This window comes from Chenopodium quinoa, unplaced genomic scaffold (assembly GCF_001683475.1).
Source record: "Chenopodium quinoa cultivar QQ74 unplaced genomic scaffold, ASM168347v1, whole genome shotgun sequence".
NCBI lineage: Eukaryota > Viridiplantae > Streptophyta > Magnoliopsida > Caryophyllales > Amaranthaceae > Chenopodium > Chenopodium quinoa.
In genome coordinates this window covers 826,359-898,447 of record NW_018742890.1, presented here as the reverse complement: position 1 = coordinate 898,447, position 72,089 = coordinate 826,359, and the positions used below count along the sequence as shown (strand labels likewise).

General features: G+C 37.8%; 3 protein-coding genes across 3 annotated transcripts; 2 read left to right on the top strand and 1 right to left on the bottom strand.

The window, feature by feature from the left end:
- Nucleotides 1-24,588: 24,588 nt before the first annotated feature.
- LOC110726958 (protein ACTIVITY OF BC1 COMPLEX KINASE 3, chloroplastic-like) lies at nucleotides 24,589-33,143 on the bottom strand. The gene is made up of 9 exons (XM_021906500.1): nucleotides 33,126-33,143; nucleotides 32,825-33,073; nucleotides 32,511-32,738; nucleotides 31,917-32,252; nucleotides 31,025-31,580; nucleotides 30,665-30,851; nucleotides 30,213-30,582; nucleotides 29,697-29,848; nucleotides 24,589-24,881 (listed from the first exon to the last, which is right to left on the bottom strand). Exons 1-8 carry the CDS (start codon nucleotides 33,141-33,143, stop codon nucleotides 29,720-29,722), a joined length of 2,073 nt encoding a protein of 690 aa, XP_021762192.1. The 3' UTR covers nucleotides 24,589-24,881; nucleotides 29,697-29,719.
- A 338-nt stretch (nucleotides 33,144-33,481) lies between these two features.
- On the top strand, nucleotides 33,482-50,386 carry LOC110726934 (uncharacterized protein sll0005-like). Its single transcript, XM_021906478.1, has 12 exons — nucleotides 33,482-34,007; nucleotides 34,457-34,627; nucleotides 35,182-35,325; nucleotides 36,413-36,518; nucleotides 36,651-36,799; nucleotides 39,345-39,470; nucleotides 39,961-40,104; nucleotides 41,272-41,359; nucleotides 42,458-42,831; nucleotides 44,103-44,423; nucleotides 46,539-46,760; nucleotides 49,819-50,386. Exons 1-12 carry the CDS (start codon nucleotides 33,684-33,686, stop codon nucleotides 49,951-49,953), a joined length of 2,304 nt encoding a protein of 767 aa, XP_021762170.1. The 5' UTR covers nucleotides 33,482-33,683; the 3' UTR covers nucleotides 49,954-50,386.
- Nucleotides 50,387-65,175: 14,789 nt separating this feature from the next.
- On the top strand, nucleotides 65,176-69,695 carry LOC110726933 (probable xyloglucan endotransglucosylase/hydrolase protein B). The gene is given in 6 exon segments (XM_021906477.1): nucleotides 65,176-65,393; nucleotides 65,733-65,894; nucleotides 65,896-65,945; nucleotides 66,037-66,137; nucleotides 68,899-69,092; nucleotides 69,203-69,695. Coding segments are annotated over 5 exon segments (897 nt in total). The 5' UTR covers nucleotides 65,176-65,393; nucleotides 65,733-65,745; the 3' UTR covers nucleotides 69,606-69,695.
- Nucleotides 69,696-72,089: the final 2,394 nt, after the last annotated feature.

Here is a 72,089-nt window from a genome sequence, read left to right as displayed (position 1 = left end):
AGGAGAGCTGACTGCCTACAACATGATTATTGGCCGCCCAACCCTTAACATCTCAAAAGCAGTCATCATCCCATCTCTAATGTTGATCAAGTTTGAAAGGGATGATGGCACAGTCGGTTCCTTGAGTGGGGACCAAAAGATGGCGAGAGAGTGTTACCTCTCGGACATTAAACCAACGCTTGTCACAGACGGTCAAGAGAAAGAAATAGTTGAACTTGAAGACTGCGATCAAAGATCATCGGCTACTAAGCCAGCTGGTAAAAAGAGGAAGGCAGACCAACTGGCGCTTGAAAAGGAGAAACAATAGCAATCACTGTCAGGGGAGAGGCCAGATGGCCTTTGCCCCCAGCCGACTGGAGAAATAATTGACATTTTCCTTGAAGACAGCTGGCCAGACAGAACCGTCAAGATTGGAACGGTTGCTTTTGAAAGTTCGGGACTCGACTTTCTCCTTTTGCTGAAGGAGTTCAAAGATGTGTTTGCCTTTGAAGTAGAAGAGATGCCGGGTGTAAGCCCGGATCTCGCTGTTCATAAACTCGCTGTGGATCCTAAGAAGAAGTCGGTCAGGCAAAAGAAAAGGAACCATGGCGAGGAAAGGTCCCAGGCGGCAGCAACTGAGGTCAAGAAACTCTTAGATGCTGGGTTCATCCAGCAATGCTACTACCCGGATTGGGTAGCCAATGTTGTCCTTGTGAAAAAACCGAATGGATTCTGGCGGATGTGTGTAGATTACACGGACTTAAACAGAGCTTGTCCAAAAGATAACTACCCGCTTCCAAAGATAGATCATTTGGTAGACTCTACAGCCGGCCATGCCTTGATGAGTTTTATGGATGCCTACTCCGGCTTTCATCAGATACCCTTGTGGAAGAAAGATCAAGAAAAGACGGCTTTCGTCACAGATCAAGGGCTATACTACTACACGGTGATGCCGTTTGGGTTGAAGAATGCGCCTACCACTTTCCAACGAATGATGAACTCGGTCTTTTATGATCAGATTGGGAGGAATGTGGAGGCGTACATCGATGACATGATAGTCAAGTCAAAACTACAGGCGGATCATCTAGCCGACCTCCTAGAAACATTCACCACCCTCAGGCGGCATAAAGTCATGTTAAACCCGAAAAAATGCGTCTTTGGAGTTGAGTCTGGGAAGTTTCTCGGATTTTTGATTGATCAGAGAGGCATAGAGGCCAATCCGGACAAAGTACAGGCGGTGATTGACATGCAGTCGCCTCGTACCGTCAGGGAGGCTCAAAAGCTTGCCGGTTTCCTGGCAGCATTGGGGAGATTCCTTAGCCGGTTAGGTGACAAGTTCCTGTATTTCTTTCAAGCAATCAAAAAGAGGTCAAGGTTTGAATGGGGTGAAGAGGCTGAGGCGACATTTCAAAGGTTGAAGCAACACTTGCATTCTTTGCCAAGATTAGTGAGTCCCCTACCCAAGGAGGCTCTCTACATGTACTTGGCCGTCTCAGATCATTCCTTAAGTGACGTCCTCCTTGCTGAGAGAGACGGCAATCAGCTCCTGGTCTACTTTGTAAGCCACGTCCTCCGGAATGCTGAACTTCGCTATCCCATGATCGAAAAATTCGGTCTGGCTTTGTTCAAGGCAGTCAAGCGGTTGAAACCTTATTTCCTGGCTCATCCGGTTACTGTCTATACTGACCAACCGCTCAAAAGGCCTATGACCACTTTAAAGTCATCCGGAAGAATGATTAAATGGGATGTGGAAATTCAAAGTCTAGAAATCACTTTCGAACCTAGGCGGGCAGTGAAGGGTCAGGCGTTTTTCGACTTCATTGTTGAAATGACAAGGCCGATACAGCCGGATAAAACTGATCAAGTTTGGAAAGTATATGTAGACGGGAGCTCTACTGTGACTGGTTGTGGGGCAGGCGTAATTTGTCACTCTCTAGAGGGGGACAAATACGAATATGCTCTGCGATTCAAATTTCAAGCTTTAAATAATGAAGCTGAATACGAGGCCCTGCTAGCCGGTATCCGCATGTGTAAGGCAGCCGAGGCAAGGAAAGTTGACGCCTGTTCTGATTCTCAACTCATCGTTAGCCAGTACAACGGTGACTATGAGGCCACCCATCCGGTGATGATTAAGTATCTTCAGGTGGTTAAAGAGGATTCTGGGGCATTTGATTAATTCAATCTAAGTCAAGTACCCAGGTCCGAGAATAATCAAGCGGATGCACTATCAAAATTGGCGTCATCCGCCACATGTGATACGCCTAGGTCAGTCTTCTGGGAAGTCATGGAAAAGAAAAGCATTGAACATGATCCCATTGGAGTTCTAGATCGAAGCTCCACTTGGATGGACCCCATCCGGGATTACTTGGTAGACGGCACTCTACCGGGTGTCTCATCAGAGGCGGTTTCTCTTAAAAGACGAGCATTAAGCTTCGTAATGTACAAAGGTGAACTGTTCCGGAAGGGTTACCTACAGCCGCTATTCAAATGTGTTACCCCAGAAAGGGGAAAGGAAATACTAGAAGATCTGCATGCCGGCTTCTGTGGATCACACATTGGCGGAAAGACTCTTGCCAAAAGAGCCAGGCGGTAGGGATACTTTTGCCCACTCTCGAGGCAGACGCGTTAGATCTGGTAAAAAGATGTGACAAGTGCCAGAAGTTTGGCCGGCTGATCAGACAGCCGACCACTGATTTAACGACAAATGGGGCATGGATATTTTGGGGCCATACACTCCTGCCCCAGGCGGCAAAATATATATTTTAATGGCTGTTGATTACTTCAAAAAGTGGGTTGAGGCAAAGGCGGTAAAGGGCATCAAAACTAAGGATGTCATCTCCTTCATCTGGAGAAATGTCATCACCCGGTTCGGTGTACCTATGTCAATGGTTTTTGAAAATGGCCCCCAGTTCGAAACGCCTGTCCTAAAGACTTGGTTGCAAGATCAAGGGATTTCCCATTACTTTGCATCCGTTGGCCGTCCTCAAGCAAACAGTCAAGTTGAAGCTTTTAACAAGCTCATCTCAGGCGGCATAAAGAAGAAGATTGAAAAGGCAGGCGGTCTTTGGGCAGAGGAATTGACTCATGTTCTTTGGTCAATCATAACTATTGAGAAGGGGTCAACCGGTGAAACTCCATTTCTTATGGCATATGGCACAGAAGCGGTGCTTCCCATTGAATTATATGAGCCAACACTTCGAATCATGTTATATGATGAAGAGGCAAATTGGGAAGCCATGCGCCTGGCTTTGGATACTCTTCCTGAAAGAAGGGGCAACGCCGCCTTGCGTCATGAAATCTACCGTCTGCGAATGACGAGGGCCTACAACAAAAGGGTGCGCAAACGCCCCCTCAAAGTTGGAGATTTTATTTTACGAAAGCTTGAGGCAACCGGTAGGGCGAACGAACAAGGGAAATTAACCCCAAACTGGGAAGGACCCTACCGGGTTTTTGAAGAAGTAAGAAACGACACATACCGCCTGGAAACCCCAGACGGAATGCGGCTGCCTCGTACCTGAAAGGTAGATAACTTGAAAAAGTACTACTTCTAAGGAATTTGTAATTTTTTGTAAATAGTATTGAAATGTGAAAGCATATAATTTCCATTCATACAACTATATTAGCACCTGTCTAGTGCAAAATCACAGACGGAAGAACACTTGTTTAAAACCACTGCTCCAAAAAGAGTCGTCATCCGGCGACACCCATCCGGGTGAAATCGTTGAAGAGAACAGCTCCCTTCCGGGTGGTACATTGTTAGGATTCATCCGGAAAGGACCCAAAAGTGGTCCATCCGGCTAAGTGAAAATCCTAGTAGGTTAATGCAACTGGGTATTATCTAAAAACAACCCAAACGGTTATACAACCCATCCGGTGTAGGAGTGAATCAACTTTGATCACCCATCCGGCTGCCAATGAAACGGCTGCCTGTTTACCGTTGGAGTAAACAGTTGGCCATTTCAGGGGAATTTTATTGCATCATCTGGAGCAGGAGTAGATCAACATTGATCACCCATCCGGCTGCCAATGAAACGGCTACCTGTTTACCGTTGGAGTAAACAGTTGGCCATTTCAGGGGCATTTTATTGTACCATCCGGAGCAGGAGTAGATCAACATTTATCACCCATCCGGTTGCCAATGAAACGGCTGCCTGTTTACCGTTGGAGTAAACAGTTGGCCATTTCAGGGGCATATCATGGTACCATCGCTTCATCCGGAAAAAACAGAACGACTAATCATGCTAACTGGATGAGTAGTAAAAAAACTTGTAACACTTAAAAAAAAAAGCATGAATAAAAACAAAATGCAAATAGTAGAATAGCAAAACTGACTGCGTCGGTTAGTAAATTAAGAATATATATATAGAAATGTTAACCGGACCCCCGTCCGGGAAAGTTACAATCAAAGATACTCGGCTCGCAGGCCGGAAAAAGAAGATAGAAAATGTTTATGGTTGTTGCTGTTGAGGTTGTTGTTGTTGAGCTTGCTGCTGCTGATGCTCCGGCTGCTGAGTTGGATCGACTAGAACTTCGGCCGACTTCTCCACCACTTGCTGATCCTCCACTTGCGCTTCTTGATTAGCCCCATCCGGCTGAGTCGCATTGTTGCACTCAACCCACTCGTCAAAAGCGGGAGGAGGGTCAGTCCCGAGTACCTTTGCCTCATAAACCTCAGAGGCATACTGGTATCGAAGATTCCAGTATTCGTACTCGAAATCCGGATGGATCAGGTTCCAAGCCATCTTCATACGCTCTTCGTAGTCGGCCTCATTTTCAGCAATCAGGCAGAGTTGTTCCTGTTCCAGCTCTTTCTTATGAGCCGCCTGATTGTTTGCAAGTTCAGTTACCAGCCGGTTGTTGTCCTTCCGGAGATTGACATTTTCCTTGTCAGCATTCTCCAAGGCTTTAAGGTCAGTTTGAAGATTTTTGACTTGAAGCTCAAGCTCATCAACTCTCTTCAAGGCCGCCTCCCCAGCTTCAGCAGCCTTCTTCAGCAGCTCCTCTTGTTGCAACTTCCTTTGTTCAGTTTCCAAGTCATATGAAATGGCATTGAATTGGAAAACGTCAATAAGCTCAGATGCGCGCTTCTGAGCGTCTCTTACCTCCTCCTGCTTTTTGCGAAGAGGGACGCTAAGCCCATCAACTCTCAGCAGTGTCTGCGATATCAACCGGGAAAAGTGTTAGGAAAGATAAAAAACAAAGTACTTGCATCCGGTAAAAAAGATTATTGCTTAAACATAGGCCATCCGGTTTATGTACCTCAGCAAGAAGAGAAGTGATCCGGTTAAGATTGACCGTGTGCACAGCCGGCACAGCTTCTCTCTCAGACCGAGTGATGGTCTTGACCATCCTCTTAGCATATTGCTGGTAGTTTGGACGGCTGGAGGTGGTATCTGCAAGCATTGAATCATCCAAAAGGTATTGGGCATATGCCTCCCCAACATCCAGGCGGTGTCCAGAAGAATCCCCAGATTGGCTTGCTTGTGTTTTTACTCTCATATGCCCAAGCGGCCAGGGGGGATCAAAGGCAGAATTTTTACCTCTCTCAGACTGTGGGGTCAGAGCCCCCCCAGCCGCTAAAGAACCGGAGCCCGTCTAAGTACGAGCATCCGGTCTTGCTGACTCCACCACCATTTCAAAGTGGGGAGTGAATTGCAGGATCTTCCCTGCTGTTGTTGGCCTGTCGTTGTCAGGCGTCTTCTGTTTCTGACCAACAGCAGGGGCAGGAGCTGCCACCCTAGGCACTTTGGCCGCAGGCTTGGGAATATTCCCAGCCGGTCGTTTTTGCATACTCGCTACAGAGCGAGGTATGACTTGGCTCCCGGCTTGAAAACTGTCAAAATAGGATGCATCCGGTAAAAACCTTGTAACAAGATAAAGGGTACATCCGGCAAAAGAAGAATAAACTGTAAACAGAAAGATGGTTAAGGAAAGACTACCCCGGTATTTTTGGCGGCCATCGCCGCCTTCTTCTCTTCCAGCTGCTTCTTCCTCAAGAGAATGGCAGAAGTAGCCGGTGTCTTCTCTGGTGGCACCATTCTTTTTGCTTCTTCTACAAAAAGAAAAGAAAAACATGGTTAGAGATCATACAAAGCATACCCATCCGAGAAAGACTTGATAAATCAGTGAACCTACCCTTGTTAAACATAGTGCTTAAGTTACAAAGGGACAAAAAAGCCTCTTCCTTAAACCAATCCGGATGGGGCACCCAAAATTGGGAAACTATGATCTCACCCCCGTCATCTAGTGGGGCGGTTGTCTTCAGAAAGAGACCCTTCTGCATTATTTGGTCCCATGCCTCTCCCGGTACTCTAGGGAGAGCGCACTTTCTTCCCAGCAATGCCGGGTGCTTATTGTATCTACGCAGCCGGCGGTTAAGTTGGGGGGATGGGGAAGAGACGACATAAAATTTACTCTTCCAGTTACTCCATTTGAACGGATTGTCCAAAGTCATCATATACTCCAGAAGCGTGGTGAGAGTGTACCACGCATTCCACCCACTTGACGCTCTGCTTAAATAATGCATATGCGCAAATGCTTGCCAGCTTAGCTTGACACCCTGCAGCTCACAGGAGGCTATATATCCTAGAATGTTGACCCATGAATTAGGGGTCAACTGCCACACACCCAAGTCATACCCCTTTAGTATGGCTTTTATGCAGTGATGGAGGGGGAACCGGAGGCCGGCTGTAAATGCCGCCTCGTAGAAGCCGAAGTAGTTGTCGGCATTGTCCAGGTCGTCGGTCCAAACGACGCTTGCCTCTACAGGCGGGACAACCACTTCTCATTCCTCCCCAACCAGCTTTTTTAGAAAAGCAGGGAGTGTGGCGTTTAAAGTGACCACATCCCTGGCGGACATGGTCATATCAGTTGGATCGCCCTTAGCCGACCATTTATAGGCCTCTTCATCAATTGGAGCCGCCTTTTCAGAAGACTCTTCATCAGGGCCAGGGCTGGACTCCTCATTATCAGCTGACCCCTCTCCGGATTTTTCACCGGATCCCTCTCCGGATTCCTCGGCGTTGGAACCAGAGCTATCCAAGATACTGTCACTCGGTGTGCTAGGTGTACTCGGAGAATTTTGCGGAACCTCTTCATTAGGACCCATCTCAGCCGGTTCCTCGGCTTGTTCTTGATTTATAGGGTCAGCCGGATCAACGGCTGCATCGTCGGACTGGTAGTCAGGGTCGATTGCCGTCACATTGATCCGAGCCATTTTGTCCTGCACATGAACAGCGACGGTCGGATTCGATGTAGGTGAAGGTTTTTCCAAGCACCCCCAGACGGAAATACCAGTCCTAGACTCAGCCGTTCCTGGTGACCGGCTGACCACAGTCGTAGGCGGTGCCGTGTGTGCATTGGTGGAGTCCATATCCTAATACTATGCAACCGGAAATAAAAGAAAGTGACAAGTATGGGACGCAGGAGGTACCTTTGCAATGAGAAAGTTGTGAGTTGGCTTGAAGTCACCTCAGGCGGGAACTCCGCAAAAGTGTAAAGCTGAAAAAAGACAAAGTAAATACTTAGCCGGTTATCCATTAACTCGCCCAAAAACACCCCAGACAGTGTTCAATGAGGTGGGTCAGAAGTACCCCAGACGGAGTAAGGCTGGATGGGGGTTCTTTACAAACATTTGTAATGGCTAGCTAGATTATTGTAAAGCTCGCTATGATACCCCAGACGGTATTCAATGAGCTGGGTCAGAAGTACCCCAAACGGTATAAAGACCGGATGGGGGGTTATGACTTACATTTTTGAAAAGGCTAGCAAGATTATTGTAAAGCTCTCCATGATACCCCAGACGGTATTCAGTGAGCTAAGTTAGAAGTTCCCCTAAACGGTCTAAAACCGGATGGGGGGGTTGTGATAAGCTTTGGTAAAAATAGTAAAATGTAAGGCTCACTCCGTGATACCCCATACGGTATCAAAGAAGTTGGGTCAAAGGTACCCCATCCGGTAAAAATACCTGATGTAGGTGCTGCAAGCAACATTTAGTCCACCATACCCCAAACGGTAAATTACCGGATGAGGGTATAATATAGGCCTTTTCAAACAATACCTAGACGGTGAGTCACCGGATGGGGGTGCATTGAATGCACCTTAAAATTTGAAAAGGTCATGAAAGGACAAGGATGATGACCCAACCGGCTTTAAAACCGGTTGGGGTTTTTGAAATCATCACTTGACAAAACAAATACCCAGGCGGTGTAATACCGGATGCGGATGCTTTAAAAAGATTTGTTACCTTTAAAAAAAAAAAAGAGGGGGCCTGCTCAAACAATACCCAGACGGTGAGTCACCGGATGGGGGTGCATTGAATGCATCTTAAAATTTGAAAGGTCATAAAAAGACAAGGATGATGACCCAACCGGCTTTAAAACCGGTTGGGGTTTTTGAAATCATTTCTTGGTAATAGCTCAGAATTATGCCAGACGAAGTTTCACCGGATGGGTACTTTGAATGCCTAGTTATATAAAGGACAGGTCTATTTGGGAATGGATCAGAGATCCCCCAAACGGTGTTAAACCGGATGGGGGTGTTTAGAATGCATAATTCTTTTAAAGGTTGAAGACCCCTCAGACGGAGCTATGCCGGCTGAGGAAGAGAATTCAGCACTGGGATATTGGTTAAAGGCCCCCCAGGCGGCATGCAACCCGGATGGGGTAAAGCGTTCAAAATCCTCAAAAACAGAAGTTAAAAGTAGAAAGAAAAGAACAGCCGGTACCTTAGAGATTGGAGAAAGAATACTCAACCGGTCGCCGGATGTGCTTGATTCGAAAATGCCGCTTAAGAAATTATGCAGCCGGTATCAAAGCGCTCTCAGAAATGTTTTTGAAAAATTATGCAAAGTGTGGAGGAGAGAGAGAGTGTCTCTCATTTATAGAGAAGGAGCAGAAGGCGAAACGATGCCTTCTTCCCTAAAAACTTGAAATTTGAAAAAAGGAGGGAAGAAGACGAACCGTCTCCTCCCATGCGTCTGACACTTGTCACAGGTGACACGTGGACATGCCACGTCACACCTGTGAGGGGCAGATGTTTAGGGTAAAAATATCCCTGAGCCACGTGGCCCTATAAAGGCTTGCCACGTGTCAAGCTTGCAACGGTCAGCAAAGGCCCAATCCCTTTGCGACACGTGTCATTGTACCCTAATTGAGGTACAACTCTCCCCTACTATAAATAGTAAGGGCAGACCTCATTAATGGGGATCGAATCATTTTCCAACCAAAAACAAAACACATATCCCCTTACAAACGCTCTCAAATCGAGAAGCATTTATTGTTCTTATTTCCTCATTAAGAAAGGTTCTAACTTAATCTTCGGAGGCAGAACTCCCACCCCCCAGCCGGAGTCTCCGTTATTTGTGCAGGTACAGGCGAAGGAAGGAGCATACTAGGAAATTGTAACTCTCCCGCAGGACACATCAAAAAACCCCCAAACACCGGTTTCGAATGATGACCATTTGGAGGTTTTGTGTAATCCCCCTTATTTTCCTTAGTAAATAATAATTATACTTTTATATATACAAATATTTTATAATAATTCTATACTTGTATGAATAATTTTTTTGGAAAGATTTGACAAAAATAAAAACAAGAATTTTTTAACCCATATTTCTTTTACTCCTTATTTCCCCTCATTCACATTTTAATTAAGGAAATGTGCTTCTTATTTCCCCTTCTCAAAACCCTCGTATATTTCCTTCTACTGCTTCCCCTTATTACTCCTTCATTGCCTTTCCCTTCTCCTTTCACGACTCACAAAAAAAAAAAAAAAAAGTTCGTTGCTTCCTCTGCCGCGCTGCTACTGCCTCAGCCGGAACCCACCACCGCAGCACCACCGGCGACCCTCGCCGCTGCTCTCAGCCGCCGCTGCCTCAGCCGGTTCCCTCTACTTTCCCTTCTCTTCTATCTTTTTCTTTCTTGTTTAATTTTTTTTAAAAGCTCCAATTATATGAATCTTTCGATGATTAATAATTTTTATGGTTTGAGTATGTTTATGAGTTCTAAAAGATTGTAAATTTATGAATTATACTTTACTTGAATTATGGAATAAATTTCAGATTTGGTTTATGTGAGAATTGAGGGTTTAAATGTTGATTTTCATGATTTTAGGGTTTAATAGCGTGTTGCTAAAGTTATTCAATTTAAGCATGATTTTTGTTGTGATTTTGCTATGAATATAATGATGTTTAATTCAACAGCAAGTTCTAAATTGTTCGTAATTAATTTCTGAATTTCGTTCGAAATTTCCCTTAATCACGTTTTAATCACGTCTTGACTCTGACTCGTCTAATTTTTGCAAAAAAATAGTGTTTTGCGTGTGTGAAAGATGCTCTAATCAAAACTCACTACCTTTGGTAGTGAACACCACCTTCTCGTGGCCAATTTTAGCCTCTAAATATGATTTTTGGGCAGTTTTAGATTTTTAACGAAGGATTGATGTTATAAATAAATTTTCAGATTATAATCCTACTTTAAAGTTGCTGAAATCTTATGCTACAAGCTGTATTTTCATGATTTTAACATACAAATTTGTAATTGAACTTTGAATTATTAACTTTGACCATTGTGAGCAATTTAAAGGCATTAATTCAATAGTTTAAGGGGTTTTAAAGTAATTTGGTATTGCTGTAAATTACGTTGCTTGGGTATTAATTGAGCTATGGTTGTTTTGTTTAGGAGAGGACTTCGTAGAAGGTGACTTCTAGCCTTAAGGTGGCCAACCAATTTGTGTACTCAAGGTACGTACAAGAATACGAAGAACCTTGATTTAGGAGCATGCTTAGGGACTTGGAAAAACCTAGAATCATGCTAGGGAACTTGTGGATTGGTTGACATTGTTTGGTAATGAGTTGATTGATGATAAATGTGAAGATTGCTTTAATTCATGTATGAGAAATTGCATTGATTTTTCCTTATGAGCATTATTTGTGCAATACTTTACAAGGAGAGCTTAGAAGCAAAACTACAAGTATACATATGGAATGAATCATTTTAATTACTTATTCATTTGTATTGAAATGGAATGAGTAAAGGTAGAGTTAAAGTCTTATAAGACAAGATTGTGGATATGAGGTGCCTTATGCATTTAAGGTGTTTATACACCGAGGTAGTTAAAGGATTCAATAATAAATGTTGTTTGTCACTAATAAATTAAGAATTAAATTGGAAACTTGAATGATTTGAATGATTGATGTATGATTGGTTTTGTTGTTTGTATATGAGTCATCACCAAATTTAAACTAGTAAATCACGTAAAGTGCAAGAAGGATGAGAAATAAAACTCTGGATTTGTGCACATCTAGAGTAATGACAAACAGGGGTTGGGGTTCACGAGGTATTAGCCGTGCACTTTTCAGAGGTTGTCTGATCTATGAGTCTCTTGTTTTAAATTCTTTTAAAATTATAATGAGTTAGATGAGATCTCATACTAGCTATGGCCACGGAGTCGCGCTCGTTTGCCATTGGATGTTTATTAATGTCTTCCGAAAGGAGGCATAGGGTTTTCTTATTTAATGTTCCGAAATGGAGCACAGGGGGACAACCCGGTCTATTGCTTAATCCAATTAAATTAATGAAGTGATCAATAATATTTAGAGAAACTTTGTAATAAGTAACAATTGAATCATGTGTTCGAGTCAATGATTATATTGTGAGTGTATGGAATGCTTGATAGTATCATGCTAAGACTCTTTACTATATTTCGTAGCTTGTATGTACTCAGCGTTGCTGATTGCCTGCTTGTGTGTGTTTCTCTTGGTCATGGCCTTCGCCTTCAATGACCCTGTAATGATCCAATTCTTACACTTGTAAAATTGGGGAGCAGATTAATCACAGGTTTTTGCATAAATTGACTTGCATCAGGGGGATGGGATTTGAGTGGGGCGTTAGTTGGTCAGTTAGCTTATTTTATATCATAGATTGAATTTTATTTTGGTTCTAATTCCATTTACTTCCTATTTTACTGGATTTTGAATAAGGGCCGTTATGGTTCCAACTTGTAAGACTAAATTGAGTTTTGACTTTTAGTTTTGAAATTTATATTCTTTTTAAAACTAAGTTAGTTTTCCGCTGCTGATTTCTAAAACTAGCCTTAACGTTTGAACACGTGGCGGTAGCACGCCAGTAATTCTCTCACAGGTTACTACAGGTTATTATAGGTTAATACAGGTTTTAAAGAGAGAATTATTAGGGTGTTACATTTTGAGGGGTGTCGTTGCAATGAGGTCTCTTCCCACTGATTTGTATGTGCAAATGGTGCCTATATGTACTCAACAGACTATTCAATTGACAGAGCAACAACATGTTGGGTTTCGTAGCGTCCAACGCTACGCGAAAGAGAAACCCGCCCAAGACCCGCTCAATAATTAAAGCAACTAAATATTTAATCACATAATTAACAACATAAAGAGAGAAAGAGAACAAACATTCTTACCCTCGACGCGTGCTTCGCTCGCAAATCGAGCTCTTACTTCGAAAGCTCAAGCGTCACAATCGTGACCGCCTCCAACGGCTCGTACCCATGAACCTGACCCGAACGGTCCAAGTCCCGAAGGTTAGTCGGGACCCGACCAATAAAAACTGGAGTTTTACGAACTTAGAGGTTTTCTCACCTAATGGGAGATGCCTCATTGAGTTCTACTCAAGTCAATTCCCAAATGCCCAACCATTGGGTATTTATAGAGAAAATCAACTTGTCATCCCATTCATGATCAATGTGGGACAATTGCATTTAACTACTAATTTATTTTAATAAAAAACAAATTAATAAACAATGCAATCAATGAGTTACAAGTGGCAAATGGAGGGAGAGTGTTTAGGTGAGGACCATTCCAAGAGGGGGGACCATAGCCTTGGTGCCCAAGGCAATGGCCACAACCCTTGGTCCCCACACACACAACCAGATCCCATATGTTGCTGGGACAGCTGGCTGCCAGCCAGCCTTGGCAGCCAAGGCAGCCTTGTTGGCGCCTGGCGCCTTGGCTGTGCTTGCAAGCCAGCACACATAGTGCAGCCAGCTAGCGAGCATCCCATCCACTTCCAGCATGCGTGCTGCTAGTGAGCCACGCATGCTGGGTGCTGCATTGCTACGCACACACACCCAAGCGCACTGCTGCTTGGTGTTGTGCTAGCGATGCACGAGCACACGCACATGCAACGATGGTGCTGTGCTAGCAACGCATACGCACGCACACGCACATGTTGCGATGGTGTTGTGCAGTGCTATGCCTTGCCTACCGCCAGCGCCCAACACATCCACACGCACATGCGATGCTACGATGGTGCGATGGTGCTTAGGCAGTGCTAAGCCTTGCCTAGAGCGCATGTCCTAGCATGCTAGGCTTGCATTGGTTCTCGCCTAGCCTAGCACTCATATGGCTAGGCCAATGTGAGGCTACGGCTAGGTTCGTACTTGTAACTCGATTGATTTTGCGTCTTGTCGAATTCTAAATTAGACTCGACTTGCGACGCTCGATCTTGACGCTCTAAGCTCGATATCCGACGTCTTTGTTCGTAAAACTCCGACGACTCATTAAATCCTTCGGATTGATTCGTCGTCTCAGATCGGTTGTTCGATTGGGTTCGACCCGAAGGGTTCAGTCAAGATCAAGCTATAATATTAATTGTACATTAATATTACTGATCGGAAGCGGCCTCCACCTAGACATTCCGACACTTGATCTTACTGAAGAATTAGCTTTCCGATAATTCTGAACCCTCTATCAGAATAATACACTTGTTGGAAGGACACCATTCCATTCACAACCTACATATCTTCCCTCATACACAAGCTCGTTACAAATGCCCTCATACAACATTCCGTCATTTGAATATGGAATGGGATCTTTCAGTAGAATGTTACGCGACGATCAATTTGACATTCCATTCAGTTCACATTTTACTGCACCTGTACATGAAGGGGCGTCGGTGTCAATGTTGCAGCAACCTGTTCCATCCACCTCAAACAATGACATTTCATCACCGATGCAGATGTATAGTTACTCTTCTGCGCAAGAACATGTTCTAGCAACACCATCTCAAACTTTGGTGACTGCTGAAACTGTTGAAAACAATGAATTGTCTGTTCTTGATATGTATGAGGATACAAATAACGAGGGTGAGAGCGGAGATCCATGTTTGAGAGTTGAATTCATACAAGATCTCATCTCCAACAAATTTCAATTCGATGTTCCCTATCGAAGAGCGTGGTATGCCAAACAGAAAGCTATTGCGTCAATTTTTGGGGATTGGGAGAGTTCGTACAACATACTTCCTTTTTTCATGCAAGCCCTCCAAGAGTCAAACCCGGGCACCGTAGTTTTATGGAAATACAAAGCTATTGCTGAAGGCTTTTACTACAGCAACATGGAGGTGTTTGAACGAGTGTTTTGGGCCTTCAAGCCTTGCATCGATGGGTTTAAACATTGCATGCATGTTCTCTCTATCGATGCGACACACTTGTATGGGAAATATAAAGGCACACTTTTGGTTGCTACAAGTGTTGATGCTAATTTTCAAGTATTTCCTCTAGCATTTGCAATAGTTGAAGGGGAAAACACCTCCAGTTGGTCTTGGTTTCTAAGCTGCATTCGAGTTCATGTTATTGATCGAGATGGCCTATGTGTTATATCTGACTGACATGCTAGGATTATTGCTGCAATGACTGACCCGAATGTTGGATTTCATGAGCCACAGACCTTTCACAAGTTTTGCGTTCGACATATGGCCTCTAACTTGAGGACTCATGTGAAGAACAACAACATGAGAGATAGGTTCAAGGCAGCTGCTTACCAACGCCAAGAAATTTTTTTTGATGAAGATATGCGTTCTATCGGTGAATCTTGTGTCAAGTCCCTAGAGTACATTATGGATGTGCCGTTTTGCAGGTGGTCCTTGTTTCATGACGCTGGTCGTAGGTATGTAATATGTACTACAAATTTCTTAGAAACATTTAACAATGTGTTGAAGGGAGACACATGTGGTTACGAGGCCGCCGATATTAGAGGCACAGGGCTGAGACACATGTGGTTACGAGAAACATTTGGGGTGTTGCCTCCGGATGCTGATGATGGAGTCGTTCAGAGATACGCTCGAGCGTACCTGTTCATGTTGATAGGATCGTTATTTAGTAACCAGAGTGGTAGTCACATACAGTTGATCTACCCACAGCTGTTAGAGAACAGCTGGGAGCGGATACGTGACTACAGTTGGGGTAGTGCGTATTTGGCGACCTTTTATCGCCATCTTTGCAAAGCATCCGAGCGAGATAGATGGGAGATCGGCGGTCCCTTGATTGTGCTTCAGGTAGCCATTTAATTTCGTACCATTTTTTAACTATTACGTACTTAACGGTGATTAAACTTAACTTGTGTTTTTTATTACGGTTATGGGCTTGGGAGCACATCCACGTTGGTAGGCCAGCTAGGGTTTCTAGCCGTCGACGGCAGGATGGCCAGGAGGAGGAAGACGATCAGGAGCATGCATATGAGGCTCCACCATTCCCTCCACCAGACGTGGCATACGGCACATATCTGTAACACCCCAATAATTCTCTCTTTAAAACCTGTATTAACTTGTAATAACTTGTAGTAACCTGTAAATACTTTTAATAACCTGTGAGAGAATTACTGGCATGCTACCGCCACGTGTTCAAACGTTAAGGCTGGTTTTAGAAATCAGCAGTGGAAAACTAACTTAGTTTTAAAAAGAATATAAGTTTCAAAACTAAAAGTCAAAACTCAATTTAGTCTTACAAGTTGGAACCATAACGGCCCTTATTCAAAATCCAGTAAAATAGGAAGTAAATGGAATTTGAACCAAAATAAAATTCAATCTATTTTATAAAATAAACTAAGTGATTAGCCAACGCTCCACTCAAATCCCATCACCCTGATTCAATCAGTTTATGCAAAAACCTGTGGTTAATCTGCTCCCCAATTTTACAAGTGTAAGAATTAGATCATTACAGGGTCATTGAAGGCGAAGGCCATGACCAAAGAAAACACACAAAAGCACGCAATCAGCAACGCTGAGTACATACAAGTTACGAAATATAGTAAAGAGTTCTAACATGATACTAACAAGCATTCCATACACTCACAATATTATCATTGACTCGAACACATGACTCCATAGTTACTCATTACTAAGTTTTTATTTAAGTAGCATTGATCACTTCATTAATTGATTGGATTAAGCAATAGACCGGGTTGTCCCCCTGTGCTCCATTCCCGAACATTAAATAAGAAAACCCTATGCCTCCTTTCGGAAGACATTAATAAACATCCAATGGCAGACGGGCGCGACTCCTTGGCCATAGCTAGTATGAGATCTCATCTAACTCATTATAATTTTAAAAGAATTTAAAACAAGAGACTCGTAGATCAGACGGCCTCTGAAAAGTGCACGGCTAATACCCCGTGAACCCCAACCCCTGTTTGTCATTACTCTAGATGTGCACAAATCTAGAGTTTTATTGCTCATCCTTCTTGCACTTTACGTGATTTACCAGTTTAAATTTGGTGATGACTCATATGCAAACAACACAACCAATCATACATCGATCATTTAAATCATTCGAGTTTCCAATTTAATTCTTAATTTATTAGTGACAAACAACATTTATTATTGAATCCTTTAACTACCTCGGTGTATAAACACCTTAAGTGCATAAGGAACCTCATATCCACAATATTGTCTTATAAGACTTTAACTCTACCTTTACTCATTCCATTTCATTACAGATGAATAAGTAATTAAATGATTCATTCCATATATATATATACTTGTAGCTTGCTTCTAAGCTCTCTTTGCAAAATATTGCATAAATAATGCTCAATAGGAAACATCAATGCAATTTCTCATACATGAATTAAAGCAATCATCACATTTATCAACAATCAACTTATTACCAAACAATTTCAACCAATCCACAAGTCTCCTAACATGATTCTAGGTCTTTCCAAGTCCTTAAACATGCTTCTAAAGTCAAGGTTCTTCGTATACTTGTACGTACCTTGAGTACGCAAATTGATTGGCCACTTTAAGGCTAGAAGTCACCCTCTACGAAGTCCTCTCCTAGACAGAACAACAATAGCTCAATTAATACCCAAGCAACATATATTACAGCAATACTAAACTATTTTAAAATCCTTTAAATCATTGAAATAATGCCCTTAAGTTATTCCCAATAGCCAAAGTTAATAATTTAGTACTTGAACTATGAGTTTATATGCTAAAAATCATAAAAGTATAGCTTATAGCATAAAATTTCAGCACTTTAAAGTAAAATTATAAATCTGAAAATTTAGTTTAAAATTATAAAACAACCGCATAAACGTTTTCATTTGAAATAATCGTTATATAGCACGTTAGTATGTTGAGAACTTGAAAATCCATCATAAAACCATGATTTAAAGCTATTTAAACTAAGATTAAAATCTGAAAATTTAATTTAACAGTAAAGTGTATGAATACAACAATCTAAACTTGAAATATATAATTATAATTTAATTAGTTTCATAAAAACTCAATTTAACCTTCGATAAAAATAAAAAGCTGCACGAAAACCATACTTAGAAGCTGAATTTGGCTACGAAAGGGTGGTGCTCACTACCATTGGTAGTAAGTTTTGATAAGAGCATTGTTTACACGCGAAAAACACTATTTTTTTGCGAAAATCAGACGAGTTACAGTCAAAACGCGATTAAAACGTGATTAAGAAAATTTTCGAACGGAAATTCAGAAATTAGTTACGAAAAATTAAGAACTTGCTGTTGAATTAAACATCATCATAGTCATAGAAAAATCACAACAAAATCATGCTCAAATTAAACAATTTTAGCAACACGTTTTTAAGCCCTAAAACCATGAAAATCAAGTTTTAAACCCTAATTTCACAAATTATGAAATCTGAAAATTAATTATATGCTTAACATATCACAAACTCGATAAATTTGCAATCTTTCACAACTCAAAAACATAATTAAACTATAATAATTGTTAATCAACGAAAAATTCATGTAAAGATTAAAGCTTTGAAGAATTTAAACAAGAAAAGAGAGGAAGATAGAAGAGAAGGGGGAAATGGAGGAAACCGGCGGCAGCAGCAGGGTTGAGGCAGCGGCGAGGGTCGCCGGCGGCACTGCGGTGGTGGGTTACGGCTGAGGCAGCAACAGCGCAATAGAGGAAGCGGCAATTTTTTTGTTGTTGTTGTTGTTGTTGTTGTTGTTGTTGTTGTTGTTGTTGTTGTTGTTGTTGTTGTTTGTGAGTCGTGAAAGGAGAAGAAGGGAGCAAGGGAAAGGGAGTAATAAGGGGAAGCAGTAGAAGGCAATATACGAGGGTTTTGAAAAGGGGAAATACAGAGCAAGTTTCCTTAATTATAAATGTGAATGAGGAGAAATAAGGGGTAAGTTTACTTAATGTCTTAATTGAAATGGAAGTATGGGTTTAAAAATTCTTGTTTTTATTTTTGTGAAATCTTCCCAAAAATATTTTTGCATAAATATAAAATTATTAAAAATATTCGTATACATAAAAATATATAATTATTATTTACTAAGAAAAATATGGGGGATTACAATACCGCTTTATTTTGCTAATAATTTCTCATGAATGCCGTTATTATATATAATTAGGTGGCTGGTGCGGAGACTTACTCGTGTGCATGCAGCGAGGGGTCTACCGTATTACAGAGACGCATTCGACAGACTGAGCGAGTCTCAGGTGATCAATTACACTATAAAAACTAATTTAACACCTTATTCATTGTTTCAATAATTTAATTATGATGTTACTGACGGCGTGTTAATGCAGATGACGTGGGATTCGTACGTCGCTGACTTAGTCGATGCCATGCCCCCATATCTTCGTGATCATCAGATGGAGTGGCGTGCCATGACAGTCCTCATCTGTTTTGAGGTAGTGGAGGCTCACTTCCCCGATAGAGTCATGCGACAGGTCGGCCTTCGTCAAGCCGCCCCCGCCACGTGTGACATGAGTGTCCACTTGCACAAGATAGACCGACGAGGAAAGGGGACGTGAGCTGGGCAGTTCAGCATGCCCCTTTCATTGACATGTGGGATCAGCGGTTGCAGCACGTCGTGGATGGTGCGCCTTTCCAAGGTCGGATGGAGTATCACGATCCATACATGGTATGGTACAGGAGCATTACCCGACGCTTCATCAACCCTAACTACACCCCACCTTCAACTCATTATCAGCCAACTTTTGGAGACATCAGTGGATATGTGAGTTTCAGATGGATTTTTTTTTTTTTATCAATTTATAATTTCTGATTGTAATCCCCCGTATTTTTAAATATTTTATAAATAAAATGTTATTTTATTTTTTCAAAATTTAATTTTTAAAAGTTTCAAATTATTAATTCGGGTCAAAAATTATTTTAGGCTAAATTATTTTATGAACCTATATCCTACAATCCATTATCATAAAAACAAAGCCTAACCCATTTGTTTATTTAATTGTCCCATTATTTTCATGAGGCCCAATTCTACCCTACAATTCTCTCCTATAAATACCCCATGAATCCCCAAATTTTCCCACACAAAAAGGTTAGTCTTATTTTCTTCCTCCTTTATTTCTTATTATTTTCATAAAGCTTATGTAATTGATTTTTGGGTTTTGGTTTTTATTACTTGAAATTAGTATATTTAGTATCAAAATCATGTTTTTGATGTTTTAAACTAATAATTTCAGATTATAATTGTTGTTTTAATTTTCAGATTTTGTAATTTTAAACCTAGGGTTTTAATTTAGTTAAATTGGGATTTTAGGGTTCTAATGATCAATTAATTTGGGGCTTTTGTTCCTATTGAATTTCTAATGATTAATTAAGCATAAAAACAAATTATCAGTTTTCCGTAATCAACTTTGATCTCCGTTCTTAATTATTTTTTTATCACGTTTTAATCACATTAGATTCTAACTCGTCCGATTTTTACAAAAAAATAGTGTTTTTCGTGTGCAAACAACGTTTTAATCAAAGCCACCACCCTCTCGTGGCCAAATTCAGCCTCTAAATATGGTTTTTGGACAGTTTTTGATTTTTAACGAAGGTTTAATGTTTAAAATAAATTTCCAGATTTTTATAAAGCTCTAAACTTGCAGTAAATTCATGAATAGGTATGTATTTTAAGGTTTTTATGTAGGAAATTTTAAGAATAATATATAAGCTTTTAATTCTAGCAAAAAGGAAGGTTTTAAAGTGTTGTTTAATTGAATTTTGAAGGTTAGATTGAGTTTTTATGAAACTAATTAAATTCTAATTATATATTTCAAGTTTAGATTGTTGTATTCATACATTATACTATTAAATTAAATTTTCAAATTTTTAATCTTGGTTTTAAAGGTTTTAAATCATGGTTTTATGATGGATTTTTAGGTTTTTAACATACTAACCTACTATATAATGATTATTTCAAGTAGAGATGTTTATGAGGTTGTTTTATATTCTTAAAGTAAATTTTCAGGTTATAATCCTTACTTTAAAGTTGCTGGAATTTTATGTTATAAGCTATATTTTCATGATTTTAACATATAAACTTATAGTTGAACTATTGAATTATTAACTTTGACTATTGTGAGCAATTTAAAAGCATTATTTCAATGATTTAAGGGGTTTTAAAGTAAGTTAGTATTGCTGTAAATTATATTGCTTGGGTATTGATTGAATTATTATTGTTTGGTTTAGGAGAGGACTTGTAGAAAGTGATTTCTAGTTCCTAAAGTGGCCAACCAACTCGTTTACTCAAGGTACGTACAAGAACACGGAAACCTTGACTTTAGAAGCATGTTTAAGGACTTGGAAAACTTTAGAATCATGTCAGGAAACTTGTGGCTTGGTTGGAATTGTATGGTAGTAAGTTTGATTGGTGATTAATGTGATGATTGGTTTTGTTTCATGTATGAGAAATGCGTATTGATTTATCCTGTCAGTATTATTTACGCATTAACTTGCAAGATGAGCTTAGAGGCAAAGGTATGTGAATATGTGGAATGAATTATTTTATTACCCGTTCATGATTATTGAAGTGGAATGAGTAAAGGGAGAATTAAAGTCTTATAAGACGAGGTTGAGGATTTGAGGTGCCTTATACACTTAAGGTGTTTATACACTGAGGGAGTTAAAGGATTCAATAATAAACATTGTTTGTCACTAATAAAATAAGAATTGAATTGGGAACTTGAATTGTGTGAATGATTGATGTTTGATTGGTTGTATTATTTTGCATTTGAGTCATCACCAAGTTTAAACTGGTAAATCACGTAAAGTGCAAGAAGGATGAGCAATAAAACTCTAGATTCGTGCACATCTAGAGTATTGACAATCAGGGGTTGGGGTTCACGGGGTATTAGTCGTGTACTTTCTAGAGGCCGTCTGATCTACGAGTCTCTTGTTTACAACTGTTTTTTTAAACTATAAGGAGTTAGATGAGATCTCATACTAGCTATGGCCACGGAGTCGCGCCCGTCTGCCATTGGATGTTTATTAATGTTTCCGAAAGGAGGCATAGGGTTTTCTTTTATTAATGTTCCTTGATGGAGCATAGGGGGACAACCTGGTCTATTGCTTAATCCAATCAATGAATGAAATGAATTATTTATTATTAATTAGTCAAGTCTTAGTAATGTTAACAGTTGAGACATATTCCTGAGTAAGTAAATAAATTGTGTGTGTTGATTGCTTATTAGTAGTATGCTAGGAATTCTTTGTTATACTTCGTAACTTGTATGTACTCAGCATTGCTAATTGCGGGCTTTTGTGTGTCTTTTTCTTGGTCATGGCCTCCGCCCTTCAATGGCCCTGTAATGATCCAATTTTTACACTTGTAATATTGGGGAGTAGATTAATCATAGGTTTTTACACAATCAGATCTTGCATCAAGGTGGTGGGATTTTGAGTGGAGTGTTGGATACTTTCACAATTTATTGCGTACAATAAGTTTGGGTTTATTTTGACTCTGATTTGATTTACTTACTATTTTTAATGGGTTTTGAATAAGGGCCATAATGGTTCCAGCTTGTAAGACTAAATTTTGGTTTTGATTATTGGTTTTGAAACTTATTTTTAACTAAGTTAGTTTTTCCGCTGCTAAATTCTGAACTAGCCTTAACGTTTGAACACGTGGCGGTAGCACGTCGGTAATTCTCTTGCAGATTGTTAAAGGTATTTACAGGTTTTTAAAGAGAGAATTATTGGGGTGTTACACTGATATTATTAAATTGACTGATTGTTGACTTATGCAGGCGTTTGATATGCTGGCTATACATGATGCACTGGGAGTCTTGAGAATATCATATCCCACCATACCGCAGATAGATGAAATTCAGGCAATGACTGTCAGTAGCTTACAGAGACATGGTCATGTGGTCATGGTCATCTTATCCAGGGGCAGGACCAAACACAGCAGCGTTCACACCGTGAGGTAGACGAGAGTAGTAGGGGACAGACTCCCACGTCCCCTACAGCGTCCTCGCAGTTTTTTGACATGCAGGAGGATTTCGCCGTACCCATGTCTGCGCCATACTCATCACAGGAGGGACCATCATCCAACCAAAAGACTCCTCCCTAGACTTCTGCCCCAGATCCTTTCACAACAGTATCTCAGTATTATCGTCGTCGGAGACCGCGAGTTGATAGAAAACAATTACGTCGAATAGATGAATCAGGATCTTAGAATTTCTTTTGATGGTTTGTTATAATTGAATTCTCTAGTACGTTGTATCCAAACAAATATTATCAATATTACTGACTTTTTTAATTGGTTTTCTGTCCATTATCAACTTCACCATACGCATTCATTCTTTTCATTGAACTGGTTGTTGTTGTTGTTGTTACTGCTGTTGCTGATGTTGTTGTTGTTGTTGTGGTGTTGTTATTGTTGTGGTTGTTGTTGTTGTGGTTGTTGCTTTTGTTGTTGTTGTTGATGTTGTTGCTGCTGTTGTTGTTTTTGTGGCTGGTGTGGTGCCTGCAGTTTGCAAGCCGGCAGGTAAAACGCCAGCCAGGCTGGCGCTTTATGGGAGAGAAAAATGCCATCCAGGCTGGAGTTTTTACCTTGGCCAAATTTCTTAAAAAATTCAGTCAGGGTAAAAACGCCACCCTGGATGGCGCTTTTGTCTTGACTGAAATTTTTTTAAAAAATTAGCCAGGGTAAAAACGCCAACCTGGATGGCGTTTTACCCTGGAAGCTTAGTTTGGTAAATAGTTTTGCCACGCGTCTACTATGGAACATTGTTTCTAAAACAAGCTCCCTTTGGTCATTTAGGAAATTGGGTAATTGAGTTATTGTAAATTAGGAGTATACTGAGTACGGAGTATTTAATTAGCTTTCTTTAGTTTCTACGCAGCTACTGCTTGACAAATAAAACAAACACTTTATTTTTTTTAATGGGCTTTTCCATTTATCAAAACATTTTATCCAAAAAGTTATCAGGGGCCAAGCCCCATTGAGCCCCTATTATGGTCCGCCCCTGTGCTCTTCTTCAAAATTAATTAGATCAAAATAGCAATTGCAACTAATGGTTATGTCTATAAATTTTCTCATATGAAGGAAGTAATAAGAATACATAAAATTTATTTATATCAAAGAAATTTTTGAGGGAAGTAATGAGATTACATAAAATTCATTTATATCAAAGTAAATTTTTATGCATACCGTGCATTGCGCGGGGCTAATCTAGTTCTTTCAACAAACAATAATAAAAAAAAACAAAAACATATTTCTCATAATTATAATATTCCAAGATTGATAGTAATACTTAGAAGAAAACAAAACAGAACCAATTATGATTGATAATACTCCAAATCAAACAAAAACAAAACTTAAAAAAAAATAAAAAAAAATTAAAACTTAGTAAGATTAGATTGGGATTGCATAATTACTAAAATTGAATAAATTAACAAGTGAATTGAAAAAATATAAACGAAATTAGGCCTAAATTAACAATTGAATTGAAAAAATAGAAACAAAATTAGGCCTAAATTAACAATTGAATTGAAATTAGGGCATAAACTATACTAACCCTAGCTCCATCCCTAATTTTAACATCAACAATCTCCGGCGTCAAGCTGCTCCGATGGCGGAATCAGGTGGGTTGAACAATTTATCTCCATGTTTGAGCAGTGTGAGAAGGCTGAGAACAAATGTCGCCGGAGAGGATTTTTATTTTTTTTACTGGAAGCCAAAAGTGAGAAGGTGAGAGAGAATAACGTAACGTTCTTTTACTGCCACTTCAAGTAGCGATTTTCACATAAAAGCGTAAAAAATTAAAAAAATGCTTGAACCGATGACGTGGATGGTATTGTGAGAATTTATAAAAAAAGTGACTGTATTTGTGGAATTGAATTTTTTGGCAGCATTATTTAGGGAAAGGACTCTAAATTTTACTTGCTTTAAAAGTTGGCCGACAACGATCCAACTAGTTTGGAAAAAACACAAATAATAAGAGAGAGAGCTGCTCACTTTAATTTCTCCAACTATACTACTACTTCCACCCTCCATTTCTACTCATTCTTCAGTATCATCAGATCCAATTTTTCAAGCCATTTTCACAAATCATTGTATCGAGTGACAATAAAAAGAATTTGTAAGGCGGTATAGAAGATTTGCTACTTGCATGTATATTCATTGCATGTTTCCGCATACAGAAGCTTGTAAAATTTAGCGAAGTACAAAAACATTAATCCATATGACCCTAAAATATAGAAGTAAATCAATAAGCATGTACTCCTTTCTTTACCTGCATTGCATGACATCAAATTTACAAATTTACAAGTACCTGTAAATACAAGAGAACACACACACCCCCCTATGCTCAGTCTTCTGCCAATGGTAATCCAGCCTTTACTGCCGCTTACAATGCTTGTGAATTCTTGTAATACTGTTGCAACAAAAGCAGTATCAAACTACCAGCACAAGGTGACTACAATTGTTTTATTACAAGCAGTGAGGACTAAGGAGAGTATGCCCTTTTACCTTCACCTGATATTTACCAAACTTGGATAATCTTTTGGCTGAAATTAATTTGTCTTCTGTAAAATTTAATCTTTTTATAGTGAACTTAAAGTATTTTTACCGATTCATCATGTATTTGTTTTTTGAAGTTATTGAGAGGTAGAAACTATGAAAAATTAGATGGTGCACATGAAAAAAGAAAACTTTTGTTCTTTGGAGTTGACATATTCTTTAAACTATATATTCTTTTACTTTTTTATTTGCTAATAAAGCACACGATGTTCCTTAATATTGTAGGAAAATTGCTTCATAACCTAAACCTTAAACCCCAAAGTACCTACTTTCCAACAAAGCTCAAAGTCTAGGCCTATTTGTCCTTAGCCTTCCTTTTGTATATGGGTGACACCCCCTTGGTGTCTTTAAAATAACTCTCAAACAATTATTATGAAAAAAAATCTATTTTTTTTTTATTTTTTTATTGTTAAATTATGATTATGTTGAGAGTGATTTTGCCATTTAGGGCTTAGGCTTGGTACATGGGTATACTGATACTTCATTTTGGGACAAAATCATGGATAATTTTCACCAAATAGCCAAGTTGAACACTTGAACTCCGCCTTTGAGTGTCACTTTGTGGCATTCACTACCGGTCCCTGCTCACTTTATAGGCCCGGGTGTAGTGAAAAATATGTAATGGTTGCTAGGTCGTCGCCCTGATTTCCTGAAGCGACGCGCCATCTTGACGCCCGGGAGTGGTGTCAAGTATACAAGGGTTCCCGCATGACGAATGAATGCGGGTAAGGGTAAAGAAGCTAGTCCATGGAAATAGTAAGGGTAGTAGAATGCGTTTTGGGACTTGGAATGTTGGTTCTTTGACCGGGAGGTTGGTTGAATTAGTAGAGGTTATGAAGAGGAGGAGAATTGACATAATGTGCCTACAAGAAACTGAGTGGGTTGGACACAAGGCAAAGGAAGGGGTTATAAAATTTGGTACTTGGGTAAGGATAAGGGTAGGAATGGAGTAGGTATCCTCATTAATCAGAAATATATTGGAATGTGGTTGAGGTGTCTAAAAGGAGTGATCGTATTATGAGTGTTAAGCTTGTGAATTGTGATAGGTGATGAGGTCGTAACTATAATAAGTGCTTATGCACCACAAGTAAGTTTGGATGCCTGTATTAGACAAGAATTTTGGGATGACTTCAAAGAAGTGGTGCAACTAAGAAATTGGTCATTAGGGGCGATCTTAATGGACATGTGGGCATTAGGAGGGATGACTTTAGGGGGCGTTTGGTTGGGGGGTTTAAACAAAGGGAAAGGGAATGAATCCCTTTGTTTTCGTTTGTTAGCGACATTCTTCCATTCCTTTTCCTCTTTTTTATTTTTGGGTTTACCCAAAATTAGTCCACCCCCATTCCCCACCCCCCCCCCTTTCCTTTACCATTCCCTTTCCCCAACCACCACCGTACCCACATCCCACCAACCTCGCCGCACTGCAGTCACACCTCGCCGGATGGTCGCCGGCTCTCCCCGACCTTCGCTCCACCTTCGCCGGCTCTCACCGACCTTCGCTCCACCTTCACCGGCTCTCCCCCGACCTCACTGCACCTCCCCCGACCTCGCTCCACTTTCGCCGGCTCTCCCCCGACCTCGCTCCACCTTCGCCGACTCTCCCCCGACCTCGTTGCACCTCCCCCGACCTCGCTGGTCGCCGCTGAAATTCCAAACAACCAAATTCCAGAAAAAAAAGTCAAAAAATACCCTAAATGGTGGTGCTGTGGTGGTGGTTCTATGGAATCATTCCCTTTGTTTTTTTTTTTTTTTTAACAAACAACACCCTAAATTTCAAGGGTTTCATTCCATTCTCCTCCATACCCTTTCCCCATTCCATTCCGATTCCACTTTGCGAACCAAACGACCCCTAAAAGTATTCATGGAGGTTTTGGTTATGGAGATAAGAATGAAGTGGGAAATGATATTTTGGATTTTGCATTGGCATATGACTTGAGTATCATGAACACATGGTTTGAAAAAAGGATCTCTCACCTAGTGAGCTACAAGAGTGGGGGCAATACAAGACGAATTGATTTCTTTATGGTAAGGAATGCGTAGAGGAAGAGTTACGTTGATTGTAAGGTGATCCCGGGGGAGAGTACGGTAATTCAATATAGACTTGTGGTGCTTGATTTTCGAGGTCGTAGATATGCAAGGACGCAGAGACCACAAGTGGAGCCTAAGATCAAGTAGTGGAAACTTCAAGGGGAGAACCAACAAAAATTTGTAAGAAAGATGGAGGATGTACGAATTTGGTCTGGTAGCACTGATTTGGATGTAGATGCAATGTGGAGTAAAATGGAACATAGCATAAAGGAAGTGGCGAAAGAAATCCTAGGAAAATCCAAAGGAAGCATGCCACCGAGCATCTTGGTGGAATGAAGAAGTGCAACAAGCGATAAAGAACAAACGAGATTGCTATAAGATGTAGGAGAAATGCAGGAGTGATGAAAATTATGAGAAGTATAAAGAAGCGAAGAAAGTTGTACAGGATGCGAGAACGAATGTGAACCGAGACCTTTATGCAAGCTTGGATACAAAGGAAGGAGAAAAAGACATCTATAAGCTTGCTCGTATTAGAGATCGGAAGATGCAAAATATTAGAAAGGTCAAATGTGTGAAGGATATTGAGCAAAGAGTTCTTGTTGGAGACAAGGAGATAAAGGATAAATGGAGGTCTTACTTTGATAGTCTATTCAATGGTGATCGAACTCAAGATATTGGTGATACAAGTGTCCCTCATGATATGGTTAATCCGGAGCTTATGCGGAGGATTCAAAAGGAAGAAGTTAAAATGGCATTAAAAAAGATGGGATTGAAAAAAGCGGGTTGGAGATGTTTGGGAGAAAGAGGAATTGAATGGTTGACAACTTTTTGCAACAAGATTAGGGGACGTAGTAAGATGCCTTTTTAGTGGAGGAAAAGTACTTTGATACCTTTGTATAAGAACAAAGGTGATGTCCAAGATTGTGTTAACTATCCAGGGATCAAACTAATGAGTCATACTATGAAACTTTGGGAGCGAGTGATAGAACAAAGGTTAAGGAGAAGTGTGAAGATCTCGGAAAACCAATTTGGATTTATTGCTAGAAGATCAACTGTGGAAGCACATCTAATGAGACAGCTAATGGAGATCTATCGGGATAAGAAAAAGGATTTACATTTGGTTTTTATTGATTTGGAAAAGGCTTATGATAAGGTACCAAGGGAGAGTTTTTGGTGGGCTTTAACAAGGAAAGACGTTTTGCGGAAATATATTGACATCACTAAGGACATGTATGAAGGAGCTAGCATAAGTGTGCGGACCAGTGTTGGGAGATTGTTCAAAGTTGTGAATTATTCAAAAGGATGGAGAATTGGATGGAGATGTAGCTCATAGGATCAAAGCGAGTTGGTTGAAGTGGAAGAGTGCGATGGGTTTTTTATGTGATCTAGGCGTACCCCATAGATTAAAGGGGGAATTCTACTGAATGACAATAAGGCTTGCTTTGTTATATGGTACAAAATGTCGGACCGTAAAGCACTACCATGTGTATAAGATTAATGTGGCGGAGATGTGTATGTTGCGATGGATGTGTGGTCATACAAAAAGGATTGATTGAGGATTAAGATAACAAGGAAGAAAGTAGGGGTTACATTGATTGAGTACAAGATAAGGAAGAATCGCTTAAGAAAGTTTGTACATGTAAGAAGGAGACCAAGTGACACTCCGATAAGGAGGCTTGAAAAATTGTAAAATGTTGGGATAGCGAGAGGTAGGGGAAGACATAAGAAAACTAGGAAGAGGGTGATTGAGAGTGACATGAGTGCTTTGGGGATTGAGGAGAATACGATGTTGGATAAGGCGGTGTGGAGGGAGAAAATTCACGTCAACGACGTGTCGTGATTATATATACTATCTAAATTTATTATTGGGTTTAATTTTATTTTTCGCCCACCAATGTTTTATGAACAGTATTGATTTCCTTTGCTAAAGTTTTCTCAAACCTATATGTTTTCTACTTCAATTTTTTAACCACTTTTTTAAAACTTTCTTGAATTTCATTCTTGGTTCTCTTTTAAAACTCCCTTAATTTTTCTTAAATGCTCTTTCGTTTACTCACTTAACTCACCTTTTTTCAAACTTTTTAAATGATGATTTTGTTATGTCCTTTTCTTTATATCGTACGATTCCTTATGATGATTCATGTTAGCCGACCGCAACTCATTTTGGGACTAAGGCTTTGTTGTTGTTGTAGCCAAGTTGAGCACTTGAACATGTATGGTGTACCAGTGCGAATTTGAGTATCCGGATTTGAGAAGCATAGGTTTTGGGTCATTAAAGGGCATTGGTATGGTTTAAGTTCAAATGTTAAAATAGATATAGAAGTTTGCAAGTAAAGTAGAAAAAATGTAGAAAGTATTGCAAGTAAAATGGGATGGAGGGAGTAGTAAAAAATGAAGAAACTTGAGAATAAACTAATAACTCTATCAAATTGATCGAGTCTCAATGAGTCCATTAAAAAATCCATAAAATGACTAGCCTATCTATTTCACTCAGATCTGAAGCCCTTGATTGAAACTTTGAAAGGTGAGGTCATCTAGTATGAACTGAATTATTCTCTGTCAAATTTAAACATTGTCTATGAACTTATCAGATTGATTATAGTGCTCCAAAAAAAGAAAAATTTAAGTTCTAGCATTTTACCTGCAGTTATATGTTGCTTTCTTCTATACTTGAAGGCTTGTAGTTGAGGTTGGGGCCTGTAAGACTTGCTGCAGAAAACGTGCTGCCAGACGCTGAGCAATGCCACCAAGAACACGGCCTCCAAGATCACGTGCTTCGCCTTGTTGAAGTACCTGCAAAAATGAATTTTACAAGTTATCAATGGAACATCATCAAATTCAACAATAACTGCACAGTAACTACAGACATTGACAACAAGTCAACAAGACAAGAATACCAGCCTTTGATGAATTTTGGTATTCGTTCACAGAGTTAAATGAATAAAGTGCTTATGCATGGATCATATACACTTATTAATCAAGCAGTCCAGACAGCTTAATATGATCCACCCAGATTCAGACAGCTTAATATGATCCACCCAGAAAAGTAATAGCCTTCTATTTTTACAAATCAACATTTCCCCAAGGCAAATCACATGCATAAAAAATGTAAATACGTGAAATTAAAAGTTTCTGTTGTTAACGTAATTATTTAGACCTGTAATATAGGTTGTAGGAGGGAAGGTTCAAAGTTATTTGAAGACTGTAGAAGCCCCCAAACCTTTAGCACTTGTCCTCGAAGTTCCAACATACTTTGCTGTTCAGCTTCCTTTAGTAATAAGAAAGGTCCTGTCGAACTACCATTTGTTACTAGAGTCCTCATGAATTCAGGTAGAGAACTGTATGTATCCATCAAAGAACCCAGAATTACTGCTTCAGTAACTCGCACAGCTTCCTTTATAACTAGAATCCTTAGTTCTTCACCATCTGGCCCCAACAATAGCTTCAGAACAGGTTGTAAAGCGTCTTTTGCAGAAAAATCCCTGTCTTTACGCCCCTGAACAAGTAAATTTTCAAGTCTATTCCACCTGCAGTCAACCACCATAACATAAGAACTTTCATCTTTGGGTTTTCTGCAATCAGTTTCAGCAATAATTAAGACAGAGTAACCTGAATTTCCCATCCTTAAACAGCAACTCAATAAGAGCATCTCGCAGATATGGGTTAGGATCAGTAAGAAGTCTCTTAGCAAAATATGGATAAGATGCAGCCAGAACCTTAAAATTTGGATCTGCATAAAGTGCTAAACCTTCCAGCACAGTAAGCGACCTCAGTATCAATGCATAATATGCTGGAACTGCCACATTAATTAAGAATAACATCAGATGTAGAACAGCTTCAATCTGAAGCAAATATTAAACCCACAAATTATCAGGTTAAGGACCTGCATAGACTCTCTTCCCTTATGGATGTATCACAGTGGAATAAGATGCCATGTCTATGGAAAAACTGTATCAGATAAGAAGTTACCATTGAATGGATATTGATAAAAGACGGCTCCTAGACCATCTACAAGCGTTTTGAAGTTCAGTTCACTAACAGTTGAACTGAGTGCATCATCAAAGAAATCTCGAAGTACAGGCACAATTGGAGAAACATCCACATCAGGGGATAAAAAATCCAGAGCATAATAATCTTGAGCCATGGCTTCATAGTCACGATTAACCATGTGGACAACATGACCAATAATTGCAAACCTTGCTTGTTCTGGGGTTTCACTCATCATTCCAAAGTCAATGAATGCCAGCTTTCCCTCAGGAGTTGCCAGAAGATTGCCAGGATGTGGATCTGCATGAAAGTATCCGTACTCAAGTAATTGTCTAAGGCTACACTGGATACCAATGGTAACAAGATCCAACACCTTCAGCCCTTGTCTCTCAATTGTGATTTGTTCATTTAACTTGACACCATCAACCCACTCCATTGTTAAAACTTTGGCACTGGTGTAATCCCAGAAGATATCAGGAACAAAAACATCTTCCTTGTCAGCGTATAATTTCTTAAATCTTCTCGCATTCTTACCCTCCTGCAAATACCTGTCAAAATTAACATCCAAACCCAAAGAAAATATCATAAAAAGAAAATATGGGGTGAATTTCAAGTTCCAAAACTTTCAAAACGACCAGTTTCATCAGAGCAGCTTTACTGAAGGGAAAATTATAGCTTCCAAATTTACCACAGAATTGGCAATTATTGCTATAAACACTTGGGCATCAGATAATGCAAAGGCCTCTCTGACATCCGCAAGGAAGCTGCTCTCTTTGACTTGGCTAATCCAGGTCAAGGGCGGGTGATTGTTGTTACCTTTCAGAGTATCCTGTTAATAAAATGACAAAATAAATATTGAAGAGGGAGTCCTTGCCTGTACATAGTTAAGCTCTTGATAAACTCTTCGGGCAAATTCATCAACTAGGGCAACAACATCACTTGTGACAAAGTCAACATATTTATTTATAAAAAGGGCCAGTCCTCTTATCAGGTAGAAGTCAAGCCCTATGGCCTCTTCAATCCCAGGCCTCTGTACCTTGACAGCAACCGTCTGACCAGAATACTTCAATTGAGCTTTATAAACCTGACCCAAACTAGCAGCTGCAATCGGATACGGAGATATAGACGAGTATATGTCCTCAAGTGGAAACTCCAGCTCCTTCTCAATGCATGAGAATGCCTCCGCATTTGGGAACGTAGGCAAAGCATCCTAATCAATCACACACAATCATAAGAATTCCCTACTTCACATGAGACCTAGACAAGAGAAAAAGCAGAGCTAATATAAATTCAGAATACATTTGAGTAGGCACTTGTTATTTGGTTACCCCTGATGTAAGGCAATTTCTATAATTATCCTCCTAGTAAATAGTAATATAACCCTTTGAAGTTAAGCGGAGTAAGTAATTAGCAAGTAGTTATAAGAAAGAGCATGAAGACATTGGACAGCAAAAAATGGAGAGCGAACCTGTAGCTGAGAGAGTTCCTCAAGGTACTCAGGTGGGCACAAGTCAGGCCTTGTGGATAAACCCTGGCCAATTTTGACGAAAGTAGGGCCGAGAGCGGTAAAAATCTTGCGGAGCTGAACAGCTCTTAAGGATTTGTTTTGATTGAGCTGACCATTCCATTTATCAAGCAAGAGCTTGAAAGCAAAGGAACCCAAACCGAACAAAATATCAGAGGTCCTACGGAAGACCTACAAAAATAAAGATGGGGAGGGATGAGTGAGGGAAATAATCGGAAAAAGATGAGCAAGAAATAAAGAGATATAATGGGAGCAACCTTGATAGGGCGTGAGCCATATTTAGAAGCAATCATCTGAGGAGTGTAGACAGAAGCAGCGGCTGCTCTGGACATGGCCCTTGCCTCAGCTTGCATATCATCAGCAAGATTCTTCTTCCTCCTGTCAGAAGTGAGGAAGGCATCTTGTGATTGTGATAGTGCTGCATCATTGGTTCTGGTAATGTTAGGCCCCCTTGAGAAGGAAAAGTACGGGCATCTGCCTCCACCAAGGCCGAAAGCGTTAATGGTCTAGACTTACGCCTCCGTCTGTGGCTGTGAGGGTTGTTGAGGCTAGGAATACTGACGAGTGATACTCCATTTTGATAACTGGAACTCAAGGGATGATGAGACAAGGACAACATCCCCGATGCCATGGATGGGACAATTATACCTGTGATTGTCATCAATGGAAAACCTAGATATTATTATTTTTAAAACACTTCCACCATCATGAATTCGTACTGGATTGATTGTTCCAAATTACAACTGATAATAGCACAAAAAGTCAATAAATAATTATAGATAATCCGATAAATGAAATCAAATTGGTTATTAAAATAACTAACTAACCTCGGCTAGGAAATCGGAAAGCCGGCAGAAGGATGTGAGGTTGGGTTCTGTTGTTAGAGAGAGAAAATCTGATATAACCATCCATCCGGTTATTGATTACAAATAAGACACGTGGCCGGTTATTAATAAAAATAAGGACCATCTCAAATGTGTAAGCATTTGTGTCCGCAAAGCTGGGTTGCCTTGGTGGAACGTTTAAGGCTTTAATTTCAGTTTGGTTGGGAGTACTCTTTATTTTAGGAGAGGAGTCAGTATTACAAACTAGAGTACTACTTGTTCTACTGCTGCAATGGCGTTGGCTTCACCAGCTGTTGCATATTTTACTGAATTCAGGAATACCACCTTCAACCGCCGCAATTTCACAATTCGCGCCACTGCTACTGCTCCTCCTCCCGGCCCTCGGAAAGACGTTGGTTCCAGTTCCGATGATTACGCCTCTTTCGCCCGCAGAAGTAGGAGTGTCAGTGTCGGAGAGATGTCTGCCGATATCAAGCGTGTCAGAGCTCGCATGGAAGAGAATGAAGATTTGGCTATTCTTATGCGCGGTCTCAGGGGACAGAATCTCTCCGACTCCCAATTTGCTGCCGATGATGTCCAACTCCGCTTGGTTGAGGTTTCCATTCTTCCTTTACTTTCTTCATCCATTTTAGCCCTTTTCCGATCACATTCTTAACTTCACTTACTAATTTCTTAACAATTGCCCCATACTTCCATCTCTATTTACTTATACAATTAACTTCACTTACTAGTTTCTTAACAATTGCCCCATACTTCCATCTCTATTTTTTATACAAACCCAACTAATGCTTTTACTTCATCTCTATTTACTTATACAAACAACCAATGCTTATAGTAGGGATATTAGTCCCTCTCAGCAATTATGAAATCAATATCAAGTACACCTTCCGTTTCGGATTAATCACAATACTAGGCATTGCACAAACATTTAGGAAAATATATAGGGTGTCAATTTTTAATAATATAAAGCTTAGTTAGTGAGGGTATATTTAATTGTTATTGGAAGAGAGAATTGCCAATCAGTACATGCGTGCTATTGTCTAGGTTGATGAAAGCAGCGAGTTCCTTCCATTGGTATATGATCCGGCAAGCATATCCTCATATTGGGGCAAGCGGCCACGTGCTGTTGCAACACGTGTTGTGCAATTGCTTTCTGTTGCAGGAGGTTTTCTTTCTCGTCTTGGATGGGATGTGATCAATAAGAAAGTCAAGGAGGTATTATGATCTTTTCATTCTCGAATTTTATAGAATAATGATAATAAATATATTAAGGATAACAATATGGTGTTACCCATCCATGCAAGGAGGCAATATATATTTTGCACTTAAGCTATCTTGCATAAATGGGGAGTGATGATATGTTTTCTGCTGCTTGTTATGATTAAATTTCTGTGTAAATCATGCTGCTTTTCAATTCTTTCATTCTTATGATCACAATCTTTACATGTTTTGTTTATATGCCAGAAACCATTGAATTCAAAACCTACAGCCTAAACATTTAGTGCTAAACATGTGGTGTCATTTGTCTATGTACTTTTTTTCCTATCTTATTTTGGGTGACATACGCTTTTTAAAATGTGTTACTAGAAGCTGTGGATCAATGCTTTGGAGTAGGATTGAACTGCTTCTTCTCTGCTGAAGATTAAACAGTTCTTTATTCCTAAAAAAATTCTCCATCATGATTTTTCATGCTTAATTTTCAATTTTTACTACTGGTTTGATTTCAATGACTCTAATGTTTACCAACTTTACTTCCCCCACTTTATCAGAATGAAGTTGCACGAGCAATTGAATTAAGGGAGATTGTGACCTCTTTGGGACCTGCATACATCAAACTGGGGCAAGCTCTTAGCATTAGACCAGATATACTGTCACCATCTGCAATGACTGAACTCCAAAAACTATGTGACAAGGTAATGTTAGGTTTGTTTTAGTATGTTTTGCTAATTGCTATGGCTGGAAATGTTGGCAATTGTCTGTCTCCTTGAGCAAATTAGCCTAAGCTTAAATTACTTGGATCATTGTAGTTTCTTACCTTCTATATGTCGCGATCTTTCATTCTCGAGCTAAGGTTAGCATTTACATTATTTTTCTCATCCTGCTTGTCTAAAAGAGCATTCATATTACGTGATGAGTAAATTTTCATCTATCTTCCTATTCCTTCCAATAGTAGAGGGGTTTAGTTTATTAAAAGGGAAAGGAAAATGGATCCCTCCAATGCCCTACCTTTTCTTTCCTCGTTTCATATTCAAATAAGTGAAAAATGATTTTCACTGTTTTCCCCTCCATTTTCCACCATACAAACATGGTATTTTCTTTAGTAGCCGGAACTATATATATATATATATATATATATATATATATATATATATATATATATATATATATATATATATATATACACACACACACACTGGTTTTTTAATGAATTCTTTTTTTGTTTTGTTTAAATCCCAAAAATTGAGGCAACCAAACTACATGAATGTGCGACTTGTAGCATGATAATGAGTTTAAGGGCCTGGCTTTGAAAAAGAAAGGGCTATATCGAGATTTGGGTTAAGGGCACTTTAGTGGCTTTTGATTAGGGTATTTTCTATAGATATATCTCAACACTTACTCTAAGTGAGTATGGCCACCTTCTATGAAAAATAAAATAAAATTGATGGTTAGTTAAATATAAAACCATCCTTCCTAATGGCTAGGTAGGCAATGATATGTAAAAGTGCTTTTAATAGATATCATTGTACAACAATTCTAACAACAATCCTGGTAATTATAGCAGTAAGAGGAGACAAATCATTTTTTATCAGATAATTGATGTATAATCAGCTTTGAGGTATTATACAGCCCACATGGGCTTCATCTACATATTACCAAGGTTTATCTAAAAAACATTTCTAACTGTCTGCATCACCAATGGATATGCCTGTCTTGTCAGGTCTTACCTTTTCCTTTTATATGTTTGATGATGAGTTTAATTCCTCTTTGGCAATATATAAGGTTCCATCGTTCCCGGATGATGTTGCAATGGCTCTAATAGAGGAGGAGCTTGGAAGTCCTTGGCCTGAAATTTATGATGAGCTTTCATCCTCTCCAATTGCTGCTGGTATGCACAGTAATTTAGTGGTTATTGGAAAAAAAAAAAGTGGCTTTTGTTTATTTTTGAGACACAAAAAAATAGGTGCCATATACTACACTGTTAAGGTAACTTATTATGTGCTTGCACATTCTGTTTCAGCATCTCTGGGACAGGTTTATAAAGGTCGATTAAAAGAAAATGGGGATTTGGTTGCTGTCAAAGTGCAGAGACCTTTTGTTCTGGAGACTGTAACAGTTGATCTGTTCATCATTCGTAACTTGGGATTGGTTCTTCGCAAATTCCCTCAGGTAATGTTTCCAAAATTCTGGTCATATATTGTTAATTACTGCCTGGTCCGCACCCGTCACCGAGAGAGAGAGTCTACTTCACAAGTTCAAGGAGTTTCCATCCCAAAACCATATGGCAATAGGAGTAACCCCTTAGCCTTAAGTGTTAAACTCTCATCTTTTATCAATGTGGGACACTTACATGTATTGTTTGGGAAGGTTATGCCTCAACACTCCCCCTCATATGTAAGGTCTCTTTTATAATATGGTCACATGTGATGTTTCAATGGTGTCATAATGCATTTTCACACTCCCCCTCACATGGACCCATTCAATTTGGCCCAAAGTACATTACAGCCATTAAAGGTCCTAATCGTGGGCCTTGCTCTGATACAATGTTATATACGGGCTTGGCCGCACCCGTTAGCTAAGAGAGAGAACGTCCACTTCATAAGTCTAAGGGGGTTCCATCCCAAAACCATATGGCAACGAGAGGATTAGCCCCTTGGCCTTTGGACACAACTTTCTCTCTTCTTCAGTGTGGGATACACATCCAATTAGTCACCCTTACTTTTTACATGTGTTTAATGTGGGACAACACTTCCGCTCACATGTGGGTTTGTTCATGGGCTCAACATTTCCTCTCACATGTGAGTTGTCCATTATACTAGCCCAAATCAAAACTCAACCCAAGATTTGATACCAAGTTAAAAGGGTGTGGGGAGTAAGATGAAGTCCCTTTTGACAAATTTTCCTATTAAAAGATAAAAGGTGGTTAAATGGTGATAGGATGAAGAGAGGAAGAAAATCGAGGTTTTTGATGAGGGCATGTGCTTTGCACGTGATAATCTACGCCGGAGTGTGGCGGTCAATGGCTGATATCTGAGTAAAGGTCCTGGTTAACTAAAAAATTTTGTTTAAGGTCCCAAAAGCCACTTTTTTTTTTGTATTGTTATTTTTTTTATTTTATAAAAGGTCCTTTCTCACAAAATGACCAATATAAAAGGTCTCCTTCTTGACAAATTTTCCAAAATAATATTTTGGGCTAAACTGCCCTTTTCCAAGCTGTTGATTGTCTCATGAACCATGGCCTCGAACTAACATACTAATTATGTTTTTTGTTTTTGGGCCTTGGATAGGTTTTGTATAATTTGTGCAGTTCTAGGTCCAAGGGTTGAGCAAAGCTGCTTTCAGAAATTTGCTTTTATTTATTTATTTATTTATTATTTATTTTTTTTTATATTTTTTTTTTTTTTTTTTTGTGGTAGTCTGAAGTGTCCAAATGAAAATGTCATCTCTTGCTAAGATACAATTAAAAAAGGTGAAAGTCATGTAGCTAGGAGTAGGAAAGTTTGCGCACTATCACTGGAACCAGGAGTCCTTTACTAGGATTTCTGTTCTTTGTAGTTGGAGCCCTATTGTAAGAATATACTCGTATTAGGTTACCATTACAACTTTATGTTTAAGAGTGAGTAATAACCCTTTTATTATAAATCTCCTTATTGTCATCTCTTCATTTTGTTCTGAGTTCACAAATCATACACAGCCTCTGGATATAGGATGTACTTTCTCAGGACAATTCTCTTTTTATAGGGCCTCTTCATGCAGTCTGTGCGCACACTTCAAGCTCTTCTTCCCGTATTTGCTTCAATGTCATATTTTCGAATCACAAACCTGGAATTCCTTGATCGGCAACGACCAACTGTTGATATGGTGTCGAACCACCAGAATCAATTTGCCTATTGCTTACCAAACGCAAATTGGGCTTCTAATAATTAATATTGACAATAAAATCAAGTAAATTCATGCAATTAATAGTGAGCATGTGTTTACTTTTACCCAACTCATGTTTTGCAAACTTTACTAAAATTTTCTCAATCCTTTATGGTTTTTTTTTTTGACTCACATGTTTTCCCTCTCCTTTTTATCTCCTTATCTCTCTTTTAAAACTCTCTTAAATTAATTTGTATACTCCTTGCTTTACGCACTTTTTATTTTTATTTTTATTTTTATTTTTTTTTATAATCTTGCTATGCCCCTGTTCCTTTTCGGACAGTTCCTAATGACGATTCTGTTAGCCGACCCCAAATCACTTTGGGTGTTGGGACTAAGGCTTTGATGTTGTTGTAGTTATAGAGAGCATGTGTACGGATTTGTCTATTGAAGACCAGATGCAAGTTAATTTGATAATTTTTTGGTATTCTGTAAACTTCAGATCTCCCTCCTCAGGGTCTTTACCTCTCACAATGCATTGCACCTAGGTAGGGAGAGGTGCATTGACACACCTTGCTCCTGGATGCAAGTTATAAATAAAGACTAGATGTGCAGTCTTTTTTTTTTTATTTATTTATTTTTTTTGTAGAAAATCAATAAAGAAGTCAATACTTATGTAATGTCCATGCTCCATAAACTGCATTACATATTGTGTTTAATGCCTCTTTACTGAGAAATTATGTTTGACAATGCTCAATGTGACCTGCTTTCCTGGTCTGTGACGAGGACCTTTATTAAGTTCATTAAATTTTTCATCTGGCGTCAACCTCTTCCTTTTCATACATGTCCGCAGATCTCGGTTGATGTGGTTGGCTTGGTCGATGAATGGGCAGCACGTTTCTTTGAAGAGCTTGATTATGTAAATGAGGGTGAAAATGGTACAATATTTGCAGAAATGATGCGAAAGGACCTTCCACAGGTTATTACTCTCTCCTGCTTTTTTAATATTATATAATAAGTAATCTATAGATGTATTATAAAGCCTTGAAGGTGGTGTCACCCATGTACAAAAGAGGGGCTGTGAACCAAAAAAAACTCATGCTTTCAAGCTATCATGAAGCATACTATCTAAGAAATTAAGAATTGTATCACCCAGAATCTAATACTTAACTCCAGCTAAACAAAAGGGAACTTGAAACCTTGACCCACGAGGGTTATGCCCTCAGTATTCCATTATGGTTTTTTTTTTTTTCCAAGCTAACCACCAAATTGCCTATGTAATCATTTCCCACTCTTCAGCAAGTCAAATGTCATCCTTCTTGGGTTTACTTAGAGCATATGTTTGTGTGCCTACATCTTCCATGAGCATCTCTTACTGTCCAGTTGTACATTTCATCTTTATTTTTGATTTTTTCTCTATTTTGCGTATTTTTTTTTTTATTTTGCCTAGCTGATACTGGCACTTTCAGGTGGTTGTACCAAAAACCTACACTAAGTATACTTCAAGAAAGGTTCTTACTACTCAATGGATTGATGGTGAAAAACTATCGCAAAGCACAGAGAGTGATGTTGGTGAGCTGGTTAATGTTGGGGTTATATGCTATCTGAAGCAGGTATAAAATGCATAATGGATCATCATTCATCTATTAAATGATAAAGTAATTTTTGAATCATTTATTCTGCACATATATTAGCTGATAAACATGGTATATCAGTTTATATCCTATGTTCTTAGATATGTTCCCCTTTTATCTCTGGAAATGCTTTGGATAATTGGTTACTGTGTCTGATAGTTTGATAAATTTTGTTTAAGGGCCATGTATAGCTGATAAATGAAATAATATTTTGCTAAAAAAAATTAGTTGGCGGATATTTAAAAATTAAAAGTATATCCACTCTGTCCCTATTAGGTCAACACACATGATAGACACAAAGTTGTAGGTAAATTTAATTGACTTTTTATTTTATTGTGTGATGGTTGGTAGTGAAATACATTTTATTATATTTAGTGAGTAGTAAGGTATTATTTTATTATAGTTAATGGATAATAGGTAAAAATTGAGGTGAGAGAAATAATAAAATGTGAGTGGGTTCATGCCATTAATAGAAATAAATTGTGTCAACTAAATAGGGACAAGAGGAGTCGCAACAAATAAAAAAAAATACATATAGAGTGTATTCTTATTTGGATACCTGGGGGTCATCTGCTCCTTTGGTTGACATTGAGAAGTGCTGGAAAACTAGTATTACAACTTCCTGTGAAATTAAAAAGCGGAGAGTTGTTTGTTTGACATATATGCAACTTTCTAGGAAGTTGTACTTCCCACAGTATGGTATGACTGCATTGCTTTGGATACTTGGATTGTCACTATTCCTTAGATAGTTTATGTTTCTTCATCTGACTGAAGGACTACTTATTTACTGTGCCCTTAATTTTCAAGTTACTAATTCTTCCATGTCAGACTTCTGAGCCCATAATTGAGTAGTGCACTTTTGTGGTCGCATATATGAGTCAGAGCATAATAAGCATCCTGGAAAATTGTATGAATAACTAATGAGAGATCCATACCCGGATTTTCAAGTTGGACAATCTGAGGTTTGATTCAATTGCTATCATTATGAAACTAGCGCTTTTCACCTATGCTACAAAAAAATTTGTTGAGCCTCATGTAGTCTTTAACGATCGTATTAGATGTAGCTAAAAGCTTAACCTCTCTTCCTCTCTCTTCCCATTCCCAGATATTTACAGAGAATGATCTTTTTGGTAAAATTGTATGCAGTTGCTTGATACTGGTTTTTTCCATGCTGATCCGCACCCAGGAAATCTAATCCGAACTCCTGATGGGAAGTTGGCGATACTTGATTTTGGTAATATTTTAATTTATGTGGCATGTGACATTTAAGGTTGTATGTTACATTCTCATATGCATTTGTATGGCCATAATTTTATAAGGGGAAATTTTTTGTTTAGAAAAATGAATAAATAAATAAATAAATAGATGAGCAAGTAACAGCAACCACAATACCAGAGGAATTTGAATATATTAGTTATTAATTACTGTTCATCGCCCTTCAGACCCTCAAAAAAAAAGAAAAATTACAGTTCATCGCCCTTCAGACCCTCCCCCCCCCCCCCCTACACACACACACACTCCCTGGAATTCTCAAACAATTTGAATTTTTAATATTACAAATTAAAATTCATTCCCCCACCCCCAAATATCGAGAATGCAGTGCTTTACTAGTCCTACTGCAGCTTCAGAAAAGAAATTTGATCCCTTGACACCTATAAGCACTGACCTTTAAGATTCTTGTCCTATATCATACCATGTGAAACACCAGATTGTAATGTATCCTACCCTTGTCTAGGATTACAGCAAAATCGCTTGAGATTAAAATATAAGTTGTTCCCCAAAAGGCTTGGCTCATGTTCTTATTATATCAGAAGCCGATGTATTTTTGACCCAAAAAAATAAAGGAGAACGGCACCCATTTTATTAAAATTGACCAAGTTTTTCAAATAAAAGAATAGTTGCATTGTGCACAGGATTGAATTAATTAATATTGCTTTAGTTTCACTATATCTCAGAAGAACCAACTGAGTGCCTATGAGAAACTCATTATCCAGAGGACCATGAAAGGAAAATAATACTGGATCTGCAATCTTAGTTATGTTCTTCTTTGTAGGCTTGAGTCTCTTCATATTCTTGTGCAAAGACCTTGAATTTTTCCTGATCCTTGACTTCCCCAAGGATCAAAATAGAATACGTTGGATTAAGAATATTAATCTAGATAAAGTGCAGTCACATAATCTTCCCATTTACAATAAGGTGGATAACAGACACGCACCAATGTTACAGCTTTTGCTTTACCATTTTATGAATAGGCTATTTACTGTTTAAGAACATTATGCTTTCTTTTATTCTGGAGTACTGAATCTTTTGAGGTAAAATTCTGCTCCAACAGGCTTGGTTACAAAATTAACTGATGATCAAAAGTATGGGATGATTGAAGCAATTGCTCACCTAATTCATAGAGATTATGAAGCTATAGTCAAAGATTTTGTCAAATTGGATTTTATACCGGAGGGGGTTAATTTGGACCCCATTTTACCTGTTCTCACAAAAGTTTTTGACCAAGCACTTGAAGGAGGGGGAGCAAAGAACATCAACTTTCAAGAGCTTGCATCAGATCTAGCACAGATAACTTTTGATTATCCATTCCGTATACCCCCTTATTTTGCTTTAATAATTCGAGCAATAGGGGTGTTAGAAGGCATAGCTTTGGTCGGAAATCCTGAATTTGCTATTGTGGATGAAGCCTATCCATATATTGCGCAGGTACCTGCTTTATGCTGGGGAATTTTTCAGTGAAAATGAAAATGACTTCTTTTTTATTGATCTTCTGCAAGTAGCTTGCATAACTTTATTTTTAAGGTTATTCTACCAGTTATATTAGCTACTTTAACTCTATGGTTCATGAAATGGCTGCAATACAATCCACAGCTGGCTGACTGCAGAATAATTAGATTTGTTACCATGTTAATTTTTATCCTTTAATGTTGTTCCTGACTTGCCCCTACTTTTTTAGAACAATATTTGGACTCCCAATTGAATTCTATATATGCGGGCCATGCGGCTAAACATACTATCTCACGAGATTGATATTGTGAATTTGCAGTACATGAAGTCATGTAGACGCATGATACAATTACCCGCCACCCTTTTTTTCTGGTGTTGTACAGCTTGTATTCCAATTTAATTACTTCCTCACTTGTTGTCGAGATGCATGATATTTGTTTCTCAAATTTTATGAGAGGATTTCAAATTATAGTCATAGATGTTAAAATTTAAAAATCTACTATAGCTGCACTGTTAATTATCTTAGCCAATTGATTGGAGTTTCTTAGATTCACGCAAGTTATTAACATTCTAGCCATTGGGAAGTCACTGGGAATTATGTCTCTTGATTCATATATTCTTAGTCCCCAAGTGGGCTTTAGCATTCAGTTGTGGGTTGTTGTGTGGCAAGGGGTTCATGTTGGCAGCTTTGGGGTGGTAAGGTTGAAAGTGTAATTGGAACTTCCAACCTTGAGGTTGGGGGTTCAATGGCCATTATGGGCACTTTAAGGATGGGGATCCCTTACCGTCCCCCTTCATTCTCTTAGTGTCTGGCTCATTAGTCTAGGCCAGGTTGACTTGTGTGGGGTTGTCCTGACTCCCTGTCCCCCAAAGATTGCCCCTTACCCAACTTTCACTTTATAGCTTGGGCAAGGTTGTGCACGTGGGTTGGCTAAGTTGTGCACATGAGGAGAGAGGGCAAGTGGGAAAATCATACCAAAGAGGTATGGGGAAAAATCAAAGGGACACCCGAAAATAGTGTACGAGGAAATTTAAAGTGACGGGGGGAGTAAATTTCACCTTTGGGGTACAATTTAATTTGATGATGATCAAGTAGATCTGCACCCTTATCCTACCTCCCTACTATCTAGGCTGGTAAAACTGTTACTGAACAAATTGATTTTGTGAATTACACTTTTGGGTTGTTTTCATTTCTTTCTCACCTTTGCAGTGCTAGTAGTTTGTTATTCATTCTTTTTATATATTTCCAGAGGCTCTTAACTGATGATTCCTCACGTTTAAGGAAAGCTCTTCGATATACCATATATGGAAGATCTGGAGTTTTTGATGCTGAGAGATTTATCGATGTGATGCAAGCTTTTGAAAATTTCATTGTGGCAGCTAAAAGTGGAGGAGGAGAGGATTTGAATGGTAGAATGGCAGAACTTGGGATTCTCCAGAGTGAACAGAATAATGATTTTGCTGGTTTCTCAATAAATTCATCAACGAATCAGCAGATTCAGACAAGAGCAGCTTTGTCATTTTTGTTATCTGACAAAGGAAACTTTTTCCGGGAATTTCTTCTGGATGAGGTATATCTTATCTATTAATTTACTATTAATTATTGGATAGCTTTGTTGATTTAAATGCTTTATAGGTGTTGTTCCTCAATCCAATAAGGCATGTACATGTGTAATAAAAGGTTTTAATAATGTGGTAAAACTTAATTTTATGCTGGAAATGCAATGTAAAAGCACATTCTTGTATAAACTTAGTGGATAGACATTCATTGCTCTACCCTAGTCATCAATACCCCTTCTTTTTATCTTTTGGGAGTTGGTGGATTGGCCATAGGAATTAGGGACAAAAATCATCCGTTCCAGAAAAAGATTGCAATAGGTTGAGTTGTGATATCAAATTATCAACTTTTAATCATCTAAATTAATAGACAATTAAAGATATTTATGATCAAAATTGTGCCTTGGCAAGCATGAAATTCTAGTTGCTGCAATTTATTTGTAATACTCCATGTATCCCTATTTAGTTGACAAACTTTGACCGGAACACAGTTTAGGCCAATTTAATTGATTTCTTATTTTATTGTGTAATAGTTGTTTTGGTTTTTTTTATTTATTTATTATTATTTATTAATTTTATATTATAGTTATTAAGTAGTGGGGTATTATTTTATAAGCACTACCTCCGTCCCTTAAAGATGTGCTTGTTTCCTTAAAAGGAGTCCTAAAATGATGTGTCTGTTTCTATTTCATTCCATTTATAGATTTTACTTTTGGACCATAAAACCCTCATTTCTCACTATTATTCCCCAATCTCTCCCTTCTTTTTTCTTTTTGTTGAAAAATGCAATAAAGTACACCTAATCAATAAAGTTGACAATGGCATGCCATTAAAAAGTTTGATTTTTTTTTTTTAATTGAAGCAATAAAGTACACCCACACACATGCACCGATTCTATTTTCTGTACTTCTCATTATTGTCAATTCAAGAAACTCTCAATTCCTTGATTCCCGTGAAATATTAGAAACGGACACATCAATAAGGGACAGAGATCGGTAGTGTGTAAAAAGGTGAAAGGAATAATATTTTTTTTTTTAAAAAAAATATTTGGCTCCATGTCATTTATGGAAAGAAAAAAAAAGTGTAAACTAATTACGGATGGTTTTATAAGTAAAGTGTCTCAACTAAATAGGGACAGAGGGAGTGCTTCCTTGGGCAGCAAGTAGTCACTTTATAAAATTTGTTGCAATAGGACTGAATCTTGTAGGGGGAGTACTTCTTTTATGCCTCCTTTTCACTGTTGTGTAGGCTGTAAGCCATGGATGAAACCCAAATTAATTATTGCCTGCACAATATGATAATCTCTCTTCATCACAAAAACTACCTGCCTTATTTATCGTTTGTTGCCCAATTTGAATATCAAGTAAGACTTTCTGTAAATTTTTTAAAGATTTTTCTATAAGAATCTTAGATATCTGTGTTGTATTCATTTCCAAGATGATTATGCCAAATCATATGGCAATCAGTATAGGATGAAGAAATTAATAAATAGGGATACTAGTAATATTTAATTTCACTATGAAAGAGATTGACACACCTATGCAAGCAACGCCGGTGTCACCTAATTTGCTCAATCGCTCACCCCCTCCCCACTTCTCCCAAACCACTTAAAATACAAGGAAAGCAATATGGATAAAAACCTGATCCTAGAACCAAGAAGGACCATATCTTTTTATAGAAATTCTTTGGGTCAAACAAGATTTGAAAGGATTTGCTTGATGGCATCATGCAATTGCAACCAACTGAATTCATCATTTCTATTGATTTGTTTCTTCTGTAAAATTATTTTAGGCATTCAATTCTTCTCCCATTCTCTTCGGGACTATCAATTTTAAACTTAAAGGCAATGATTTATCATGTCCTCATCCCCATCAAGAGTGGTAAATTGTTTAGTTACGTGTTTTTTAATCGTGACATGTCAATTTCTTATTTATAGTAGCCTCAAGTGCAATATGAATTTCGCTTCTGAATATCAAGAAAATGTTTTATTGGAGTATGGCATAGCAAGTGTGGGCACAAATATGGATTTTCAACTGGATTGTGATTTACAGGATTCTTGCATCTTACTCTGATATTTCAAATGTCTAATTGTTGTATATGCTTCCTATTTTTCTTTGACTGTTATCCAGATTGTAAAAGGCATCGATGCAGTGACAAGGGAGCAGCTGGTAAAAATTACATCTTCCCTTGGTATTGCTCCTGTAATCAGTATATTTCCTGCCTTTGGGCCCATTAAACCTGTATCACTTCTACCCACTATCAATGAGGAGGACAAAATCATTCTAAACAATGTCCAAAGAGTAGTTGAGTTTCTTATAGCTGGAAGTTCATTGACAAGAAAATCAAATGAGGTATGGGATGCTTTTCAACTTCCACTCTAATTATTATTACCTAACCGTATGCTTATTAATTAGAAATTTTCTTTTATCTATTTATGTTGAATAATTGGAAAAAAGAAAATTTTTATCTGCTAAGGAAATCCTTGATGTGGTGTTCTCTTGATGAAGTCCCTTGATGGTTTGATATATTTACCTCTGTAACTACTTGTTTGGTTATGGTTACTATTGTAATTATAATGTTGAAATTGGTCTTTGATATGCAAAGTGTCAATTGTGTGCCCATTTACTCCCTCTGTTTCAAAATTCTAACACTTTCCTAAAACATGGATGTCACAATACTTCAACCATGCTCTATAAGGTTCAACCCCAAAAAAAAATAAAAGGAAGACTTGCGATGTTGACCTTATTCAACCATCTAGATTTAATAATTGTTCACCATTTCCCATCCGGATCGGGTTCGGTGAAGTCAAGTCGGATGTATTTTTAAACTTAAGTCATGCTAAATTATTGTGTCCACGTGAGTCAAAATTTGAATCGGATATTTTTTCGGATCGATTTCGAATCGGGTCGGGTGTGGTTTTGACACCTCTACTTTTGAGTTCTCACCCACGATAACACAAAGACCGCCATGGAACCACTAGCCTCATCCCACATGAACTGCCACTAAACTTCAAACAATAGCAACACCACCGTCCCACACCAGCAATGAAGAGCACTAGCCCCAACTGTTGGTTATGGGAAAATTGGTATGATTGGGCTCCTGGTGTTCATGGTAGAGAGAAAGGTAGGGGTAGAAGAGTTGTTAATTGATTGGTCTAGATGCTCTTCAAACATTTTCTTTTTCTTTTAATTGAGTGGTCTAATGCTCTTCAAATATTTTTTTTTAATTGAGTGGTCTAGATGTTCTTTGAACATTAAATATCCTCTTAATATGTGTCAACCCACTTAGTTGCAAGTGTTTTAAAAAAGAGGAAGTATATGTTATAGGAGCTAATACCTCACCTCAAGCCACCAAACATTTATCAATAATCAATGTTTTTGCTATTTAGTGAAGGTAGGAGAGCCTCATGAAAAATGAAAGAATAAAGGGGGGGGGGGGGGAGGATTAAACCATTGTTGTTAGAATCGCAATCCGAATCGTAGTGCGATCCTACGATCCAATTTGGGCAAATGATTAGATGCAGAATCGCATAGCAATCTTATAGAGTATAAAACATATTCCTGGACCCTCGGAGCCAGCGTGACTCAAAGGTCACGAGTTCAAATCTTATCCACCCCCACTTTCAAGTGGAATATTAAACGCTGGGTATGCGGAGGGCCCATGTTGCATCCACACTTCAAGCCCAACAGGCTCTCGTGTGAGGGGCGTGATAGGGTATAAAACATATTCTTGAGCCTCAATCATCAGCTTAAGTTTTTGGTTGAATGAGTCCTTTAACACAATCGCTATAGGATCAAATGATCCTTTTTTTTACTTGGATTATTATTAAATTGTACAAGATCGGACAGAATCGTGTGAGATCGGTTTGCACCGGGTAGAATCGGTTAGGATCGTCCGATCATACTTTTTACTTATTAAAATGAGCCTAAAGTAATCAGCCTTTTCTCTAAGCCTAGAAAATTACTATACAACTACTTAAACTATAAATTTTAGCATTTTTATAGCTTAAAAAATGTGTAATTAGATATGTAGCAACCTTTTTACTACTCCTTTTAGGATCTTATGATTCTACGATCCGATTTTAGCGATTTGATCCTACTTCCCTCACCAATCCAATGTGGGGACAACCTTGGACGAAACTTTATGTTTAGACTATGGTACGCGGCTGGTGGGGGTAGGAGATGAAGTTGAGAAATTCTGGGGTTTTACTTTTTTAGAAGTGTAAAATACTCCCTCTCATTTTCTTTTGTTTGTCCTATTCATAGAATCTAAAACATTATCAGATAATATATAATTCAAAACATTATGTGAGATCATCGATGTTTAGTTAGCATAAATATGTGAGATCACCGATGTTTAGTTACCATAAATGACTTGGTTGGAAGGAGTTAGGAAGGATATGAAGTATTTGGATTTGCATGAGGATGAGGTATTTGATCGTAAGGGATGGAGGAGGAAGATTTTGTCGATGACTACAAGGAATAATTACTTTTGGTTCATGTAACTGACCCCACTTATGGAATTTAGGCTTTGATTGATTGTAAAATATTACAATATTGCATTGGGAAATGTGCTTAATGCAAACACAAGAAGTAAACGGAGAGAGTAAGAGCATGTACATTGGGGTTCTTAAACTAATTCTCCAATGGACTTTTAGAGGAGAGAGAATTAAAAATATTTCTATGCCAACAATGGGGCTTTTTACTAGCTCTTGGGTGGCTCTCCATCATGAAAATGACTCTTTCCTAAGAACCACTAAAATCGAAGCACTAGACAATATACTTTGATATTATTGATCAGCTTTTGCAAGGTATCCTAGCCTTTTGCAAGGTATCCCTCTAATTTTTATGTAGTTATATGCTTAGCAAGTGTAACTAGCTCTTGAATCTTTTTTTAGGATTAAGAGAGCTCTTTGGGTCTTTTTGAATATGGCTTTTAAGTTTCTCTTATCGAGAGAGAGGTATAGAGAGAAGATCAGAGCTAGTTGAAAAGATCACACCAATGTCCAATTGTACATACTTAAATACACTTCTTATTCTATCAGGCTATCAGCCAATCATTTGTTTATGTGAGTAGAAGTGGAACATAAAGGCATCTGACTAATTAGGGTCTGACATCACTAAATTTGCGACTTAATTTGGATATCTAGTTTCTATCTGACATTTGTTCCACTTGATTTGTGATCTGCAAGGATATATTTCCTTATTAATGTTTAGAAGCTAATTGCTATGCTATTTTAGTCCTACGACTCCTATCACTGAAGAAAATTTGTTTTCATGGCTAATGAGTTTGGCTTTGCTTTTACATGCCTATGTTGCTGAGAAATGGAAGCTGATTGCTCTTGTGACTTTGTGAGTACCTTCAATTGAGCAAGAAGTGTCATACTATTTCCTTTGTTAATGTTGACAGGCCATAAATGCTGATCAGGCCATGAGGGAGCTCCTTCCACTGTTGCCAGGCTTGTCTGCTAAAGTGTTGCCTGAAGTCATTAGTCGGCTGGGTTCAAGAGTGGCAGCACGTTTGATTCGTGATACATTGATGTAAGTAGTCACAGGTTCACAGTACGTTGAAGCAAAGTGTACAGTCTCACATACTGCCTGGCCTTATGCTCTGATAGGATTCATCAACTGAGTACATTATATCTTCTGCCACACTTATATTATGCACTGACAGAATAATTTCAGTGAGACCAGGTGAAAACTAATGAGCAATGGAGCAGTAGTTGAGTATACATGTTTATTTTTTTGTCATTAACCTTCCCACAAAATTCAGTGAGATATAAGTCCCCAAAAGTTACTCTAATTTATTTTTTGAAATATATATCAATGAATTGTAATATGGAGTCTATCAGGAATTTTGGGAGGAGGGATGAAGATGAAAGCATTCATTATTTGCCATGCTTTGTCTTTTTTCTATTGCAGTCTCAGTTGTTTATAGTGTTATACTGTTATTAATGCCATAGTGTCCTTTATAGCAATCTGACCTATAAAGTGATAAACATTGTTAATCTATGTTACTAGTAATGTCTATTCTTCAAGGATTGAATTGCAAGAGGTCGAGGTTCTCCAAATTGAAGATACAAGGGTAAGTTCACCAAGTTGTACAATTGTACTCTTTTTTTTTTTTTTAAGTGCATGTGCCTCAGTTTGACTTTTTACATTATTCTAATATACCACTTTGGTCATTTTCAAAAAAATGACGCCATAACATGATGAGGTGTCATGTTATGATTGGTCCATTTTTGATTTATTTTTAAAAGCTTAAATATACCATACATGTATGTATAATTGTAAATACGTGTATTTTTTTAAAGAATACGTAATTATAGCTTTTTAAAATCTATTTTTATCTTATTAAAATCATTTTCGAAAATTAAATTATAATTAAAATTTAGAAAATAAAAAATTCATCATTGTTCTTCATTCAAGATAGTAATTAACCACTCCTATAATCTTGTATAATCTATTCGCAACGCAGACCAAAATTACGACCAAAATTCCGTCCAAAATCCCGTCAAAATTCGGGTACAAATTTCGTTTTAGGGTTCGTTTGATAATTTTGATTAATATAAAAATCACGTTATTTGATAGTTTTGAGAATGAAAAAAGCCTTAGGAGCATGTATTATGATTATGATGATGTAAAATGCAGATCTTTCAGTTTTTTTAACGAACAATGGATAACGAGGGTTTGCTCTTTGATTTAGAGTTCGAGTTTTTTTTTTTTCCGCACTGTTTGATCCAGAATCATGTTTTGCGATTTTTGTAATATGTTTGTGGTTATGTAATTACCTGTATTTAGTTAGGTCATTACCTTAAAGTTTTAGTTTAATTAATTAGGTCATTACCTGTAGTTGGAATCTGCTTGTGTGTAAGGCATTCATCAGTATTAGTTTCAGTCATTAATTAAAAAATTAAGTTTTATGTTGAATCCAAGATCGATGCATTTACCATGTCAAATGGTGGGGAATCATCCAAGTGTAGAAGATGGTTTGCAAGGAGAGATGGTGGGAAAGGGAGTTGTTAAACATCGCCCACAAATTGATACATAAAGCCCATAAAATAGATACGATTTGTCGATTTTGCCCCTTTGTCAATTTTCTCTGAAAACGAAAATTTCACTCACCGAAAAATGTGGAGCCGTACGGGGACGCCGGGGGAGGCCGGAGAGCCAGGGGACGACGGAGAGCAGTCGCCGTCGCAGCAAAACGAGGTGAGAATTTGAATGTCATCGGAAAAGACGGCTGGCGTCCGGAAGAGCCGCCACCACCGTGGCACCGGCGCCCTGCGTGGACGCCACCACCGTGGCACCTGCGCCTGGCCGAGACGCCGCCACCATGGCGGTGGCGCCTAGCCAGGACGTGTAATCCCCCATATTTTTTTTATTAATAATTATATTTTTTTTTTATATATATATACAAATATTTTGTAATAATTTTATACTTTTATAAATATTTTCTTTTTGGAAAGATTTGACAAAATAAAACCAAGAAAAATCTTTAAACCATATTCCTATTTTTAATTAAGTAAACTTACCCTTATTTCTCCTTATTTTGTTTAATTAAGTAAACCCCCCAAAAACCCTTATATATTGCTTCCCCTTATTACTGCCTTTCCCTCCTTCCCTGCCCTCATTCACGAAACACTCACACACACACACAAAAAAAAAAGACTGCTGCCTCAGTCACAGCCACCGAGCACCACCACCACCGTTGCCCAGCCTGTTGCCGCCGCCTGCCCGCAGCCACCACAACCGCCCAGGCGGTTTCCTTTCCCTTCTCTTTTATCTTTCTCTCTTTCTTGTTTAATCCTCTTTAAAGTTTCAATCTTTACATGAATTTTTCAATGTTTAATAATTATTATAGTTTGATTATGTTTATGAGTTATAAAAGATTGCAAATTTATGAGTATACTTCATTTGATTTATGAAATAAAATTTCAGATTTAGTTTATGTGAAAATTGAAGGTTTAAATGTTGATTTTCATGATTTTAGGGTTTAATAACGTGTTGCTAAAGTTATTTAATTTGAGCATGATTTTGTTATGATTTTGCTATGACTATGATGATGTTTAATTCAACAGCAAGTTCTTAATTTTTCGCTAATTTCTGAATTTCCGTTCGTAAAATTTCTTAATTACGTTTTAATCGCATTTTGACTGTAGCTCGTCTGATTTTCACAAAAAAGTAGTGTTTTTCGTGTGTAAATGATGTTCTAATCAAAACTCACTACCTATAGTAGTGAGCACCACCCTCTCGTGGCCAATTTCAGCTTCTAAGTATGGTTTCGTGCAGTTTTTGATTTTTATCGAAGGTTTAATTGAGTTTTCATGAAACTAATTAAATTATAATTATATATTTCAAGTTTAGATTGTTGTAGTACTATATTCTACTATTAAACTAAAATTTCATATTTTAATCTTAACTTTAAATAGCTTTAAGTCATGGTTTTATGATGGGTTTTCAAGTTCTCAACATACTAACGTACTATATAATGATGATTTTGAATGAAAATGTTTATGCAGTTGTTTTATAATTTTAAACTAATTTTTTAGATTATAATCCCACTTTAGAGTTGCTGAAATTTCATGCTACAAGCCATATTTTCATGATTTTAATATACAAGTTTGTAATTGAACTTTGAATTACTAGCTTTGGCTATTGTGAGCAACTTAAAGACATTATTTCAATGATTTAAGGGATTTTAAAATAGTTTAGTATTGCTGTAATATATGTTGCTTGTGTATTAATTGAGCTATTGTTGTTCTGTCTAGGAGAGGACTTCGTAGAGGGTGACTTCTAGCCTTAAAGTGGCCAATCAATTTGTGTACTCAAGGTACGTACAAGTATACGAAGAACCTTGACTTTAGAAGCATGTTTAAGGACTTGGAAAAGACCTAGAATCATGTTAGGAGACTTGCGGATTGGTTGAAATTGTTTGGTAATAAGTTGATTGTTGATAAATGTGATGATTGCTTTAATTCATGTATGAGAAATTGCATTGATGTTTCCTATTGAGCATTATTTATGCAATATTTTGCAAGAGAGCTTAGACGCAAAGCTACAAGTATATATATATATGGAATGAATCGTTTTAACTACTTATTCAATTGTATTGAATTGGAATCAGTAAAGAAAGAGTTAAAGTCTGATAAGACAGGATTGTAGATTTGAGGTGCCTTATGCACTTAAGGTGTTTGTACACCGAGGTAGTTAAAGGATGCAATAATACATGTTGTTTGTCACTAATGAATTAAGAATTAAATTGGAAACTTGAATGATTCAAATGATTGATGTATGATTTGTTGTGTTGTTTGCATATGAGTCATCACCAAATTTTAAACTGGTAAATCACGTAAAATGCAAGAAGGATGAGCAATAAAACTCTGGATTTGTGCACATCTAGAGTAATGACAAACATGGGTTGGGGTTCACGGGGTATTAGCCGTGCACTTTTCAGAGGTCGTCTGATCTACGAGTCTCTTGTTTTAAAATCTTTTAAAATTATAATGAGTTAGATGAGATCTCATACTAGCTATGGCCACGGAGTCGCGCCCGTCTGCCATTGGATGTTTATTAATGTCTTCCGAAAGGAGGCATAGGGTTTTCTTATTTAATGTTCCGGAATGGAGCACAGGGGGACAACCTGGTCTATTGCTTAATCCGATCAATTAATGAAGTGATCAATGCTACTTAAATAAAAACTTAGTAATGAGTAACTATGGAGTCATGTGTTCGAGTCAATGATAATATTGTGAGTGCATGGAATGCTTGTTAGTATCATGTTAGAACTCTTTACTATATTTCGTAACTTGTATGTACTCAGCGTTGTTGATTGCGTGCTTTTGTGTGTTTTCTTTGGTCATGGCCTTCGCCTTCAATGACCCTGTAATGATCCAATTATTACACTTGTAATATTGGGGAGCAGATTCATCACAGGTTTTTGCATAAACTGTCTTGCATCAGGGTGATGGGATTTGAGTGGAGCGCTGGTTAATTACTTAGCTTATTTCACTTCATAGACTGAGTTTATTTTGACTATAATTTTACTTACTTCCTATTTTATATGGATTTTGAATAAGGGCCTTTATGGTTCCAACTTGTAAGTCTAAAGCCTGGTTTTGGTTTTTAGTTTCAAAACTTATATCCTTTTCTTTTAAAAAAAAAAACTAAGTTAGTTTTCCGCTGCTGATTTCTGAAACTAGCCTTAACGTTTGAACACGTGGCGGTAGCACTCCAATAATTCTCTTACAGATTTTACAGGTTATACAGGTTTTACAGGTTTTTGCAGGTTTTCTTTTAGAGAGAATTATTGGGGTGTTACAGGACGCCTGTACCATGGTTGAGGCTTCCAGGCCAGGCGCCACCACCATGGTACTGGCGTCCCGGCTAGGCGCCACCACCATGGTGGCGGCGTCCCGGCCAGGCGCCGGTGCCACGGTGGTGGTCCGACCACTTTTGAATTTTTATATTTTGTTTTTTTTTGGGTTTTTTTTTTATAATTAGATTTGAGTTACTTAAAATTCAAAATAACCAAATTTTTATAAATTTTTTTTTTGTTTTTTTGTAATTTTTTTTATTTGATAAATTTAAAATTAAAAAGAAATTGTTAATAAATGTATGTTTTAATTTTGTATATGTAAATTAGATTTGTGTTAATAAATTAAAAAAAATTAATTATGTTTAATTTTGTGTGGATAATTATTCATAATTACGTTGTATGTTTTATGTGTATGAATACTTTTGTACATGATTATATGTTGTGGTTTATACGTGTATAATTAGATTAGTTTTATATATAACTATGTTATTAATTAATTTTGTGTTAATTATGTGTAAATATATAAATTAAATGTATTATGCATTAAATATTGAAATGAAATTTACAAATTAAAAATGTAGATATTAATTATGTGTTAATGTTGTGTTAAGTGTATTAATTTACGCTTTACTTAATTATATGTATTTAAATATAATATCTAATTGATGCAGGATTATGGTGGAGACGGAAATGATTACAGTGGGATATTTTTACATGATGGTCCCTTCGAAGATGCTCAAGAAGCAATTGATTGGGCCAAACAAGTTGCAATTACTTCTGGTTTTTGTATGGTAGTAACAAGTCATAAATCTCAACGGGATGGTAGAATGGATCGCATTTTGAGATGCGACCGTTATCGCAAAAGAGAAGAAAGAGATTTCAGTACAACCACTCGGTTTGATACAAAGCGGAAAGGTTGTGGGTGTCAGTTCAGAGTAAAGGTTCGGCAACTAGAGAGTCGTGAAGGTTGGGAAGTGAAGGGTTACTCCAAATGGGGGTATCACAACCATGAGATGATATTATATGAAGTGGTTCATTGACAGTTGAGCAGCTTAAGTCCTGCTGCAAAACTGGTTGTCAAAGAAATGAGTGATGCTCAAGTGAAGCCTGCTAAAATATTAGCGTCTGTGCTAGAGAAATTTCCTGAAGACCATCCAAACCAAAGACACATCTACAAAGTCAGACAACAACTGAGGTTTGAACGGTCAGAGGGAAGGAACCCTATACAGCAGCTTCTACACCAGGCACAAGCCCGTGGTTACCTGTTCTGGTATGATTCTGATGAAGATACAGCGGAGGTGACTCATCTATTCCTTGTGCATCCTGATTGTGCTGATATGATCAAGTCTTGGCCATATGTGATTCTGATTGATTCAACGTACAAGACAAACAAGTACAAGTTCCCACTGGTTGAGATGATTGGGATGGCTCCAACGAACCAGAACTTTCTGATTGGTCATGCAGTCATCAAGGATGAGACGGCTCCGAGTTATTATTGGGTCTTGGAGAAGCTGAGAAACTACATCGGCCCTAATGTTCAGCCATCAGTCATCGTCAGTGATTGTGAGGGAGGTCTCTTTGCCCCCATAGCAGAGCTGTTTCCATATTCGAAGCACTTGTTGTGCACATGGCACATCAACAACTGTGTGAAAGTGAAAGCGTACAACTTGTTCAACAAGAATTTGGAAATGGCGGAGAGATTGGTGAATGGTAAGTGGCGGAAGATTCTCTGGGCTACCATAGAGGCAGAGTACGATCGAGCCCTGGCTAACTTCACCGATTCGTACCAATGGTGTCCGGCAGTGGTTAACTATGTGATGCAGCAGTGGACACCTCACAAGGAAAAGTTTGTCAAATATTGGACAAACCAAGTACTTCATTATGGAAACACTACGACATGTAGAGTTGAGAGTGCTCATAGAGCTACGAAGGACTGGACTAAGTCTTCCACCGTTTCTCTGGATACACTGTTCGAGAGAATAAACAAGGCAATTGAAACTCAGAAGAACGGCATCAGGAACTCTCTAGAGGACTCTAGGCGGCGACATGGTACGATGTATAGCCATTTCATATTTAAGATTCTACATGGGCGTGTGTCACACTACTGCTTGGGGTTGATTCTGACCGAGCACAACAGGATGAGGGAGTTGGCTGATGAAGCGGATGTGTCGGTGCGGATGTGCTATTTCTGTAACTCATGGATTACCATGCGCATGCACCATTCACAGCGTAATTACACAAGAAAGAGCGTCGTTACATGTTGATCAGGTTCATCCATTCTGGCGGACGCTCGTTATTGGTGAGCATGCAGACACACAGACGGTCGACCATGAACAGGAGGAGTTGGAGCAGTTTCGGTCGATGTTCGTGATGCTACTCACGTACTACATGACATGTTCTACTCGTCTTGCTTGGATCACAAGGAACCAGAAGGGGTCGAGCGACCTAGAGGTCGCCAACGGCGGAACAGGAGTGCGTTTGAGTATATTCGTGGTCGTGGTCGTGGTCATGGTCGTACATCGTCATCCAGTCGTAGCCAGTCTAGTTCGTCCGTGAATATGCCCCCTAGAATTGGTACAATAGCTTACTTTCCTTTACATTTTACAATATTTTTTTAATTACTTATGACTTAATTGTTCACTGTGTTTAATTATATGTTTAACAGGAAGATTTGATATTGATCAGTTTCCATACAAGGATAGGATACCTAACATCATCATGTCATACTTGGACGGGTGGAATGATGTAGTTGGAGACGGTAACTGCGGATTCCGAGTCGTGGCTGATGTGTTTCAGATGGGCGAAGACAACTACGGTTTTGATGCGTCAGTTGATGTACAGTGAGATTGCCTCTAACCGAGATGTTTATCGTCATGTGTACCAGGAAGGCTTGGATAGTGCTCTGCGGCGTATCCGGTGGGGAGGAGGACCTTGCGGTCTAAATGACTATTTTGACGCGCCACTAGATCTCTTTGCCGTTGCAAACATTTACAAGTGCGCAATAATGCATTTCGGGTTGGGATTGCATAGTCGAGCTTATTATCCTTGTACAACGGTTCTCCCTTGGTCTTCGCGTAAGACCGTCACTACACCAGTCAGAGAGTTAGCTATTGCATTTCTTGGGTCGTCATACAAACATTTCATCCGACTAGATCTGTCATCCGATTTTCCTGTCCCACTGATCATACCTCGATGGTACGACCTTCGCACAACAAGCGTAGAGGGTTGGGATGCGCTGTATCATGACCGGATCCATCAATGGAACACCCTAGCAGCTTTTTAGTTTTTCTTTTGTTACACTATTTCTCTGTAACCTTATGTTAAAAACGATAATTTCAAATGTTTGTATGTTTGCTTTGTATGTTTGCTTTGAATTTCAAATGTTAACAAACTAAAACGATTATATTAAATGTAAAAACTTAACGATTATTTCAAAAGTTAAAAAGTAAAACCATAATTTCAAATGTTAAAAACTAAAAAGATAATTTCATATGTTAAAAACTAAAACAATTATATTAAATTCTGCAAACTACAAACACAATGTCCTATTCACAAATTAATTTGATAATGTAAAAAATGTTCAACAAACAAAATGCCAAAAACATCAGTAATCCCTCTTTGCCGCCGACTCCCAATGCGCAAGGGTCTGTTCCAACTCATCAACAGCAGCTCTCCCTGCTGCACTCATGCTGTCCTTCTCCAAGGAGAGTTTTTGTACGCCTTGAATTATCTTTCCCATCCACTGCACAAAAAAAAAAAAAAAACAAACAAACTTGAAATTAAATAACGACATAATAAACTTTAACATAACGCAACAATAATTTTTGGTTCAGACATACCGCATCTACGGCAGTTGGCGGTGGCATATCATGATCATAGGCGTCGTCGCCATCGTCGAGGTATCTAATCAACCTCGGGTGCGAATACCAGTTGTACCATTCCATGTAGTGCTGGTCACACATGGGAGGCACCCCAGTAGGCGGCCTCTGCAGCTCCGCAGTCCATAAGCGGGCAACCATCGGGAACTGCTCCCACGTGGCAATCATGCTATCTGGCCACTGGACGACGTACTCCTTCGACGATGCAGATCGGACCGCCTTACTCGGCCATGCCGGTGGAGGAGGGACAACTTGGAAGAATCCAAGCTGGCGAAGACAGCGCTGGGGCATGTACGCCTCCACGATCTCACGATACTGTATGAGTCCCGTGTAGAGGGTCCTAGGTACCCTACTACTAGGGTTCTGGCCGAAATTAGTCAGATTCATATAACAAATGCATTACAGTACAAATTTAGAAATAATTTATACACTTTACCTCCAAGGGGAACATCCTGTCAAGCGATAACCGTATCGATCGGAGGCGGTCAACGGACTTCTTCTCCAACCACGGACTCCAGGCACAGGCACGGGGCATCCTATCTCCAATAGGAACCGGGTCACGATGCGGTCGAAATGCAGGAAAATACTCGTATATCCAGGTCTGCAATAAAGTCAGGCATCCAGTGATACCTGCCAAGTCAGCCCGACTCGAAAATCTTAGTTGGCGATACAGATACGCCAACGTAGCCGACCCCCAAGAAAACTGCCCAACACTGTCGGGCTCACACGCATCAACTATGTCGCGTGGCTTGAGCTTGTTTCCGCTCTTATCCGGAAACAAGGTACACCCGAGGAGAAGAAAAACATAAGCAGCCAGCTGTGCGTCGTGCGTCCTACGTGCACCGGGGTGCAAACAACGCTGCAAGACGGATGCGATCTTCACACCGCCGTGGTCCCAAACACCAAGCGCCCCGGTGTACAGCGCAGCCCTGTCCACCGCCAACAGCTCCGCCAGCAAATCTGCCTGATCCGCATCAGTCACAACAGAAAGGCGTTTACCCTCTGCGCGAATCCCAAGAATGGCCTCGACGTCATGCAACATGATCGTCATCTCACCAAATGGAAGGTGGAAAGAGTTCGTATCCGGCTGTCATCGCTCAACGAAAGTCGTGATCAGCGTCCAGTCAATCTTATCGTGCATGGTGGCAGGAAGGTCATTCACCCCAATGCCCTGCAGTCGCTCGAACATCTCGCTCTCCACCGGCCAAGACTCGGCCCATCTCCTCAAAACGGCACAAGTCTTTTCCCGGGTTTGGCATTTCAAAATGCCCGTCACCAAACCCCTCTCCTGGTCCTCCCAGATACATGTAGTTATGTGTCCTAGAAAGCTAGGAATCACACTCCCGTCTACAGGCCCCCCAGGCACTGCACCCTTAACCACCCAAGAATCATTAACGGCCCTCGACCGTTTTCTGCTTGCCCCAGATACGGTGGACGCAGATGACGTGCCAGATCTACTAACAAACCTACCATCCCTACCCTTACGCACATCGACCCTATGCGTCTCGTACATGTCATCTAGCCTCTGACTGAATGGACCGTAATCATCATATGGTCCACTCCCATCGTCCACATCCTCCTCCTCCTCATCATCATCATCATCATCATCATCTTCATTCTCATCCCGATGGTGAACCCGTTCTCTACGAGCCGAGGCCGAAATACCACGAGATCTAGGATGTCTGGGCCCCGAGCTCTCCATCGAGTTGTTTCCACTTCTAATAAGGTTTAGATTCTTCCCCGCACCATGGTGAAAATGCGACACCTTCAAAAAATTTAAAAAATGTAAGAAAAATAACTACCAAAAATTATAACAAAAATAACTACCAAAAATTATAACAAAAATAACTACCAAAATAACTAAAAACATACTAACAAATTAACATAATAAAGAAATTAACAAAACACTTAAAAAAATAATAGAATAAAAAATACAATAAGAAAGGACATAAAACCAACACATAAAAATATATATAAACATAAATATTTCATTCGCAATTTAGTTTTGATTTTCAATTACGCGTAGTCGCTTTATTTGATAATTTACTGAACTTAAATTAATTTTTGTCTAGCGTCCTTTTAAGTCTTTATAAATCAATAGTAAAAATTAAAATAGATTAACTAACCAAAAACAATATCAAATGAACAAAAAAATGTACTAACAAATTGAAATAGAGAATAAAAATAAAATTGTAAACAAACAAATAAAACAAACAAGTAATTGTAAACAAAATATAAACATAGAAAAAATACAACAAAATTGAAAAAAATTATAAAAATAAACAACAAAATATACAAACAATTGAAAAAGAAATTACACAAAAAAAATAAAAAGAAATTTAATAAACATAAAAAATAAAAAACAAATATACAAACAATTGAACAAGAAATTACACAAAAAATAAAAAATTTAATAAACATAAAAAAAAAATAAAAAAAGGGGGGGCGCCTTGGCTGGACGCCAGGCAAGTGGTGGTGGCGCCAGCCCACTGGTTGCGGCGTCTGCAGCTGGCGCCACCACCACTGGCCAGGCGTCCAACCAAGGCGCCACCCCCCCCCCCCTCACGGCGGTTTTCAATTTTTTTTTTTTTTATAGAAATCGTACCTTGCCTCCTTGAGACCTCCTGCCTTCCGCCGCTAACTCCTTGCCTTGCCGCCGCTAACTCCTTGCCTTGCCGCCTCGACATTGTTGTAGTTTGAATTTTTTTTTTTTTAGCGATTTAGAAAGAAGATGAGCGATGAGAGTGTGAGTGATGAGAGTGTGAGTGTTTTTTTTAGGTTAAGGGCAATATTGTCAAATCAAGTGAATTTTGTGGGCTTTATGTGGAGATTTACGGGCGATGTTTAGCAATCCACGTGGGAAAACCCCAACTGTTTTAAATCGTTCTTGTTCACCATTTATTAACAATGATGGAGAGTTAATTGTTAGCTCACGCACTAAGCGTAAGCTAGAAGGAGGCACAAGTGGCGATGATGAAGGGGAAATAGTTGATTATTACCTTGATATGTAAAACTAAATTCTAATTTGTTGAATTAAAAATAATACATAATAGCTAATAAATTGAAAGTTCATTTTACTAAAAAAATATTTAAGGCCATAAAGTAAATACCATGAGAATTAATAGCTCATAGAAGTCCTATGCATGATAAAATGATGAGTTTACAATTTGTTTGTAATTGGTGTAGCTTTATCGTTGTTTAACCGTATTGTTTACTACTACTATTACAGGTTAATACTTTGAAATATCAAAATACCTAATTTTTTAAAATATGTATATATGAAACTAGTTTCAGTCGACATCATTCAAAAAAAACAAAAATGTAAGAAAAATATATGTGATCTATGTAACTAGTTAAAAAAACGTATGTTACGTACAAATCTAATCCGAAACTCAGTTTGCCATTGGAGTTGGATTGGAGTAGGGCTAATGTTGATTAAATATGTGGTCTATAATATTATTTATTGAAAAAGTACGAGTTAAAATGAACAGAGTCGATCAATAACTTACTCGGATTCAAGCTTGGTTGAAGCTTGTTCATGTTCTCATAGAAATCTCGGGATTGTGCATGGACTTGCCTAAGTAAAATGAACATATGAACATAACTAAGGTAATACTCGGCTTAGGTAATATACACCTCTATGAATTGAACAAGCATTAAAGTTTAGCCATTACTTCCATCATTTCGTAATACTAGCAAAACTTTGCGTTTTCATCCATTTAATAATAATTGCAATATTTTTCTTATTTTGTAATGACCTAAAATTACTTTCTATTTCTATCAACCCCACTTACACTATTTTTTTATTACTACATTTCTTTCTCCTACTAATAATTAAATATATCTCTAGTTACCATACTTTATATCAAACAACTCTCCTTCTGGTCACAACCCTATAATTTTCCAAAAACTTTTAGCCAATCCCACTGTTGCGATTATAATGAAACATATGGAGTATTTATTTTCTAACAATATATAAGTATATTATAGTATAGTGTGAGTAAGTATATCATAATCTAATATTTTGTCACTTCCATACTATAATAAGGTTAATACCAGAATATAAAAAACATTGTTTTCCAATGTAGTGACCAAACCTAGTTTAAGTCATTACCTAATCCACAAACAAGTTCGAGAAAACTTAATTACATTTATCGGATCAAACAAGGGTTGCAAACAAAAAAAGAATGCAACCACTTTATCTTCTACAAACTTGATAATCCTTGTTCTTTGATAAAATTGCACAATTTGAGTCCACATAAATCATTTTGTCGAACCATTAAAAGAGGAATTCTTTCTTTACAAATAATTATGAACAATATTAATTTTCTTACAATATATAAGTATATTATATTATAGAGTGAGAAAGTATATCATAATTTAATATTTGTCACGACCATAATATAATAAGGTTAATACCAGAATATAAAAAAAATGTTAACCTATGTAATGACCAAAGATAGTTTAAGTCATTACCTAACCCACAAACAAGTTCGAGAAAACTTAATTATATTTATTAGATCAAACAGGGGTTGCCGTAGGTAAAAAATTCAACCACTTCATCTTCTACAAACTTGATACTCCTTGTTATTTGACAAAATTGCACAATTTGAGTCCACATAAATCATATTTTCGAACCATTTAAAGCGAATTTGTCCTTTGTAAATACTTATAAATGAGATTGTTATTGAGATTTTTTTACGAAAGAAAACCTAAAATTAAAAACTGCAAAAAATAAAATGCAAAAACACAATTTGTTTTCGAATTTTTATCACGATTTTAGTTGGGATTTGCGAATTTATCAACAACTAACATTGAATTTGGGAATGGGGGGCTAATCTATGACATGATTGATGAACAATGATGAACGGTGTGATCGAACAATTATGAACAATGGCGATCGAACAATGATGAACCATGATGATGAACGATATGATCGAACAATGATGAACCATGATGATGAACGATATGATCGAACAATGATGAACGATAAACGATGATGAACAATGATGAACAATGATTTCTAATTATAATTATAAATTCGAAAATTAATTTATATTATAAAAATAGATTTTCATAATTTATAATTATGTATTTCTAAAAAAAACACATGTATTAAAAATAATACAAAAAAGAATACAATTTTAATACATTGTGGACATTAAAAGTAATTCAAAATGAAAATATAAATACAAAATACAAGCCAATTATATTTTGCCACATCAGCAAATTGTGGTGTCATTTGTAAAGAATGACATTGTAGAATTTTTACTATCATGGTTATTATTTGCAACAAAGGAATTTTTATGTCTCACAAATAATACCCATTTTGTTGCATTATTAGAACCGGGGCAGTTATAAAGATTAAGTATAGTTATGTGAGCTCTTATTAGAATCGTCTCAATATATAATTTTATAAATATGTACTTTGTATAATTTGTAATTAATGATAATCGAAGAAGTAATCGGTTGAAGTTTTGTATTGACATATATACCCAATCAAATTGAATCATATAATAAAAGAGATGGAGTAAAACAGAAAGAGTACCTGGTATTATTGGAGATTTGATGTGCGATTATTTCCATCATACACTAAAGGTGGTGTATTTATGTAAGTAAATTGAGCAGAAAAACACGAACAATCTCCTTTGATTAGTGCTTAAACATAAGTCCATCCATGTACTTATGCATGCTTAATAATACTTCATTAAACATAGTAAGGGAGTAGTAACAGTGGGTGTGCAGACACTCTGCTTGGTCATCAGTCGTGACTGGTCAGTGGTGTGCATATGCTGATTGCTGCAAGTACAGACAGGAAAAGTCCCAGCTTGCTTAAATATACGAGGAACACTTAGAACTAAATTAAACCACTCACGTGACCCATGTGAGCTGTGGACGCCAATATCAGCTATCTGTAGGTAACAGTATCAACTACTGTGCTGTATTTACCCAATCACATGAATTCTTTTTGACGTCATAAAATTTAATCGCATTCCCTAAACATCAAGATTTGACTACCATTACCTTAATAAACAATTGCAACTGGATTGGCCTCCAATTAACAGCTGGACTACTATTACAACCACTCCTTTTTACGTTTTACCGAGTACAACATTGTCAAAAATTACTCAAAACACTTTAATAAATTAATTTTAAAATGTAAATAAAATTATGAATTAAACTTTTAGGAATGGACGTAGGAGCTAGGAGCTTTGTTAATAATACTACCCCGTAATGTTTATTTTACTCTTAATGATGTTGGATTAATTTGATGTAAATGTATATTTTCTACTCGATATATAACCTTTGGTGTTAAAATTAATACTGTACACCGTATTTTTGAAATGCTTCATGGTTGAACTACTTCCGTAAATAGCAATAATTTAACTATTTTGTTTGCTAAACACACAATGTATTGCTGTAAATTTGAAGATTTTCCTTACTAAATGCAATTAGAAATTAGAGGCCATAGTTAGGGAGTCCCGTAAATAACATTGGTGATGAATGAGACAAATAAAAGTTGGATGAGGGGGGGTCCGCAATGTAGAGCAATTTACGGTGGAAATGAGAGTGTTAAGGTGCACAAAGCACAAGGTACTGGCTACACTGTTGAAGCCTTGAAAAAATGATGCTTGACCTCTCTATAAATATTAAATAGGGAATATCATAGGCTCATTCATTCTGTTTCGCAGTATAACTCATATCCTTGTCTGTCTCTTCTTTATTTGTTTACGTGTTTCAACTTTTTTTCTTTCTTTCTTTCAAACAACAACCAACGTGTTTCTTGAGGTATCATATTCATTCATTCATTATACTCCTTGCTTTATTACGTTCTTCTAGTTTTGATTAGTTCAAGTAGCACAGGTTTAGTTAATTTGGGTAGTGAGTAGTACACTAGTACCAAGAGAGGAAGGCATTACGTAGATATTTAAGATAGTGGGTTCCATTGTTCACTTGTATGATTCTCTAATTAATTATTACGGAGTACTAATTTAAAACAGAGAGCTGAGCTTACCTTACCTAATGAGTACTGTGCAGTGCTCTACTTTCCTTACCTATTACTTTGTTATTTCTATTATTCAACCAACAAATATAAGTGGGTTTGTTTTGTATTGTGAGAAAGTGTAGGAAGAAGAAGAAGATGGGATTTATTGACAAGGAGAAGATAGTAGTTGTACTTGTAATGTTGCTGTTTTTGACGATTAATGGAGCACTGGGTGCAGCTCCAAGAAAGGCCATTGATGTGCCATTCGGAAGAAACTATGTACCAACTTGGGCTTTTGACCACATCTTACTTTAATGGAGGCAATCAGATTCAGCTTCTACTTGATAATTATACTGGTACTCGTATTAATTATTATTGGTTTACTCCATATCTTGTTATATTATTACATTACAGATTTAGAGTGATGGAGTATAATAAATAATGCAGGTACTGGATTCCAATCCAAAGGATCATACTTGTTCGGACACTTCAGCATGCATATCAAACTGGTTGGAGGAGATTCTGCTGGAACCGTCACTGCCTTTTATGTCTGTCTTACTTTCCTCTTTTACATTCTCTATTCTATACTCGTACTCTAGTAGTAAAACATTCCACTCCTTTTTATTACATTACTTACGGAGTAGTATTTCTTTGCTTTCACTCTAATTTTTACGCTTTTAATTTGCAATACTTTATACAACTGGCTTGCTAACTATTTTTCATAAATAATGGATCCGAGGTAACAATAATGGTTCAATCAACTTCAGTAATAGTAGAGTAGCTAGGAAACAACAAGTAACAGTAACACCAATTTTACAGTTTTTATCTTCATATGTCCAATATCTTGATTCTTGCCAAAATTTACGCAAACAAATTTTGTGAAATTCACTTTCTAATACAGTATGATTTTTGCATTTAAAAACAAAAAAATAAAACAACTTAATTTGTTTTACAGATATTTTACAACACCTTTTAAGAGTTAAAACAACTTTAATCCCTGTTTTTAGGGGTGGGACTTTTCAAACCGAACCGTGAAACCGCCCGTTACCGAACCGAACCATCACGGACCGATCCGTTTATAAACCGATAAATATAAACCGAAAACCGAACTGAACCGTTCAATATCAAACCGAAACCGAATTGAACCGCTCAATGTCAACCCGTTACGGACCGTAAACCGATAACAAACCAAACTGCGCAAATCCGAATCGAAACGAAACCGAACCGAATGGTTTATAAACCCGTTAATGACCCGAACCGTTTATAAACCGAAACCGTTTAAACCGAAAAAAACCGTTTGAACCGAACCATTTGTAACCCGCTAACCGTGTAAACCGACCCGTTTATGAACCGAAACCGTTTAAACCGCACGTATAAACCTAACCGTTATAATCCGCTAACCGTCTAAACTGAACTGCCATAACCCGTTAAACCGTTAAAATCGAACTGTTTTCGAATCGCAACCTGTTTAAACTGATCCGATTACAAACTGCTTAATTCAAATTGAATTATTTACAACCTAAATGGCTAAATAGTAAATACAATTAATGTTAATAAATGTAGATCTAATCAAACGGCTTAGGTTTATACAAAGGTTTATATCACCTAGATCTAGGCCAACGGCATTATTAATATCGTTTTAGATTACTTATTTATTTTAATTACAAGATATATCATTTGTATCATTTTCATTCCAGTAATAATGCTAGTCCACCCAAATTATCTTCATTGTTCCTTGATATTCATGATCATCCAATAACACTCAAAGCCTCAAAGGTAACATAAGATTGGAGAAGTATGAGATTGCGTTACACAAGTGGCATAAGCATTAGAATATTACTGTACTAGTCAATAAGGCGTACAATCATTCACATTATCACTTTATAAAACTTTCTTATACAAGTATTTTGCAAAGGGGAGGACTAAAATGTTTATAAAACACATTTTTTTAGCTTTTCTTAAATTAAACCAGATATTAAGTAAAAGAATTTTTAAATACGGAGGCATCCCAAATCTGTAATTGTACATTAGTATTGCATATGATTTCATCACCACTTTAATTAGTGATTTCGTGATTTCGTCCATTTAACTTATTAAGTTGTTTGAGTTAGTAATCTAAATAAAGTAACAAACTAAATAACGAATCCATTTAATCTCGTGTAAGTTATAATTTATAAGAAATGCAATGTTTGGAAATGGAAATTGATTCAATACGATATTGTTAATGTATATGTAATTATAGATTAATTATTATGTATATCATATCGTACGAATGTACGGTTGGTATCATTATCATACTATCATAAGTATCATTGTCTCATTGAATTATTGGTATGTACTACAATCGATAAACATATTTACATATCTGATTATTAAAACTTAAAAGTTTAAAACACTTGTTGATTAATCTAATTGAATACTTATACATTCTTAATTATCGATTTATCATATTATAAGTATCAACTCATTAAATCATGGTCATGACGCGATCTTTAAAACAATCATGAATTCATGACCCAAACCGCTTATAAACCGAACCGACATGATCCAAACCGTTCATAAACCGAACCAATTGAACTGTGTAAACCCTCTACTAAACCGGCCCATTTCAAACTGAGCCGACATGATTCGCACCGTTTATAAACCGAACCGATATTGACCCGGGTAAATCCGCCCCTAAACCGACCCATTTCAAACCAAACCGGCTTGATCCAAACCGTTTGTAAACCGAACTGACATTGACCCGGGTAAACCCGCCCCTTAAACCGACCCGTATCAAACCGGACCGACATAATCCGAATCGTTTATAAGCCGACCCGCTTATGACCCAAACCGAATTTAAACCGCAAAGAAATAAACCGAAACCAAACCGAGCCGTGACTAACCCAAACCGAACCAAAGCGACCCGCCAGCTAAACTAAACCGTTTCAATCCGAACCGCTCCAAACCGAAACCGACTCAAACCGAGGTCAAACCGAACCGCCAGACCGAAGTCCCACCCCTACCTGTTTTTAATAAAGTTACTTTATGGGCAGTAATTTTGATTATGTTTTGCTCTTTAATTTTTCTTGTCGCTTTGTTCTTCCTCCCATTTCTTTTCTTTTTATCATCTTCAAGAGTCAAAGCCCCTTTATCTGCTACTGCAATATATTTGAATTTAATTATGCGAGTGTAGTGCTTTAACTGCCTATAACAAAAGGCTTTTCTAGATAGCACTATTCATGCATACAAATTAATAGCATGGATATGGTTTTTGTTAAACTGTATACAATGATGTATTAGCTTAATAAATGAATACTTTTTTGTTAGTTGTCATCACAAAATTCAGAGCACGACGAGGTAGACTTTGAGTTCCTGGGAAACCGGACCGGGCAACCGTATATTCTACAGACTAATGTATTCACCGGAGGAAAGGGAGACAGAGAGCAAAGAATTTATCTGTGGTTTGATCCAACCAAAGACTTCCATAGATACTCCATTCTGTGGAATCTTTATCAGATAGTGTAAGTAACTTACTTTACACTATAAATGATTAGTTGGATATTGGTTATAGTATTGAATATTGATTAATGAAGAAGATTTAATTTGAACACTTGGAGTCGTGGATGATCAGGTTCTTTGTGGATGACACGCCAATTAGAGTGTTCAAAAATTGCAAAGATTTGGGAGTGAAATTCCCGTTCAACCAACCAATGGAAATGTACTCGAGCTTGTGGAATGCAGATGATTGGGCTACAAGGGGGGGATTAGAGAAAACAGATTGGTCAAAGGCTCCATTTGTGGCAGCTTACAAAGGATTCCATATTGACGGTTGCGAGGCCTCCGTTGAGGCCAACTTTTGTGCAACTCAAGGAAAGAGATGGTGGGATCAAAAGGAATTCAGAGACCTTGATTCTTTTCAATTTAGGAGATTGAGGTGGGTTCGCTCCAAATTTACTATCTACAATTACTGTAAGGATAGAGTTAGATATCCAACCATTCCTCCTGAATGTTCCAGAGACAGAGACTTGTATTGATCTCATTCATCTATGTTAAATTCTACTACCAATATTGTTTTGGGTGTTTCCTTTATTGTGTGTAATATCATTGATCCTTCTGGTTTTGAATGATACTAATCACCATATCGTGCTATGATTTACTATGAAATTCTTATGAGCGGTATTTAAAATTACGAGTTTATTCTAATTTATTCACACATTACATTTAACTTTTTTAAAAAGTGATCCCTTGTTATCAGAGCATTTCCAATGATACACAAAAATGATTCTACTTGCAAATTAAATAAAATTACAAGCATGTAGCTTATCATTGAAAATGCTCTTATCACTGGAGACGCGACAAGTTCCAGCAAGGAGTGAGAGGGAGGTCGACGAGGGGCAACTAGTTCCGACAAGGTGACTGGGTGGTGGGGGTAAGGTAGAAGGGTGGTTGGGAAAGGTTTTCAAGGGAAGGGAGGGCTTTTTTTTTTTTTTGGGGGGGGGGGGGGGGGGGGGCGGTGGGAGGGGGAGGGGCGACAATAGGGGTAGAATGGAAGGATTGTTATATACACCGGGTATACCGTATACTCATGAGTATTTTGGTTTTCATTTAATGATTGTTTTTCATTTAATCATCAAATTAAGAGTAAAAACTAACCTTGGGCTAGTTGGGTGTACGGTGCGCCCGGGTATATATAATAGATTCCAAAGGGTGGTGAGTATGGTGGGGTAGTGGTGGCTAAGGAAAGGGAATGGAAAAGACTAGGGGGTGGGGAATCAATGTAGAATAATTTTGGATGAACTCAAAAATAAAAATGGATAAAGGAAGTGAAAAAAGTGACAAACTAACCGCAACAAAAGGGAATTAGGCACGTTCATTCCCTTTTCCTTTGATTATTAGCCCCAACCAAACGACCCCTTAGTCTCTAAGAGAGTAACTAGACTAGTAATCTGTACATTACGAAAATGTTCTGATTTTTAAAATGTATCACAACAGACACAAAATGCAATTCTCTAATGAGTAGAGAAGAGAATAGCATGTATGTAGGAAAAAGGGGAAACTTGTTTATTGAATATTGGTGAGAAAGTGAAGCGAACCTTAGATTTTAAGTCCAGATATTAACCAAATTAAAGGTCTTACTTGATAAAAAATAAAAATGATACAAAAATTTTGTGCCAAGGATATTTTTTTATTAGGTTGTTTTTGATCAATTTTACATTTTATTAAGCCATATTAACTTTATTTTCACCGTTTATTAACATAATTTCTCATCTACCGTCCAGATCAACATCTACCATGGTCAATTTTGTTTTTATTAGTTAAGAGTAAAACAATTAATTAAATTTCGGTCTCTCATATAATGTAAAGCTAGTATTTCATTTGAAAATGAAAATTTTTATTTTTATTAAACAATTAATTGAGTTAACAACTTATATTGAATCAGTTGTTCATTAAAAATGCACTAATGCAATTGGCGATTTACCTTTGATAAATTTGACTCATAATGAAATAGCGGTTTTGTGCCGATTAATTAGAAGAAGAAATAAAGGTGAGTTTATTTGTGACATGGACAATTAATTGAGAATAAACATTGAAAGTGACATAATTAAGGAAATTTAACATGTTTGAGCATTTCTGTTTGTTCACCTTGTATTCTTGTAATGATATCAAATTTGCTAAAGAATAATAATGGAATATAAGAAGTGAATGGGGTTGGGGTCTTGGGGAGGGGACGGTTTCGTGGGGTGGGGCTGGGGCTGGGGCAAACCCATATTACAGCATAAGGTATAACTTTGTAAAAAAATAATTTGATTAAGGTATGATTTTACAAAAAAAAAAAAAAAAAAAAAAAAATTAAGGAGCTTTTCTAGAAAAAAAAAAAAAAGCTTTTATAAGGAGACTTTTTGCAAAATTTTCCAAAATTAAACTCCCTCCGTCCACAATTATCTACACCAAAGGGGGTTTTTGTGGACTCCTAGGCAAAACTTTTAGTGGAGTTTAATTAAGTTTGGGTGGGTTTAATTAAGTGGGAAAATGGAGGGAAAGAATTGATCCCACTTATTTTTATTTGAGTGGGTTGAAGTTAGTGGGAAAAAGGTGGGAAATGGTCCCACTTTTCCCCCTTTCTTCTGATTTTCGTTGGTAGTGGTAGAGGGAAGGGGTGTTTCCCTCTTTATTTTTTGGTGTGAAATTTTTAAATTTCACCCAAAATTTTCACTTTCACTGAAATTTCAAATTTCACCATATTTTCAAATTTTCCTATTGATGCAAACAAAAGGTGTCCCCATATAAAAGGCATACAACATTCATTGTTCCATTTAATTACAAACTTAATCCACCATGGGCATTAAATTCACCTTCAAGTTTCTAAAAAAAAAAACCCCATTAATTACATCCATAATTAGTCAAAATATTTACTGCCTACACTGAAATTAGTCCTAAACTAAGGCAACATTAGGGTTCAGCTTCATCACCACTTCAAAAAACAAAAGCAGCCAAAAAACTTCATCACCATCCTTCAA

Bases quoted from the DNA above. Each gene is read 5' to 3' on its own strand.
- LOC110726934 (XM_021906478.1), top strand. From the start codon at position 33,684: ATGGCGTTGGCTTCACCAGCTGTTGCATATTTTACTGAATTCAGGAAT. The intron at 34,008-34,456 runs GTTTCCATTCTT...GCTATTGTCTAG, and splicing joins TCCAACTCCGCTTGGTTGAG to GTTGATGAAAGCAGCGAGTT. The intron at 36,519-36,650 runs GTATGCACAGTA...ATTCTGTTTCAG, and splicing joins ATCCTCTCCAATTGCTGCTG to CATCTCTGGGACAGGTTTAT.
- LOC110726958 (XM_021906500.1), bottom strand. The intron at 30,852-31,024 runs GTAACTTCTTAT...TTAATGTGGCAG, and splicing joins TTATCAATATCCATTCAATG to TTCCAGCATATTATGCATTG. The intron at 30,583-30,664 runs GTTACTCTGTCT...GGTTGACTGCAG, and splicing joins TTTAAGGATGGGAAATTCAG to GTGGAATAGACTTGAAAATT.